General features: G+C 34.8%; 1 protein-coding gene and 1 pseudogene across 1 annotated transcript; one reads left to right on the top strand and one right to left on the bottom strand.

Moving 5' to 3' along the window:
• The first annotated feature begins 2,665 nt into the window (after window positions 1–2,665).
• Window positions 2,666–31,446, top strand: LOC140444449 (putative inorganic phosphate cotransporter). The gene is made up of 9 exons (XM_072536206.1): window positions 2,666–2,865; window positions 10,653–10,792; window positions 12,484–12,796; window positions 13,602–13,822; window positions 19,553–19,699; window positions 19,765–19,897; window positions 23,283–23,527; window positions 27,953–28,073; window positions 31,315–31,446. The coding sequence occupies exons 1-9, from the start codon at window positions 2,745–2,747 to the stop codon at window positions 31,329–31,331; spliced, it is 1,458 nt and encodes a 485-aa protein (XP_072392307.1). The 5' UTR covers window positions 2,666–2,744; the 3' UTR covers window positions 31,332–31,446.
• A 17,514-nt stretch (window positions 31,447–48,960) lies between these two features.
• Window positions 48,961–49,464, bottom strand: LOC140451381 (uncharacterized; annotated as a pseudogene).
• Between the last annotated feature and the right edge of the window lie 22,625 nt (window positions 49,465–72,089).

The following is a 72,089-nucleotide window of genomic DNA, read 5'->3' on the forward strand; positions in this document are numbered from 1 at the left end:
TAAATGAAAGTTCTTGTTGAAGCAAGTTACTCTGAAAAGTTTGTTTAGAATCCAAAAGAGATTGGGAACTTTCATCTGTTAACGTATCAATTATGTTCTTTATTTTAACAAAATGATCTGCATAAAAATTAGCTGCTTCTAACCATGTTCCCCATCGCGTTAAAATAGGTTGTGGTGGAAGAGGAATGTTAGGTAGCATTTCTTTATAAAGTTGAATTCTTATAGGAGATTTAAGAAATACTTTTTTGACACTGGATATCATGGTATTTACAAGAGGAAACTTTTTTCGTATTTCCTCTGCAACTCTGTTTAATCCATGCGCTACACAAGTAACATGTATTAAATCTGGGAAAAATATTTTTAAATTTTGTCCTGCTTTCACCATATAAGGAGCAGCATCCGATAAAATAAGCAGTAATTTATTAGAAGGAATAGTTGTCGGAAGAAAAAAAGTTGCTAATGTTTCTTGTATAAAACGCGAAATTGTAAAAGCATTTGTTTTCTCAAGTTGCTGGCATGAAATAAGATGAGATTTTGATAAGGTATCTTCTTTAAGAACACCAATCAATAAATGAGCAATATACTTTCCTGAGGAATCAGTGGTTTCGTCTACAGATATGTAAAAATAATTATCTGCAATTTCTTCCTTAATATTAATTAACACCGACGAGTATAGCTTGTTCACATTATTTCTTCTTAGAGACCGATCACTTGGAACATTAAGTTTGCAATATTTTTTTAGAAAGGAACTAAAATTTACATTTGCTAATTTTGAAAGCGGTATGTTTGCAGACACTAATGCGCGACACAAGTCTTCATTAAAAGTTTCTTGCTCATCTAATGTTCTTGAAGTAGATTGGAAACATTTAGCCATTGAAGTTTGATGTTTTCCTCCTATTTTTCCTTTTTTTGCAATGTGTGAAGCAGTTCTCACATGTTGGTCTATCTGAAATTTCTTCTCACATGCTATCTATAAATAAAAATAAAAACCTTTATTTTAACCCAACCTTTAAAATATAAAAATATACAAGGTGTTTTTGGTTAATCAAATAACTGGTTTGAAGAAAAAAACACTCGCTAAGTGTTTTAAATGCAGTATTAATCCGCAAATTAGTTTTTGTTACTAACCATTTTACCATGTTACTAACCAAATTTTTCTAAATACACACCATTGTATTGTACCATGGACAATTTTTTCTCACTAAAGGAAGCTATTTTTCATTTAAAAACAACCCACGAGTACTAAATTTCAAGTAAATACGTTTATTGGTTTTAAAGTTATTGTTGTTATTAACTAAAAGAATTTAATTTTTTTTAATTTTAACACCCTGTATCTCGAAAAGTAAATAAGTTTGACCCCTCATTAACTATATCGTTTTGTTCATTTTTTCGAGAAGTATCTACAGTCAAACGTTGTAAGTGTCATTTGGAAACACCTTGTATGTATGAAATATTAGATATTTAATAGAAAATATTAGATACTTACAATTTTGCCACAGACTGAACAGTAGATTTTTCCCATATCCATAGACAGCTCTTTATAAGGTTTAATCCAAGTTGAAGCACTGGTTGTTTTAGGCATTATAAAATCACAATCTTCCTTTTTGTTACGCACAACGAGTGTTTACGCTTTGGATATCAAAACAAAAATGATTTACAAATCTGAGCATCAAATTAGAAATGTTTAGGTACCTAATTCAATAAACTGGGAGATTTTGGAAAATCCCTAAATTAGGAACAAAACTATTAGCCGTTTACCTGCTGTTAAGATACAATAAATTGTAGATAGATTTGGGGATTAGATCTTAAAATGCAAACGAGCGAACCCTTAGCGATTATCCAATAACTGAATGCCTCAGTGACCGAGACTTTCTAAGAATGTTGAGGGCTACTTAAATTGATCTTCTTTGAAATTGTAAATGTTTTGTACCTGTAGAGATTACGTACTTAGATCATTTCTTGATTAAAATGACTACAAAATTTTATACAAGAATTGAAATAAATTGGTATGTTTAAAAATTTTCAAATACAGTATAAAAATCTGAACTTTTATGCACTTTATGCAAACTTTTATACAAATATGCCAAAATATGAAATATTTGCATAAAATATGCAGAATATGCAAAATATGCAATATGCATATTTGCCGAAGTCTAGTTATCACCAAATTTATCAAAAGCCTATGCTAGATATCTGTATCAAAGAGTTTCTTGAAAAATCTTCTTTTTCGCTAATTTCTCTGGTTTGTCATTCTAACAGCAGTATATACCAGTAGTTTATTTGATATTTATGTAAATAAGAGACACTTGCGTATATTTCAGACTGTTCCGTTGAATGCGTAATAATTGTGTGATTTATACAATCATATATGATGTAATCATATTTCGTATATCTTCTGGAAAAAAACTTGTATATTAAAACGTAAAAGTAGATCCTAATTAAATAACATATAAGCATATCACCTTGTCACACAAAGTTCTATTTACTTTATTTTTAAAATAAGTATATCAATTATTCCTTAGTCACGCATTTCCAAAGTTCAGTTTTCACAAAATTATTTTAGATTTAGATTAAGATAGATATATTTGGTTCTTTAATTACTCTAATTAATATTATTCTTTAAAAAACTTTGTCTATTTACATTTGAATTTAGATATGTTTAAGATAGCTACCTAGCACATAAAAGACCATACTGTCTTTGATTAGCAGTTTAGTTCAAAGTTTACAATTAAGTAAACGACACGATGGTTCAAGACAATAAAATAGATAATAATTTGGTGTATCAACTTGTAAATACAGAAGTCAAAGAAGGATATGACGAAAAGGCAAGAATTAAAGAAAAAGAGGATGACGTAATAGATTCTGGTACGTATTTGTTTTTTTTTAAACCTAGGTCGGGTAATGTTCCTATTGTAAACTGCATAAACAATTTTCAAATTTAAACTAGTCATTTCCTTTTCTTATTTCATTTCTTATTATTGTTTTTATACCCACCCTGCTGTATGGGTGTAAAAGTTGAAAAATGATGCAAAAAGGTTTACCAACTAGTTTCTTCTTCTTTTTCTTTTTATATAGACATGACTCTGTCTGTTTTTCAATGTGCCTCCAGTAAGTTGTCGTTCCATCGTTTTCTTGGTCTTCCTACTGATCGTCTTGTTGTTCTTGATGTTCTCCACCTTGCATCTACGTCGTATATTTGTACTTCTAGCTCTGTCCCATAGTGTCTTACCATCAATTTTTCTAAGTGTTTTCATCTCTGCTGTTTCTAACATCCTTTTTGTTCTCTCTGTGTCATGTCTTGTTTCTGCCGCGTATGTCATTATTGGTCTGATGACTGTTTGCGGCTCTGTTTGCTCTATTCACTTGATCTTCCAGTTTACTTTCGAGCTTTCCGTAGCTAGATAATGTGATGCCTAGAAATTTAAACTCCGTGACTTGTTCTATTATCTGACCTTCTAGCTCCAATTTATATCTTAGTAAATTTGTTGTAGTAACCATGCATTTTGTTTTTTTTTGTTGGAAAATTAACATGTTAAATTTTCTGGCGGTTATATTAGATTGGTGCAGCATACGTTGTAAATCATCTTCACTTTGAGAGAGTAGTATTGCGTCGTCTAAATAGCAGATTATTTTAAGTTATTTTTCTCCCATTTCGTATCCTTTTTTAGTTCTTACTTTTTTTATTATTTCATCCATAATCAGGTTGAACAATAGAGGACTTCATGAAACATAGATATGCTGGTTTGTTGCATTCTTATGATTTCCCTTGCACTTGCCTCATTATTAATATAACCTAAAACCTTGTTGTTCTTCTGCTAGTGTTATAATTTTATTCAGTTTATTTATTATCACTTTGGTTGTTAATCCCTATGTAATTTTTCGGGTCCGATTTGTCTCCCTTTTTGAAGAGAGGTACTAGGATCCTTTATCTCCATTCTTGTGGAATTCTGTTTTGTTCTCTTATTTTTTTGGATTAGTCTTAATAGTTGTTTGGTCAGATCTGGTCCTCCGTACTTTAGGAGTTCGTCTGGTATTCTGTCCTCTCATGGTGATTTTCTATTTTTTAATTTCCTTAATGCTTCCTTTACCTCTTCCTTCTCAATATGTATTATTTCGTTTGTCGTCACCTCTGGTGTTGCTGGTTCATTATTGTCACATTTAGCAAATAGAGATCAAAATAGTCTACCCGTGTTTCCTTCTAAATTTTTTTCGTTTTTAATAGTTCCTTCATCTCTTTTCTTTGTCTTCTGATCATTCTCCATATTTCTTTTTGTGTTCCATAGAAGTCGTGTTTCATCTGTTTTGAGAAACTCTGCCAGTGTTCCTTTTTTATTTATCTAACTAAAGTATTCGTTTCATTTTTGATTCGTTTATAGTGGTTTTATGTCGGTTATGTTTGTTGTGTAGTAGCTAAAGCTGTAAAATAAATAGCTTAGGAAAAGAAATAAAAAGCTAGAGATTTGTCGGTAGACTTAAAGACAATACAAAACCTAATAGACCGATAAATAATGATGTAAGATAAAAACTCTAAGATAAGAAGATAAATGAAAATAGGGAACATTTAATCCAATTCTACGAACAGCACTCTCTCAAAATCCTAAACGGATTCTACCATCATAAAAATATACATACGTATATTTTTATATACGTATGTATATAAAATACCATACCACATAAAATACCCAGGTATACATAAGTATACCTGGGTCCAACTAACGAGAAACGCCAAGACAATTATAGATTATGTTATCACAAAACAAAAAAAACACATACAAGTCGAAGACGCAAGAGTGTTAAAAGGACCGTACAGTATCGACCGCAACCGCTACATCAAAATGACAACCAACGAGCACAGTCAAAACTACTGGAAATAAATCCACCCAAATACAATAATAATAATGCACTGCAAAACGACACAACATCATTTTTATATAAGTTACAGCTAAGCCAAAAATTAACAAACCTGATCTACTCTTCAGCGCAGACTATCTACCAACAGATAATAAATAAAGGTAATAAAGCAGCTTTTGAAGCAGTAGGCACGATCCAATGGAACAAAAAGGATACTTCATTGTGGTGGACAAATGACAAACAAGCATATCAGAAGTGGCTTCACATAAATGACACAGATGATAGACGAACATACGCAAGATCAAACAGAGAAGTAAAAAATCTAGGAACAGAAAAAAAGAATGTTTCCTGGTAAAGTAAATACGAAGAGCTCAACAAATATATAGGGACAACAATATCAAGAGAAGCATGGGAAATGGTAAAAAACCTGAGAACAAACAGAAAAGAAGTGAGTAGAATAGATTTAATAGAAGAAAGATCTTGGATCGAATATTACTCACAACTTCTGACTGCAACAAGACCGCAATTCACGAACACCATTACAACAACATATGAAGTGTAATGCGATGAAGACGATGAAATAACAGTACAGGAGGTCGAAGATGCAATACGAAGTATAAAAAATCAAAAAGCATGTATACCACGAGGTATACCGAACGAATTATTACAAGTATTCTGGGAATTAATAGCATATGTCTTATTCTATAAAGGACATGACTTAACACAGGAGTAGACAAAAGCATATATTAACAATATCTATAAAAAATGAGAAAGAAAAAATTTTGTTCAAACTACAGGGGGTTCAGTGTCATAAATTTACTCTCAAGACTCTATGGAAAATAATAAAAAATAAAATTAAACATTAGGTGACATATGTAGAAGAACAAAATGGCTTTTGTGCAGGCAGATCCTGTATACACAGTATATTTAAAGCAGGTTATTGAGAAAAGATTAGCCCATAACCTTTTAACTCATGTATTCTTTATATATCTGCTAAAGATATACGATAGTGTACCCCTTTCAATGCTCCAATGCAAGCTTTACAAAAATATGACGGTAAAAATTAAAACTGGAAACAAATTAACTAGAGAAATTTCTATTAGTAAGGGTCTAAAGCAAGGCTGTTGCATAGCACCTGCACTCTTCAAAATGTATCTGAATGAGGCGCTCTCAGTGTGAAGAAGAAAATGCTGCAATATGGGCATTCTAATCCAAGACGGGAGATTGTACACTTTACTGACGACCAAGCCATTTCAGCTAAAGATGAGAGCAATATAGACTATATGCTTAGAAAACTGGAGGAGGAGTACACCAAGTGGGACTTTACAATTAATATACAAAAAAATAAGTATTTAGTTACAGGAGAAAAATCAAAAAGCCCATAAATTAAAATGGGAAATATAAAATCAACTGAAACCTTCAAATACTTGGGAGTTCAAATAACATAAAAAGCTGAGAATAACGAAGAAATACATTCTAGGATTGGCCAAGCAAGAGCAGTCACTAGATAGCTACAGGGACTATTGTGGAATAATAAAATAATAAAAGAAAATAAAAGAAGAATTCATAAAACAATAATAGAACTTATTGGATTGTACGGCGCGGAACTTTGGGAAATAAATTAAAAAGCAAATCAAAAGTTAAGGCAATGGAAAAAGACTATTGGAGACAATGTTGCCGGCACACTAGACTTAATAAGGCGAGGAACGTACACATTAGGAGCGAAATAGAAATTCACCCAGACATAATAGATACTATCAAAGACTAAACTGTTATGGACACCTACAGAGAATCCTTGAAAACAGGTGGCCAAAAAAGACAGAAAAATTGACTCGAACTGCTTAAACGATGCCTTTACACTTGAAATCGCCATCTGAAAAAGTTGATAAAATTATTAGAACCCAAATTGACTATATTTTAATAAACCACAGATCCCGAAACGCAATACAATCGGTGAAAGCGTACCCCGGTGCAGACGTGATGTCGAACCACAATCCTCTTGTAGTAAAATTCCAATTTCACTTAAAAAAGATACAAAAAAGCTACAAAAGTGATAAGTTAAAAATACAAAAATTAGAACCAAAAGACGTCAAAGAAAAACCGAAACAAGAAATTAATGCAAACCTAGAATCCACACCGGAATCAATTGATGGTGATGTAGAACAACAGTGGCAATTATTTAAAAATGCAATTATTAAACCAAGTCGCAGAGAACTCACAACAACCAGATGCAAGAAAGGAAATTGAATGACAGAAGAAATCTTGGAAATAATGGAGGACAGAAGAAGGCAAAAGAATATCAACATAACTCAGTATCAACAGCTGCATAATCAAATAAGAAGGAAAATAGGAGAACCTAAAGAGACTTATTTCGCTGGAAAATGCCAAGAAATAGAAGACTTACAAAACAAATATGGTATCTGGATCATATGCCTGAATCATGGACATTAAACCGGAATAAAATAAATCGACTTAACGCGTTTGAAATGTGGACATTTAGAAGATCGTTAAGAATTACATGGGTAGATAGAGTGACAAATACAGAAGTGTTAAGGAGAATAGGCAGAGAGAGGGAAATGAAAATGTAATGAGAGGCGAAACATACAACATCTTGAGACTCATAATTCAAGGAAAAGTAGAGGGTAGAAGAAGCGGAGGAAGAAGACGCGTTTCTCGGTTGAAGAACCTGAAAGAGTGGTTTGGTTGTAGCTCAAGGCAATTGTTCAGAGCAGCTGCCTCGAAGATCAGAATAGCCATGATGATTGCCAATTTTCGTCGCGGAGATGGCACTTAAAGATGATCCAAACATAGATCCAAAATAATAATGAAAATGTAAATGAGTAATAAACTTAAAAATTACTAAAATCATTAAACAGAATTTGAAAAGAGAACATAACAATCTTACTTGCTCGACGAAACAACAAATAACTGCTATACTTGCTGATACGTATCAAAGACACTCCAGCAATGACATTATCTCTACAAATTCCATAATACACAAACAAAATTTAGAGAACACTTATATAGATTTAGAAGATCATACTAATTCTCCTCTTAACGACGAACTCTCAATGGACGAGTTACTATATTCATTAAACTGTACAAAAGATACCAGTCCTGGACCTGATAATATTCCAGTTGCCTTTTTAAAATCATTACCCGAAGAAGGTAAACAATACCTTCTAAAAATTTACAATTTTATCTGGACAAAAAATGTGTTTCCTGATAGTTGGCACCAGTCAATTATTATTCCAGTCCTTAAGCAGGGAAGAAGAAAATCAGACCCGGAGTCTTATCGACCGATCTCGCTAACATGTTCGATATGTAAAATTCTGGAAAAAATAGTAAGCAATAGACTACTGTGGTATCTAGAAGACAAACAACTTCTTACCCCTATTCAAAGTGGTTTCAGGAAATCAAGGTCTACTTTAGATAATCTAGTTGATATAGAATCCGAAATTCACGAAGCATTTGGATGCAATCAAGAGTGTTTAGCAGTTTTCTTTGACATAACCCATGCGTATGATACAATTTGGAGAGCCAACATATTACAAAACTTATCCAGATGGTCAATCAAAGGTAACATCCTTAAGTTTATAAAAAATTTTCTAATATTTCGTGAGTTTAAAGTTCGTGTAGATAATGTTTGTTCAGAGCCAACAACACAAATTAATGGTATCCCACAAGGATCTACACTAAGCGTAGTATTGTTCCTTATTGCGATTAATGATATCTCTAAATCCTTTAGTTCATTAGTAAAAGCACGCTTATATGCTGATGATCTCGTCATATTTTCTCGAGGGAAAAATGTTCTAACACTTACCAGATATATACAAGCCGCTATCAATCAACTAGAAAATTGGTCAGAGAGATGTGGTCTACAGATATCTCCAAACAAAACAAAAGCAATTTTCTTTAGCAAGAGCCCAAAAAACATTATACTACCACCTAATCTCACCTTATACTCGTTACCTATTACTTATGTTGAATCAACTACCTTCCTAGGAATGAAACTAGATTAGAGGTTAATCTGGAACGATCATATTTTTCATCTTCGACAAACAACTCAAAATGGTCTAAATTTATTGAAAAGCATATCTCACAGGCAATGGGGAGCTGATTTCCAAACACTCATAACTGTCTACAGAACTCTAATTCGTTCTAAACTAGATTATGGCGCAGTTGCTTATAATTCATCCAAAGCATCAATACTTAAATTACTAGACCCAATACACAACATAGGAATAAGAATAGCACTGGGAGCTCATCATACTAGCCCAATTGAAAGTTTATATTGTGAATCAGGTGAACCTTCCCTTCAACTAAGAAGAAACTACCTCAGCCTTGTGTATGCTGCTAAATTGTCAGCCAATCCACATATACCGACATTTAAAAACACGTTTGCTGACAGATTCACATCGACATTTAACACATCACAAAGATTAAGTCCCCCGTTTTATATTCGGATCCAAAAATTACAAATTAGTTTAAACATACATTTTCCTGAGACATACAATGTAACTAACCTTAATCATCAACCTCCTTGGAGAATACAGCTGCCTATTTGTGATACAAGTCTTGCTATCAATAACAAATATGACACACCACGTAGTATATTTAAAAAGAAAGCAGCAGAGAAATTAAACTGCTCTCATAACTCCCCCATTTTTACAGACGCGTCTAAATCCGACAATGGGGTAGGGGCTTCTTTTATAACTTTACACCAAGACTACTCCTTCTCACTTTCCCTACGATCAACCATATTTTCCGCAGAACTTCTTGCTATTTTGCAAGCAATAACATTTGTAAATAATAAAAAAATACAAAACTCTTTGATAATAACTGACTCTTTAAGTGCTCTCAGCTCTATGAAACAGTTATACACAAATCATCCCATTCTATTGCTTATAAAGTCAGAACTAATGAGATGTCAAGAAAACGACCGATTTGTTAAATTCCTTTGGGTTCCGTCACACTGTGGTGTAACTGGAAACGAAAAAGCTGATCAGTTGGCCAGGGAAGCAGCAGAAAATCCACAATCAACATTAATCACTAAATGCGTTTATAGCGACCTGAAGCAATATTTTAGAAACAAAATAAGCGAGGAATGGCAACTACACTGGAACAATTCTGAGACATCCATGAAAAACATTAAGCAAGAGGTAGCTGTATACAAACTCCCATTCAAGCGACGAGACCAAGTATGCATCTCTAGATTACGTATAGGCCATACGAAGTTAACACACGATTACCTTCTAAGTAAAGAACAAATTCCCATGTGCTACAGTTGTGATTGTGTAACTACAGTGGACCATGTGCTAGTGGACTGCCCTTTGTACACCCTAGAACGACTTCAAGCTGGATTACCCACTTCATCCAAAGAGTGCTTAAACGGCTTCAATAATGACAAAACTATAAACTTTTTACAAAATGCAAGACTAGTTCACAAAATATAGTGTAACATTATGTAATTTATTTATATTATTATGTATAAATTACATAAATATGTGTATTTATGTAATTTATTGTACCATGCTAATAACCCCTAGTGGTTGAAGCAATTTTGTAAATAAGAAAAAAAAAAAAGAATTTGAAAAGAAAAAATTAGTATTTTTAAATTCTAAATAACTTAAATTGGTGGTGTTCTTCTAAAAAATAATAACAATTCACAAAGTATTCACTTCTGTCGTCACTCTTCAAGTGCCACGTCGTTTTTTATTTTTATTTTGATTCAAAATAAATAAATTGAACACCCAACTATTTAATTATTTAAGTTTATTACTATTTTGAATATTTTGTAGGTCCCAAATTTGGAAAGCGCCATGTTCAAGTTATATTTTTATTTGCCCTTTTACTCATAGGATATTGTATAAGAGTTAACTTGTCGCTTACGATTGTGGCTATGACAGATCCGAATGCCAATGAAAACAAAGATATTCCGGTAAGTGCTGTATAAATATTTAATTATTATTAACAGATTCAAAACAAAGAAATGTTTTGCAGTAGGTCTACAGAAATTATTTACTGTCATTAAGAGATTATTTTTACGCTGCCGTTATATTTTGGCGTTGATTTATCTTTTAACAATAGCATGATGATTAAAGACGAGGCTGTTAAAAAAATAAAAGATTCTTTATATTATCATCGTTCAGGCAATTGTGCAATTTTAATCAAATAAAAGGCAGATTTTATTTGATCAAAGTTCATTTATTCGAGCATTCAACCTTATATCAATTGTGCAATTTACTGGACAAACTTAATAATTTATGGAGCTCTATAATAGGCCATGTAGCCTATAGTTAGATTATAAATAAAATGTTTAACAACTCACCTATTATTAAAAGATATTTGCAAACATTAACATTTTTAAAAAGTTCGGAAACTGATTTCTTGTGACATTATAAGTTAAATATTATGTTTATATGGGATTACCCTAATTAAAATTACATTTTATAAAAGAAAACCATTAATACGGCCGTAAAAGCAATAGGTACATACGTAAAATCCATGTAGATTCAGAGATGCATATTACTTTATCATTATAAATAATAAAGTTATAGCAGTTTATAGTTAGCAGCCCTAAACGTTAGCAGTTCGGTTAATGGTAGTTATAGAACAACTTAAAACGAATATTTTAAGCTCTGGTAAATGATTGAGGTGAAAAGTACAAACTTTTAAGAAATATCATGCAGGGCAAAATTAAGGGCAAAAGAAGTGTGGGAAGAAGAAAAATATCATGGCTTCGTAATCTACGTGAATGGTTCGGGTGTAGTTCGATTGAACTTTTTAGGCGCGCTGCTAACAAAGTCGCAGTGGCCATGATGATTTCCAATCTCCGCTAGGAGTGGCACGAGAAGAAGAAGAAATGATTCTATGTAAATTTTTTGCTGGGATATTAGAAATTAATTTACGCGCGCCGGTATTCGCGACCGTGCGCCTCAAAGTGCTTTATTAAAAGTTCCATATCTTGGCCAAAAATTAACATAGAAACATTTGTCAAAGCTTAAAACGTTCGTTATGGGTTCTTGTATAGCTTTGATTAGTCAGTCTTCAAATTTATAGTTTAAATTTGTTTAAATCTCTTATAAACAAAATAATGCGCAACTTTCTAGTTACTTTTTAAATGTTTAATCGTAATAACTTTTTTATTAACCAAGATAAATTAATTTTATAAAGTTTTTTTAAAGATAAAACAATTACCTTTAAAATAAGGTGGTTTTTGCATCTATGAATGCTGAGTTATATTTGGAAAAGCCCTATCAAATGTCTATTTTGCAATTGTTTTTCATTAAAACTCCGGTTATAATAATAGGATCAAAGTTAACCAAACGCCATTTTGTTCGATTTTATAAAAGGAACAATTTTCAGTTTTATAAAATTAAATATCTCTGATAGCTTAGGAGATATAATCATTTAAACAATTAAATTAAAAATAACAAATTATCTGACAGGTTTTCAGCCTGTTATCCTCGAAAATAGAATCTACGCACTAATAACACAGACAACGTCAAGATACCAACGGTACATAAAACTGCACACTCAATCGCCCCCATGGCTCCTAGACTTAATATCCATGTCAGTTTCCTGTACATTTTTAACATTATTATTAATATCTTTGAATATATTTTGCAGACTTTTGACTGGAAAAACAGAAATGTCATCCTTTCAGCGTTCTTCTGGGGGTACATAACTCCACAGATCCTAGCCGGTTGGTTAATGACTCGATACGGTCCGAAATGGTTCCTTGTTGGATGTATGGCTATAGGCGCAGTACTGGGCTACACAATACCTTTCCTGGCTACATATTATGGATCAACAGCCGTTATTATATGCAGAGTTCTCCAAGGAGCTTCGCAAGGGTTTTTTATTCCCGGCATATCTTGCTATACAAGCCGATGGATACCGATTGCAGAAAGGGGAAGAATGGGTACCTTTATGTATGCAGGTAGGAAACACTGAGTTTCGATATTATCTCTTTCTTTAGTGTCCAAATTGTGCAGCCCTATGTCATGATTGGTAGTATACACTGATTGAATGCTTTTTTCTTTAGGTAGATTGGTATTTTCGATTTGAATATGCATTTCTACCAAAAGATGTCCAAGCTAGTTTTATTCTTTTGTTAATTTCTGGAAGTAAGGAGCCAGATTCATGTATTAATTGCCCCAGGTATACATACTCGTCTACTGTCTTAAGTGCAGTGTTGTTTATTATTACATCTTGGACATCCACTAGCTCGTTGTACATGATTTTTGTTTTTGTCAAGTTCATTTTTAGGCCAATTTTATTACTAGCTGCATTTAGGTCGCTTTTAAGCTCTTGTAGTTCTGCAGGATTATTAGCAATCAGAACGATGTCGTCTGCAAATCTTAGATGGCTGAGGTATTCTCTATCAATGGATATTCCTTTATTCTGCCAGTTCATTTTGCTGAATATATTTTGTGATATTGCGTATCCTTGTTGGACCCCTCTGCTAGTGGGAAATTCTGAAGTGTTTTCATAAATTTTTACCTAAGCTTTTGCTTGTCTGTACATATTTGCTGAAGTTTCTATCAAGAGAGTAAAACATATAATTATTTTTAAGATGCTAATGCGAAAGGTATCAAGTTGACTAGATTTCGTAAAAAAAAATATATCAATTAATTGTAAATATAATTTTTCCCTAACTTGGTTTTAAATAATAAAATAATTTTACTATATTGTAATTAACCTATCAATCTCAGTTAAAGATTCTACTGAAATACAATTTTTAGCTAGTCCAATGGGATCTGTAGTCAGTATGATTTTATCAGGAGCAATTTCAGCAAGCCCGTACGGATGGCCTATGGTCTTTCATTTCTTTAGTACACTGGGAATTGTGTGGTGCGTTCTTTACGTTTTCTGCGGCTCTAATTCCCCTTCGGAGAATAAGAGTATTACGGAAGCAGAGAAAAATTACATACTCCGAACTTCTGTTGATGTTAACAAAAAACCGGTAAGTAATTGAACATGTATAGACTTATATATAATACTTTGATTGTGTTGCTCAGGTATATTAAAACATTATCACTCAGTATATTTGCGTTGATGAAACACTTAAATATAAATACTGATCAAAGTCAGAACGAATATCAAACAGCCCAAAGAAACGTACGAGATGCGATAACTAAGAAGAAAAACGAAAGCTGGGAAGGAAACTGCTCCAGAATAAACACTTACTTGGAGGTGGCAGAAGCGCCGAAAGCTGGAAAATACTTCGATCTCTTCGACAAGATAAGACTAAAGACGTCATCAAACCGATCAGTCTAGATAAATGGAACGAATACTTCGCAAATATACTGGCGGAAAAAAGGGCAGCAGAATATTTGCAAACACCTCAAACACAATCAGAGGTGCAAGTACATAGAATAGCTTCCCCAACTAGGATAAAGAATAGAAAATCACGAGGCCCTGGCAATATCCCACCTGAGCTACTCAAGTACGGTACAAGGAAATTATATAAGCAGCTAGCCTTTACCAAAAATGTATTACCGGAGAAAGTATACCGGAGGAGTGGAGGACATCGTTTATCACGACAATACATGAGAAGGGAAGTAAAGATGTATGTGATAATTATCAAGGAATCGCAGTCTTTGATGAGCTCTCGAGAAAACAAATATTAGTATATCCTTAATCAAGGCTGTCCAAGACCTCTACCAGAACAACACAAGCAAAATAAAGAAAAGTCAGGAGGTATCCAAGAGTTTCACTATCAGCAAAGGACTCAAACAAGGAGGTTGCATGTCTCCTACTTTGTTTAAGATCTACTCGGAGCAAGCCATGAAGATGTGGAAAAGAAAATGCAGAAACATGGGAATTCCTGGACGACCAGATAGTGATGGCCCAAGACTATGAAGACCTCGAGTATATGACCCGTAAACTTATCCAAGAATATGAACTATGGGGGCTAGAAGTAACTATCAAGAAAACTGAATACATGTGTATTGGGGGAATTCAACAAAATCTAATTTTAGAAGAAATAAAGCGAGAAAGAAATCACTGTCAAAAATACAAATATTTGGAACGACCGAGATAAATGGAGACCGGAAATCAGAAGACGGCGTAGAACGTTATAAACTGATATAATAATCCCTTCTGTAATATCAACGCTATAACTTTGCTTCGATTTCATTCTCGGTAATACCCTAGTCATCATGCCGAATGACGCGACAAATAGGGTTTAACTTTAAATGATCTTGTTGATGAATTTTGTTACATGTTACATTTGCTGGCAAATAACTGTCCTATGTATGTTACAAAAGAATTTAAAATTAACATTTATTATGAGTATATATACACATTGTAAATAGTACCACCCTCTCTAATTCGCGCGTCTCGGACTGCCTTCTCCTTGACAATATTACCGAGAAGATAAACCAGCGCATCCACTTGAGAGTTTATCCTTTACTCAAAAGGTCTATCATTTTCTATCTGTATCCAAACATTTGCTTTAAAGTTAGACATTCACATTCTTGTTAGTTGGGTAAGTGTTTCTGGTATACCAAACTTACGCATTCATTAATTGATATACTACTGTTCTCTAGACCCTGTCGTACTCGTCTCGAGGATTTATCTTATCAAATGAATCTGGCAAATTGTTGATTTTTCAGGAGTTAATATGGCCTGAAATGTGCCCTGATATGTTAATTCAGTGGGTTCAAAGGATTACCAATGCTGAGGTACTACGACGTCTAAATAAGGAGTTAGAAATTATGAACAGCGCAAAAAGAAGAAAACTAGAGTATTTGGGTCACATAACCAGAGGAGAAAAATATGAGCTGCTGAGAATTATTATGCAAGGAAGGATCCAAGGAAGAAGAAGCATAGGAAAAAGACGCATCTCCTGGCTGAGGAACCTTGGAGAATGGTTTAACTATAGTTCACTACAACTTTTCAGAGCAGCAGCCAACAAAGTGACCATAGCCGTTATGATATCCAACCTCCGATAGGAGATGGAACTTTAAGAAGAAGAAGATATGTTCCCATTATACATACAGTGTAAAATTGTTCTTTATAGAGCTTATTTGCTAATATTTTGTAGCAAGATTATACCTCAGCAGTTGTCACACTAGAGCTGGTAGTGTTACGGGAATATTACACTTTGACACCATTCATTGGTATCATTTCATTTTGTCAGACAAGAAATAAAAGTTATGGAGCATCTGTAGTACGGCGTCGCCACCATTCTTGTAGATTTATGCAAGTTTGATCAGTTCCTTCTTCTACGGCACTACAGCCCAAAATGAGCCTTGGCCTCCTTTATTTTTTGCCTCCACCCTTGTCTGTCTGTGGCTGCTCTTCTCCATACACGGACTCCTAAAAGTGCTTGTGCGTCGCTGCTTACTGTGTCTTCCCAGCGCTTTCTTGGCTTTCCAACTGGTCTCTTTCCCTGCATTCTGGCGTTCAGTGCTCGTTTTGGTAGCCTATCCTCTCCCATTCGTATCACATGTCCGGCCCATTGCAATCTTTGTATTCTAATGAAGTCTGACAGGGGTGTTTCCTTATACAGTTGATAGAGCTCGTTGTTATATCGAATTCTGAAGATTCCGTTTTCCCTCACAGGTCCTAGTATTCTCCTCAGTACTTTTCTTTCGAATGTGTCGAGTTTGTTTTTGGATGTTTCTTTCAGGACCCATGCTTTGCTACCATAACATGCTATTGGCCGAATTAAAGTTTTATAGATTCTCATCTTTGTATTTCGGTGGACACTTTTAGACCGAAATATATGGGAGAGGGCAAAATAAGCTTTGTTTGCCTGCGTTATCCTTTTTCGTATTTCTCCATCCTCTGCTCCATCGGCATATATTTCTACTCCCAGGTATGTAAACTTTCCAACCGTTTCAATGTCATCTTCATGCATAATGTTTTGTGGGATTATATTTCTTCTCGTCTGTACCATTATTTTTGTTTTTTCTGTGTTAATTTCCAGACCTAGCCTTTTCGTTTGTGTTTTTAACTCTGCGTATGCTTCCTGTGCTCCTGTTGATGTTCTACTCATAATATTAATATCATCGGCGTAGGCAGCCAGTTGAACCGTTTTATTGGTCAGTAGGTTTTCTCGTCCAGTTTGCATTTGCCTAACCGCATACTCCAGTGCCAGGTTAAACAATGTTGGTGCCAGCCCATCTCCCTGCTTTAGTCCCTGCGAGATTTTGAAAAAGTCTGTCCGGTTGTTTTGTATTCGTACACATGCCTGAGTTTCATCCATTGTGGCTTTAATGAGTCTAATCAGCTTATGTGGTATTGCTAATTCTGCCAATATATAGTATAGTCTGTCCCTTTTGACTGAATCGTATGCCTGTTTGAAGTCTACAAACACGTTGTGAACATCAATGTCGTGTTCCCACGATTTGCTCAAGACCTGCTTGACTGTAAATATTTGATCCATTGTCGATCTTCCCCGTCTGAAGCCCGTCTGATATTCTCCAATAATATTTTCTGCTAGTGGTTGGAGTCGCTGGTTTATAATATACGTGAGGACTTTATACGCTGTACATAGTAGAGAAATTCCATGGTAGTTTTTGCACTGGAGTTTGTCTCCTTTTTTATAGATTGGGCATACTATACTTTTCTTCCATTCGTCGGGTATTTTCTCTTCTTGCCATATTTCTTTGATAAGCGCGTGGATATGACTTGATAGGTGGTTGCCACCTACCTTATACAGTTCTGCTGGAATCTCGTCAACTCCCGGGGCTTTATTGTTTTTCTGGGCCTTAATAGCTTCGAGAACTTCCTCTATGGTTGGAGCTTCTACTTCAACTTCGTTCTCTTCTACATGGTTCGTACCCATTTCATCTTCCATATCTACTTGTGTTCCAAGTAGGGTCTGAAAATAATGCTTCCAGGTTTCTGTGACTTTCTGTTGGTCACTGATTATTTGCCCACTTTCATCTTTGCATAGGCTTGTTTGAGGTTTATATCCACTTTTTATCTTTTTTAGGTATTCGTAAGCTCCTCTAGTTTCGTTTTTTTAAATTTTGTTCCATTTCTTCTATTTGTCCATTTTCATAAGCTCTCTTTTTGTTTCTGCATATCTTGTCTGCTTTCCGTCTTGCGACTTCAAATGATGTTCGTCTTTCCCGTGTTCTTCTTGTTATGTACATTTTGTGCGCTTCGTTTCTTTCTTCTATCGCTTGCCTGCACTCGTCATCAAACCATGTTCCTCTTCTCTTCTTTTTCTTGTTTCCCACGGTGGACGCTGCTGCTGTCAGCACTGCTGTTTTGATATTATTCCATTTGCTCTCTATTGAGTGCAGTTCTTGTGTCCTTAGCTCATTTGTGACTTCTTGCTCGAACTTCTCTCTACATTCCTGAGTCTTCAGTTTTTCCAGGTCTAGTTTGTTTGTTTTTTGTTGTCTTTCGTTTCTTTCTCTGTTAACTCTGCACCTAAATTTGGTTTGCAGTAAAAGATGGTCTGATCCACAGCATGCTCCTCGTCGTGTTCTCACATCAGAGATACTACTGGCTGCCCTTTTGTCTATCATCACATGGTCAATTTGATTGGTTGTGGTTCCATCTGGTGAGATCCACGTCATTTTGTGTATGTCTTTATGTGGGAAGCATGTGGAGCTTATAACCATGTTTTTACTGGTGGCAAAATTTATCAAAAACTCCCCATTCTCGCTTGTTTCATTTTGCAGTGAGTGTTTTCCTGTTGTGCCATAGAACTGCAGTTCCTTGCCTATTTTGGCATTCATATCACCCATTATAACCTTAATGTCATTTTTTGGCGCGTTGTCATATACTATCTCCAGCTGTTGATATAAGCTTTCCTTTGTATGTTGCTCTTGTTCATCTGTTGGGCAGTAGATGTTTATCATAGTAAGGTTGAAGAAGTGGGTGCGAATTCTTAGTTTGCATATCCTTTCATTCACTGCCTGAAAGTCTATGATTTTTGACTTAAAAACATTATCTACCACAAATGCAACTCCACATTCTTTGATTCCTTGTTCTTTGCCACTATATAGAATTGTGTGCGTTTTGGTGTCCCTGACACCTTTCCCCAGCCATCTTGTCTCCTGAAGAGCAGTGATCATAAGATTATATCTTTTTAGTTCTTGTAGAAGTGCAGTTTGAGCTCCTGGTCTATTTAGCGTCCTCACATTCCAACTTCCAAATGCATAGTCCATGTTTCGTAGCTTTAGTCGTTTCCGAAAGTTCCCCTTGTTCCGAGGCAAATGTTTAGGTTTCATAACAGTGTGTTTTTCCGGGAGTGGGTTGTTAGCCCACTGCCCAACCTTCCTCCTTTACCCGGGCTTAGGACCGGCAATGGTGACTCCTGAGCTACTTAATCCACCCATTAGTCACCACAGGCGGAGTTTGATCAGTTCCTAGTAATTTAATATTTTTATGATTATAAGATTTTTAGTGGCAACATTCTCAGTGGTAAATGATCTTTTTTTTGAGTTGAATAGATTCTAATCATTTCGATATAACGATCTTTGCTGGATCTATAGGACTCTATTGATGTTAGATTTATTATGAATATATGGTAGAAGATTATTAAATAATGGTAAACTCAAAACTCTAATATCATAAAAAACGTAATTATCCATTTTTTAAACAAATTGTCAAACTAAAATAACGACAATAATAAAATAAAAGTAATTAAATGTGTGTTTAACAAATTAACAATTAAAAAACTAATTCTCCCAATCAATTTAATAAGATTTCTTTATTTTTATAGTTACCAACACCTTGGAGACACATATTAACCTCAGTGCATTTTTGGTCATTACTGTACACATACACGTGCAATGTGTTGGGACTTTGGCTTCTTTTAACTCAAATTCCTACTTACATGAGCAAGATCATGAAGTTTGATATAAAATCTGTAAGTTGTGACATAAGTGTACAAGTATATTACTACTTTTACGTAAATATCATTATTTTTTATAGAACGGGACTTTGACAGCCTCAATCTATCTCAGTCAATGGATACTGAGTATAATTTTGGGATCCGTGTCGGATTATGTGATTAACAGAAAAATGCTTAGTGTAACTTTAACGAGAAAATTAGTTTGTGGTGTAGGTACGTATACTATTATTTTCATTTGAACGTTTAAAATAAACCAATAATATAAAGTATAGAAGGACCCAGTGGAGAATTAAGCGCAAACTATATTGTTATTAACAACACTAAAAATCCTAAGATTTCCAACTTAATGTAACTAAATTCAAAAACTTTTACCACTGTGCTTTCTACAACTTGCAAAGCAGACAGATTGATAAATTAGTCGAGAGAATCAATAATTTTCATTCCACATGCTGTTCATCGCGGCAAAAATTATTAGGGAATTTAGTTTCTGGAACTCGAAACCGAGTAAAAACTAAACTAAAACAGAAAAACGGTATTAGATTTAATTTCAATGTAACGCATCCGCCAGCCGCTTATATGTATTTCAACCTCATTAGGTATCATCAGAGCTATATATGCAGTTGCTGCCTAATGAGGTTAAAGTCCCTGCATTGAAATTAAATCTAATACAGTCTTTTTATATTGTTATTGGTACCCAACCAGATCCAGGTACATCAGTATTGGTAGACATTAAGTAGAACTCGAAGATAAATTTATAAATACCTAAGACATAAAACTATTGGCAGGGATAATTAAACCCATCACCTGAAGAGAACAATCGGTCTTAGGTGGGCAGCATATGAAAAACTTTTTTTTGAATGATTTTAAATGTTCGAAATCGAATAGGGAAGGTGTCCCTAGTACTGTTGGATTCAACCTGAAGGCAGGACCACACAAAAACGGCACAGAGTTCAAACGGAATCCGGGACCCTATCGTGCACCCCTGTCAAGTCGCCTACTAACTAAAAACCACCCCCTCTTCGACGCTAAATATCCCCGATTAGAGAACGAAACATGGGGATATTCTGCGCAGTCTTGATGGGTGTTCTTGTAGAAGATTTTGGGGCTTGTCCTATGATGCATACCTAATAACGGCATACATCTAGGGAAGCCTCTGGTTCCTTTTCGAAAGGAAAAGGAGAAAGTGGTTCGGAAGACTGTTGTTATTATAGAATGGACAATAATATAAAGAGAAAGAAAAACAAAGAGAGAAGTTTACTCCTTTAGTGTCTCTGATTGCCTGTCTATATGGAAGCTGGTTCCTACCGGAACAAGGTTAGGACATATTAGTTTTTCGCTGTAGTTTCCGCACGGAAGGAGTTCTTGTCACTGAGTATATATGGACAGCATATGGAAAACTAAAAGTGAGCTGGCCACATGCCTGAGGAGAAAAGTATTGATCAATATTGTTGACATACAGATCAGAAACATTTATTTTGACACAAGCCTCTGTTACCAAACTGAGAGTCACACAGAGAAGATTGGATCGCTCCATGTGAGGAGTAACTTGGCGAGACAAAATAAAAAACGACAGGGTCAGGAGAAGGTCCAAGGTGACTGACGTCATCGAAAGGATAGCCAGACTAAAATGGAAATGGAGACGATAAATAGCTAGAATGACGGATGGGCGATGGACAAAGAGGTTATTGAAATGAAAAACAAGGGAACACAAGAGAAGAGCGTCGGTCCATCATCTACACGATGGACACAAAATGAAAAGTAATAGAGATGTAGGAAGAAAAAAAGTTTCTTGAAATAAAAACTGACTTAGATGTTAAGTGCGGGATGATTATTCTATGTGGCAGAAGATCAAGAAGCCTTCGCAATGCTGACCGCTATTTTCGGATAATTTTGATATGGCACGTGAAGTCGAAGACAACAATTAACAACACATTTGTAGATTAAATTCAATTAGACGTTATTGGAGATATATTTTGCAGATCGTGTATCATTGGAAGCACGAGTTAATACTACTTTGTATATATCACATAAGCTAAATTATATTTTCATAATACTTCGCCAAATAAATGTTGAATAGGATCGTCCTAAAAATGATTAATTTAACATTAAATTTATTAACAAGACTCTGTTGAAATGCATGCACAGAGAAATTACAAATTATAAAAATAAATGTCAAAATTAGTCAACAAGACCCAGATATGTAATTGATAGCAGGAGTTTAAAGATGATATTTAATTTTTCGATATCGCGGATTTTAAAAAATTGTACCAACTTCGTTCCTAATTATCGTAGGACAACTTTTAATTAGTAAAAAAAATTTAGCTTTTGGAATATTAAAAAATAAGTTTTCACCGTGCCATAGCAAAAAAGTAATTTACCTATTTTATTCGCAAAAAATTACACTTTTGGAAATGGTTTTTTCACTTAAAAAAATTTAATGGAATAACTCCCTATTATATTTATGATACAAGTAGAATCATTGTTTCACCAAGTTTTTTTTCTAACTATTGCAAAAACATTGGAATAATAATTAAATTTTTTTTTAATAATAGATGAAACACTACAAGACCCGACTAACAACGCAACATCACAGCGGTTTATTTGGTTTTTGGAGATTCTTTAAAAAAAATAAGTTTAATCCCCCGCTTACCTTTCTACATATGCTATCAAAGTTAAGTTAGAGTTTTACTTCAAGCTTAGACCTTAAATATAATAAATAATAATACTTATAATATTTTGGTACAGACTAAATGAAATTTTAAATGCAAGAGCAATTGAAATGCCACTGAACTACTAACCAGAAACGAATTATTTGGCTTTAAAAACGTACTAGTAATTAAAAAAACATCCGATCATAAGAATAAGAATAAGGAACGTAAAACTAATAATGTACGATTACGAAACCTGAGCCTAAAATTAAAAGTACGCTTAAATGTTATGTTTTCTTAGTCCTTTGGTACATTGTAGAGGCATGGACGCTAAATAAGTAATTTATAAGTAAGCGGAAGGCATTTGAGAGGTGGCTATATCGAAAGATGTTGAAAATCACCTGGAAAGACCAAAAAAACTAACCAAGTAGTAGTGGACAGGATAAACAAACAAAAAAAGGTGGTATTGACTCTTAAAATAAGAAAAATGCGGTGTTAGTTGATAAATATCAACGGTTAAAAGTGATTATGCAGAGAACGATTAAAGGTAAACGTAACATAGAAAGAACAATAATGTCTTGATTGAGAAACCTTAGAGAATGCTTTGCAGCAGCCTTCAGGATCAGAATTTCTATGATGGCAGATGAAAACAAAAAAAGATACCTCCATTAGGTGACTCATGTTCGTTATATTGGTGTAAGATCTTCTTTCCTTTTTTCTTACTTCAATGGGATTTCGTCTGGTATCCCAAATGCAACGTTTGCAGCCACATATCGTGTGACCCTTTGGTTATTACGTGATTACTATAGCTTCCGGATTTTACAAAATTTTCCGTTAATGTTCCTTTCCTTAATCGATATTTTTTAAGTTTCTAACTATGTTTTAAATCTACGTTTTTGAAGTTATAGTTAATTTTTTTTTCAATAACATCTCGAAATATCTTGTTTTAGGTACCTTCGGACCAGCGATTTCTCTTGTATTTCTAGCTCAATGTACAGAAGAAAATACTATTAAGGGTGTGATACTGCTATTTCTAGCAGTCGGTACAGGAGGAGCCCAAATTTGCAGCGTTCTAATCAACAGCGTAGATCTTTCACCTAACCATGCAGGAGTTCTTCAAGGAATTGTTAATGCATTTTCTCACATCTTTGCTATATTCGCACCACTGATAGTACAGTTCTTGGTTTCTGATGAAGTAAGTAATAATTAATGATATTCACATTTAACGACGTAATGTTTTCAACACTTACTATAACTAATATTTACATATACTGATACTGATATTGGTTTCAACATTATCGAGTACAATAAGCCCAAGGAGCCACTGATTATATTTGTTTGACAGTTATCTATTATTAAGCATTTTTAACTTTAAGTGGGCAACAAAGTAGAAATAAAATTTTTAGGTACAAAATTTGTAACATTATAAAAAATATTGATTATATTGAATTTTATTACCATTTATTAATCAGATGATATTTGTTTCTCTACGCTATGCACAAGTATAAAACACATATAAAATAATATATTGCAACTAAAGAGCATTATAACAGTGTTTCTATTCACAGTTAAATAATTTCAAACAACTGATAAAATATAAAATAAAAATTAGAAAATTTACATTTTATAAACTTGCGAAACCGATCGCGATGAGCCTATTAGATCAATAAATATAATAATTGCATAGAAACAAAAAATATCACAGTTTTCCTCACCATGTCAATCGTCATTTACTTGATACAACTGCTAACGAATTTTGTTTATTGCATTTATGGCTAATTAGAAAGAGTCATGTAATCAGACATTCAGATTTTTAGCTACTCAATGTGGTAGATGAATAAAGCAATTAATTGCAGACAATCCGGTTAGATTTTATTTCGAATGACTTATAAAACCGCGGTAATGTCCTAATATGATATTATGTTTGATAAAGTGTCTAATGTAAGAGATATCTTATCTAAGTAATATGATATTATGTCTTTTTCAGTTAGTCTTTCAAAACAATATTATTGATTCGCCTTTTGTATCTGTTGGAAAAATCCTCACAAAAAAAAGTTTTTCTTTATTTTTCTGTCCATAACACAACGAATTTATGCCAATAAGAGTGCTTCATTGCCAGCTAACATTGACTCGACCAATTCAATTGAAAAATATATAATTTTCAGATAAGTTTACAAGAAATCCTTAACACCATGGTTTATTTCATCAATACGTCTATAACATGTGTTATTGCTCAAAGGAAATATAAGTAAATGTAAATTGCGGGCTGCTGTTGAACAGTTTTTAACACCTCTTTAACAGCAGTCAACTTCAGTTGTTTTTCGATATTATGAACTTTTCCTGATTTTTATTTGAGCAGTAAAATGTTAAAAATGTTATAAGATGACAGAAAACTATCATTGTATCTCTGTTAAATAGAAGCAAACATCTATACTTAAATACAATTTATCAGGGTAGCACCTTTTTAGACGATCCTCTTGCTCAGATGTATTTAGAGTATCATTACTTAAGATTTTGTTGCACAAAAGCCTTATAAGAAGAGTTTGATTCGACGTGAATAGAATACAGCCGTTTCAAATAATCAACGCTATACTATCTACTTGTTTTTTTTTGCTCGTACATGTTGAGTTTTGTGTTAGGGGATATATATATATATATATATATATTATATATATATATATATATATATATATATATATATATATATATATATATATATATATATATATATATATATATATATATATATATATATATATGAGGAGTCAGGGGAAAAACAATATTGAGTCCACAAAAACAGTTTTCATGGAAATCGAAATTTAATGTTTCAAATTAAAACAAAATATTTTAACTTAACCGTATAAATCGGTAAATTTTTTTATTGGTATGTTGACATGTTTACAGAGGAAAAATCTAAAGAAGACAAAAAAATATTTTATTTACGAAACATCATACAAAAAATAAAGTGTGCCGGCATGGACCATAAACTTTCTTCCAAAGTACCTTCAAGATTCTGTGCCACAAAATGTTTCTTCCTCCAAACTTCCCTCCTGTTCAGTACTGAGTTTTCCTTAAATTTCTTTTCGGGCTTCGTTTAACTTTGCAGTCAAACAGCGAGCTTGCAAATAACCCAGAATAGGTATTCTTGTGAAAGATAAATTAAGGGCAATTTGTCCTGATTTCAAACTCAAATAAGTCTCGTAGGTATTGGGCATTTCTTGGGACATTTGTTGGAGAAATGCTTAGTCCAATTTAGAAATTTGAACTCTTTCCCACAGTTCATCACTTAGAACGGTTTCGTTTTTACTCCGTTATCGCGGATGACTTCTCGTCAATTAACTCATGTCCCTGTCGCACTCTAGATAGGAATGTCCTATGATGGGAAAAATTACTTTCACAAACTCAAACTGTCCTTCTGTCTGAACAAGATAATGAAGGAACCGAAAAACTGTGTAATTTTTATTGTGGCCTCCACAAGAGTCGCAAATTATTATCAAATTTTGAACCTAGATGAGAGTACTTTATACACAAAGTGATAAATCGTCGAACACACATCTTCGGCCCCTTTTTTTGGTACCGATTCATCATAAGTATAGAAAACAGAGGTAGAATCGGCCAATACATGTACATTAAAGCTTACAAAATTAAGTTGCCGTTTATAGTAGACACCGTTTGAGGTCACATTAGGGCTTACTAAATTTTTTTGAAGGTCTATGTTTATGGCTTAGGTATCGACATAAGTCGGTAAGTACATACTATGTAACTTAGTTATGTTGAGTTCTTTAGGGAGACAAGTTTTCTTACCTTTTTTCCGGGAGTAATACGTTTGTCTTCCTTTCAAGGAACGAATAAATTCTGCCACTTTGACAATAGTATCTTCATAAATTTTGTGGGGTCTATTTCCGTGTTTTTCTCTAGCGTCTAATGGTATAGTGCCAGTTGAGGCCAGTTATTCTCGAATTGTTTGCACTCGGAAAGCAGAAATTCCATGAATGGATAGGAATGACGACAGGAGAACGAAAAAATGGAGAGAAAGCCGTCTCCAAAATGTATTATATAAATGAAACTATTCAAATATAATAAGGTAGAATAATTGATTCCTGCCTATAATATAAAGTCTGCCTAGGTATATAAACAAGGCTCTTCGCAAGCAGAGATATTACAAAAATAGTGTCTAAAATTTTGTATTTACTTTTCTTTTCCTATTAGATCCTAATATAAGACGATACTGATGATTATTTTGATAACGAAATTTTAAACAAATCTTATTTATCTAAAATTTTAAATAAAATGTTGGCATCTAACATTTTTATTTATACTTAATGCAATAGATAAGTCTATGCAAGCTTTCACTGGCTAATTGGCTTAGTTCTTCTTCAGTGCCTTATCCGGTCCGGATGTTGGCGATCATCAAGGCTATCATGGTTTTGTTGACTGCTCTGCGAAACAGCTCCGCTGAGGTCATCCCAAACCATTGTCGGAAGGTTTTTCAACCACGAGATACGACGGCGTCCCGGTCCTCTTCTGACAAATAGTTTATCCTGCATAACGAGTTGAAGAATTCGATATTTTTTTTCGTTCCGCATCACGTGGCCGAGGTACTCAAGCTTACGTTGTTTAATTAAATTAAGCACTTCTTTTTCTTTTGTCATGCGCTGTAGGACCTAAACGTTGGTGACATGGTCCACATAAGATATTTTTAGTATCCTTCTGTATATCCACATCTCGAAGGCTTCGATCCGTTTTTCAGTGGTTTGCGTCAGTGTCCAGGCTTCAACTCCATATATAGTAACACTGGAAGAACGTAGCACCTCACTATCCGCATCTTGGTTCCCAAACTGAGACCACTGCAGCACAGCAAGGATCTCAACTTAATAAATGTAGACCGCGCCATTTCAATTCTGGATCTAATCTCTTGAGCGTAGCCCCATTGTACGTTGAGGGTAGTTCCGAGGTAAGTGAATCTGTTGACTCTCTGGATCTCTTCGCTACCTGCCATTAGTGCCCCGGGATCTAAATTTGTACGGCTGACAACCATGAATTTAGTTTTCTTAATATTAAGGTTCAGTCCGTATGTTACGCTCGCAGTTCGCACTCGGTCTAGTAAGGCCTGCAGATCGTTTAGGCTGGTTGCTAGTAACACAGTGTCATCGGCGTAGCGGATATTATTGATGTATTCACCGTTCACTCGGATTCCCATGTCTAGGTTTGTGAGGGCTTCATTAAAAATCTCCTCAGAGTATATATTGAAAAGAGTCGGCGATAGCACACATCCTTGCCTTACTCCTCGCATGATCTTCACTTGGTCGGTCAGCTGGTCTTCGACCTTGACTTGAGCACGCTGGTTCCAGTATAAATTCATGATGATCCGAATGTCCTTCTCATCCAATCCTACTCTTTGTAGTGCGGTGACCATTAGTTCTAGTGCCATAAAACAAAACACACACACACACACGCCCACACATACATGCACACAACAAGCTTTCCATTTTTTATGCAAGCATATACATGCTTTACTGTTACTGTGCTCAAACGTAGAATACGGAAATTTTTTATGTAGTTTCTTTAATATAAACATCATAATAATATGTTATTACAATTTACAATTTTTTTCTTTCAGTATAGTGCAGCTCAATGGAAAATCGTATTTTACTTTGGTAGCTGCGTTTATCTAACCGGTGGACTTATTTTCTCTGCCTTTGGTTCTGGACAAGTTCAACCATGGAATGATCTCAGTAAAAGTAGGAGTAAACTTTTTGGTATTTAATACTAACCTATTTTTGTAAAATCACCCATTCCGTTATATAAACTACTAATATTAAACTTATAATCTAAGATAACACAAGATTCAAAAAATGTTCCTGCTCTAATACGATACTAAATATAAAATGTTTGTAATGAAATATCTTCTCTTAAATAAGTGATGAATTCGACCGTTACTTGATGGAAATTTATTTTATATTACAATAAAACACTCAAAACTTTGTTTCCCAACTTCCACAAAATTTATTATAACATCTTATCACTACAGCTTTTTACACAGACTACCTTTCTCAGGTGATCTATTTTTGGTATGTGTTTCCACTTTATAATCTTTAACTGGAATAGTTTGAGGAGAGGAGAACTCTTTGTCTTAAGTTGGTCATTCAGAATTATGTCTTTTATGTATTTTTTAATTTGCTAATTTTCATAGATTCTAATAAAGACAGCTTAAGGTTTTTTTTGGATGTGAAGAATATGAAATTTGTCTTGAAAATAATGATTATGATCTAAAAGATGAAGTGCGTATGTACAATCTGTTTTTCTATTACTAAATCCCTTTTATGTTCTACTATACGTTTGTTAAAAGTTCTACCAGTTTGACCGATGTAAGTTTTTGACATTCCCCATATTTAATTTTGTATACACCACTGTGTGAAGATTGCTGGGAATGGAATATTAGACAACGATAACATTGAGGAAAACTGGAAAAAACTCAAAAATAACATAATTAATGCAGCAACAGAATCACTTGGAGAGAGGAAAGTAACAAACACTAACAATCAAAAAGAAAACACCATGGTTTAGAGAGGAAGTGAAGACAAAATGTGAAGAAAAGAAGAAAGCCTTTTTACAATACAGAACACAACAAACATAACAGGCATACAACCACTAAAAACGAATCAGAAATGAAACGAATACTTCAGTTAGACGAATAAAAAGGGAACACTGGCAACGCTTCTCAAAACAGATGGAACACGACTTCTACGGAACACAAAAAAAAATATGGAGAATGATCAGAGGACAAAGAACAGAGATGAACAAACTAATAAAAATGAAAACATTCAGAAGAAACATATGTAGACTACTTTTGATTCATATTTGCTAAAGTTCATTATTTTCACAATGAACCACAAACACCAGAGGTGACGACAAACGAAAAAATAAATATTGAGGAGGAAGATGTAAAGGAAGCATTAAGGAAATTAAAAAATAAAAAATTACCAGGAAAGGACAAAATACCGAACGAACTCCTAAAGTTTGGAGGACCAGATCTGGCCAAACAACTATTAAAACTAATCCAAAAAATAATAGACCAAAACAGAATTCCCCAAGAATGGAGATTAAGCATCCTAATACCTCTCTTTATCCTAATAGCCGACAATATCCAAGAACTCAATAATGATATGTTACAACAATTAAATGCAGTTTCAGGAGCGGTAGGCTTAAAAATGAACTACAGCAAAACAAAAATACTGAGCCGAGACCAGACAAATATAACAATACAAAATCATACAATAGAAAATGTTGAACATTATGTATATCTAGGTCATGTTATCAAACTAGGAAAACCAAATCAGGATGCTGAAATTAAAATAACTGGCATGGGGCGCTTTCGGCAAATTAGCATATATCTTGAAAAACACCTCCATTCCTGTAAACTTAACGAAAAAGGTGTATAACACATGCATACTACCAGTTTGTACTTACGACTTGGAGACAGTAGCCCTTATCAAAAAATCTGCTAAAAAATCAGAAACAACAAAGAGCAATGGAACGAATCATGCTTGGAATATCACTAAGAGACAAGATTACAGAGACAACAGGTGAACATGGAGAATTCTAGAATGAAGACCAAGGACGACAACAAGAAGCATGAGAAGACCTCAAAAAAGAATGGTGGATGACATAAAAACAGTGGCAGGCAAACAGTGGATTAGATTGGCGCAAGATAGAGAAAGATTGAAGCAATTGGGAGAGACCTACATTCAGGAGTGGATGGAAAATGATTGACAAAGAAGAGAAGAAGAAGAATACCTCTCTTTAAAAAGGGAGTAAAATCGGACTCGAAAAATTACAGCGGAATTAATTTATTAAACACAATACTAAAATTAACAACCAAAGTGATAACAAATAAACTGAATGAAATTATTACACTGGCAGAAGAACAACAAGGTTTTTGGTTTGTTTTTGAGGACGTTGAGTTCGGTAAACAATACTTCCGTGCTGGTTTTCTCGCGCCCAATACCTCGTTATGGAAAGAGTGTGTCTTCTTATTAACGAAACAGAAGATTCATCAGTAAATAAGATGTTTTTACTAAAATTGGGTTCATAATTAGCCTTCGTTATAAGAGTTTCATAAAACTTCACTCTTCGAAAGTAATAGTCTGGATAAAGCTTCTGCGTTTTCAAATATTTAAAATTCTTGTTACCGTGCTTTTTCTATAGTTTCATTACAGTAACATTGCTAACATCCAACTCTCTAGCAACGCTTCTACTTGAACGTGTTGAATCTTAATTGTTGCATAAATTTGTGTATCCTGGTATTCTCTTTCCTCAACTTTTTCTGGTGACACTTCTTGAGCGTGACAATTTTTGAAGCAATAACAACTCTCACAATTTTTAACGATATTATGAACTGACTGTACGCAAGGAATTGGTCTTCTCTTAAAAAACACAGAAAATAAGTCTAAATACTGGGGGGTTTGGTTGGTCACCGAAATTTTTTTTATGATGTTACCTCCATTTTGAGTCCATAAAATAGTGTCGGAATAGGGTCCTGGGGGGGGGGAGATTTTAACCCCCAAACCTTCCCTAGGTGCGCCACTGTTCTGAGGGCGTATAAACAGACATGTTTACAAAAATAAATTAACAATCTACTCTGTTATTGCTTTAAACAACCACTGTATAATGACAAATTATTGGCGACGGGGCAACGGAGGTTCGTGGAAAGTCGACGGCGCGCAGTGTTGCCATTTATAGTGTGTATATCTAATTAAAAACTTAATGTACGGTAGACTAAACTTGAAGAAACTTATTCATTTCTTGTAGTTCAACCCTATACGTATGTTTGATTTTAAGATAACATTAATTATTTGACCAGAGATCTTGACATATAAACTACTTTATCAAACGTACGAATATTTGAAAATGTATAATTAAGTTTAATAATAATTAAATTAAATATAAATTTTCTGTATTCTAAAATCTGTAATCTTTCAGGAAATGTTGCAGCGTGAGGCTTTAGCGGAACTATTATACTTGTGAATATAATATATAATGTAATTGATATTCAATTCTCTACATATAGTAATTATTTGTGTGCTTATTACATTAATAAATTATTATATGCAACTTTTTTTTATTTAAAAATTACAGAATATAAGTATACATAAAACCATTTGAATCAAAATTGTATATATCCTCAAAAACAAAATACTCCAAATGAACTAAATCAACCTAAAATCCTTAAATGGGAGTGCCTTAATGGTTATAAATAACTATGATAATTTCAGGCAAACATTGAAAAACAGAGAGATAGAAGCTGCATCGAGCGTTGCAAAGTCGGTATTGCAAAACGCTTTTCAAACCATAATCTTGTGAGATGTATATTTAACATAAAAGCCTGTCTTGTGATTGGTTCCTGATTATTTCTTGATAAATTATGATTATATATAATCCAAGAGTTTATATACACTATTTTGATCATACCACAGAATATACAAAGCGGCCATCTTCGAGTTTTTCGGGAACAACTTCGGTAGCCACACCAGAAAAAATATTTTTGTGCAATATTATTTCTGGTTTCCGATTTCTCGGTTTTTAAGAATAATCATTCCGATTTCTCTGTTTTTAGGATTAATCAAAAGTAAAATTGCAAGGAAGCTTTAAAAGACTATCCACAAGGTTCACTGAAGTGAACCAATTGTCCATTGTGATGTTTCGTTAACTTCCATAAATAGTTTCAGTCAACTTTTTAATATGGTATTCTTCTAAAGATTCTAGATGTATGTGCGTATGTTTGCCGAGTTTGCGTTTAAAAGGCGCATCCACATTATGCCATACCTTGCCGATCGGTATTGCCGATCGGCAAAACCGATTGGTGTCGCTGGTGTCCACACAATATTTGTAGTGTGTACGTAGCAGTTGTACAGTGTTGCGTGTCAATAATGAGTTCAGAAGAGGATGATATGATTCTTGCGGCTGCAGCTGTTGTAATAATTGCCTCTACTTCATATAAACGTCCCAAGAGGTTTTGGGTTCGCCCAAGCCTCAGAAGTCGTAATAGGTACAGTGCCACGGATCTTATGAAAGATTTGATTTCTGACGACGCAGATGAATTAAATTTGGAATATAGATGTGATGCAGGATTCAGAAATTTTTTTCGAATGACCAAAACAGATTACCAAACATTGTTAGATTTGATTGGACCTGTTATTTCAAAAAAAGATACGTCATTTAGAGCAGCAATCCCTGCCTCTGAACGACTTGCAGTTACGCTACGTTTTTTTGCCAGTGGAGATTCCTACCATTCTCTCATGTATACCTTCAAAATATCTAAGCAAACTATTTCAAAATGTGTTGCAGAGGTATGCAAAGCGCTCATAGATGCTCTTCAAGATTACGTAAAGGTAAGAAAAAATAACTATTCATCGTAGTTTGTTATATATTTAAAAATATAAGAAATTACAACTGCAATAAGAGAGTGTGAATGTCCTCATCTTGATTAATAGTAGAAGTTGATGTCGAACTCCGACCACTTAATGTATTGGGTAATGTCCTGGAGATGGTATTGAATTATGGGCAACATTGAATGATTGCAGTGGATATGCTTGTGGAGTAGATGAATGAGAATGATTTATGAAATGAGGATTATCGTATTTGCCCATTTCTGCTTCAAATAGAACAGTATTAATTATATTCTGAACGGAAAATCTAGCAAATGGCGACACAATTTTTCGAAGCTTCATTGCAACTTGTTCACCAAACAATGTAAATTCATCCTTTTCAGCCCTTTTAGTAGTAATAGATCGCATAAGATTCACTGCCTCGTTTACAATTGGTAAATTAGTAGCCATACTTTTTCGACCACTGGACTTCACAATGTTAATTGAGTTTGATTTAGATTGAGATTGAGCTGTTGTTCCAACATCATTTTCGGAACCATCAATGCTCTGTTCCAATACTTGTAGCGACTCTTCTCCATCGTCTGTTTCTACTTCTTGTAAATCTTCTTCCTTTCGTTTTCGTTTACCCTAAAACAAACTATTAATTTCTAAATTAATCCACTTTTTTGCTTTGCAATTTATAGTTCGTTCGTCTGTTTATGGTATCTAACTTTTATTTTCAGATGACTAAAACTAACGAAAGTTGGTACTTTATAGCCAAGCAGTTCAACGACAAATGGAATTTTCCAAATTGTGTCGGAGCTATGGACGGCAAACATATATCAATACAAGCTCCTATAAATTCAGGAACCGATTTTTTCAACTACAAGAGCTTCTTTAGCATTGTCTTGTTCGCTGTTGTAGACGCAAATTATAATTTTATATATGCAAACGTGGGATGTCAGGGACGAATATTGGACGGGGGCGTATTCAACGATTCATATTTCAAAGAGTGCCTTAAAGAAAATACCCTAAACCTTCCAACTGCTTGTTCATTACTAGGACGAAGCACTGATGTTCCATTTGTTTTTGTGGCGGATGACGCATCCCACTATCAACAAACATAATGAAGCCATTCGCAGGACATCAGGAAAAAGGTTCAAAAAATAGAATATTCAACTATCGATTGAGCCGCGCAAGAAGAGTGTCAGAAAATGCTTTTGGCATTTTAAGTGCTGTTTTCCGAGTGCTTCGTAGGCCCATGTTGTTGGAACCAGAAACTGCAACGAACGTAGTTTTGGCCTTAATTCACCTACACAATTTCTTGCGAAAAAACACTTCAAGAAATCTTTACACTCCACCTGGAATGATTGATGTAGAATGTTCGGATACTGGAGCAATTAATCCTGGGCTTTGGAAACGAAATGCTTCCTCTAATGAATTGCTCAGTTTTGGCAGAAGGGCAAGAAGGAGTGGAGCTGCGGCACAAAATGTGAGAAACGAATTGGCCGAATTCTTCATTTCTCAAGAAGGAGCATTGCCTTTTCAATATGATAAATGAAATACGATATACCAATATGATTATATCAATATTTTCAAATTTATGTATAAATATGAACTCAATTATTAAGAATGAATAAAGTATCTACTACAGTGTAAATATGATATACATACCTCTGAATCTTGCGTTACAATAGGTTTATTCTTATCCTTCAGAAATTCCATTAACTTATACGCAAACCATTTACTTTTGTAAGTTTCTTCGGTTCCATTACCACTTTTTTCTGAATCTTTCTCTTTTTTTACTTCCCGTGCAAAGTGACTTAAGAGATATCTAATCTTTTTTTCGATTTCGTCTTTCTCCACTCCAAAAGATACGCTTATTTCCAACAATGCATCGCGACGTTTATTCCGGTCTTTATAATCTGCCAATCGGCTGTTCCACAGAACGGGGCGCTCATGATACATTTCAAGTAGGTTTTGTGTATTTTCTTCATTCCACTCCATTTCCCGAATAACAATAAAGCACGCAATTATTGTGAATCGACAGGCCACGAGATGTCTTCGTGATCAATTGCACTGATCCCTCACTGAATGCCGACGAGGATTGCCTACATACAAACGTACACACTACACTGATCGGTACGGTTCTCTTTCATCGAGACCGCCATCAATCGGGTTTGGAATCGGTTTGGCTTGCGGCCCCGAACCCAAGCCGCAATTGCGTCCGTACTACATGCGGCTTTGCCGATCGGCAATACCGATCGGCAAGGCATTGCCGATCGGCAAGGCATGGCATAATGTGGATGCGCCTTAACATGTACTTAGTACACACGTCGCAGGTCATCATAATTTTAATTCCGTACTTGGACGGCTTATTCGAGATATACATCCTAAAAGGGCAACGGTTTCTAAAAGTTGCTTTACAAACGAAGCCAAACATTTTGGAATCAAACATCTCTCTACTATGAAGATGGTTATCTTTTTGTGCTCCAGAAAATATAAGTAGTCCAACGAAAGCATTTAACTCATTCCTTGTTACGAGAGAATTAGTATGTTTAAAAACTTTAAAATTTTTAGATTTTAGACTGATTTGAGTATTTTTTGAGAATTTTTTCGAACATAAAATCGTTTATTAAACACTGAAATACATCTAATGGTGCATTAGCATCTTTTGCCTGCCCAGATGGTCCTTGAAAATATGCAAAATATTTCTTTTTGTATGCACACACTCACTGAGATAAATGGATGTCATGCCTAGGTGACTGTTTAAAATAATGTTTAGTTAAGTAATTAAAATAAACATAAATAACATAGCCGAACAGCATACGCATTATACTCAACATTGCCTGTGACCATAAGGTGCAAGATAAGGGGACTGCAATGGTGGGGGAATGCAGACGTCAAAGAGGTAACAGATGGAAACCGAGCGAAACATTTAAAATACAAGTCCTATGTTGCGTAAACTTTTAGAGTTACTCAAAACCATATTGCGGGTCTGATTGAATAGGTCAAAGGACCGCACTTGGCCCGCGAGCCGTACTTTACTCATATCTGTTCTAAGACAATCTTCTTTATGTGCCGTTTTCTACCGAAGTTTGGCGACCATCAAACGATAGGTTTCTCTGTTTTGAGCCGCGTGTATTATGTTCGCAGCTTCTGGTATTTGAAACCATTCTCTCAAGTTTCTCAGCCAAGATTTCTTCTTTCTTCCCAAATCTCTTCTACCTTTAATCTTGCCTTCCACGATAAGCTGTAGCAGACTGTACTTATCATTACGGAACACATGGCCTAGGTATGACGCTTTCCTCCTTAACAGTTGTTAACAATTCCATCTCTTTATCACATACAGCCACATTTATAGAGCCGCTAACTTCTTTATACTTGCTGCTGATGCCACCCATCAACTCCGTAAAGTAGCGTAGAGAGTACGTAGCATTTCGTGGCGGACCATCGGAGGTTAACGCTAAGACAATATTCAAGTTTTTAGTTAGGTAGGTATTTTTGAAATACAATTTGTATTTCTTATTGAAAAATTAAATTTTTCTACCTACGGTGCTATTTACAGTAAAAACTGTTCAATTTTTAAACTATACTGTTTAAATTCTCGAGTCATTTTTAAACGTTGTTTACCAAGTTTTAAAGAAGAAGAAGAAAGAACTTTTGAATCTTTATTTGTATAACTTCTTATTTTTTATAAATATTTATTTTTGTAACTACTGTCCCCTTTTCATCTACAAAATTGTTGAAATGTTCGTGTACTCCAGTTCAAGTCTAACTTTTCAAGCTTTAAAATACAAAACACGATAAAAAACTACACGAATTAGATTACAATCTTTATTAACTAGTCTATTTTAGACAAACTTCTTATTGCATCTGTACATTTGCAAATACAGGAAGTTTGACAAATTTATACAGTCTAATTCAAACTTTATTTACTCATAAGATCAAATCCGCGTAAACTCTTTATCTCTGAGTTCGTAAGTTGAGAGATGTGTCGGATATATTCAAAGTTTACCAACTTCTGTACATATAGCGAATTATACGATGCATGCGATTAAATATTAGCCGTATAGCTGCTTCAAGTTTAGAAATGAGCGTAGACACGAAACGGTGATAAGGAATAAGAACTAAACAAATGGCATAAACACCAGTAATTTTGTCAACTTTAAGTTATAACAAGTCTGAGTGCCAAACGAAACGAATGAAAGAACAAAAATTTAACAAGGATAACATCTGATCCTATCAGTTAAAAAGAAAAATAAGAGCCAAAAGAATCGTAATATTTAAAAAAATGTAAGAAAATAGACGATTTCAATATGCACAAAAAAATTAAAGATTACCAGAAAACAACGCAATACAGGCACAGTTGTAGACATTGAAGGCCAGATTTAAACTACCATTGAAGATAAATTACGAAGACGGAAAGAATATATGTAAGGATTATTCGAAAATGCAGCACGAAGTGTGACTGAAATAAACAATCTCTACGGCCCATAAATAACAAACGAAGAAGTAACTATGGCCATTAACCGGATTACAGATATGAAATCACCAGGACCTGATGAGGTGCATGGTGAACAGGTTACTTTCCAAAAGACTGGCTACTATCAATATTCATTTCACTTCCTAAAAAAGCCAACGCTAGAAAACCTGAAGAACATAGATTAATTATTTTGATAAGCCAAACACTTAAAGTACTCCTTATTATTATTCACTCGCGCAGAATACACCAAATTAAAAGATACTTTTGAGTATTTAAGATACTTTTGAGTATCTAAGATACTTTTAAGTATCTAAGATACTTTTAAGTATGTAAGATACTTTTATGTATCAAAGATACTTAGATGCTTTTCTAGTATCTAAGATACTTAGATACTTTTGTAGTAACTAAGATAATTTTAGGGTATAATATAAAGGTACTCGGTACTCTACTACTCTATAGTAGATTGTCGATACTTTTATTTTAACAACATCATTTTAACCCTTTAAATTATCATACAATTTTAGTTTAAGCCAGCAGGTACTTTGGAATGGTATACTTTGGGCTTTGGGGTAGATAAGAAATAAAAGACGTTAAGTTATTACAAACTAATAGCTATGTATTGAAAACAAAAATCCAACATTAAATTTTCAAAACAATATAAAATAAATATAAATTCGTGTGTTAAAAACAGCATAAGATACATTATGCATTAAAAACAGAACATTCAACATAATTAAATGTTTAATCACAATAGGATACGATATAAAAAAATAGTAACATTTTGGTAGCTAATAACTAGTTAGTATAACCACTAGCTTTTAGTAAAACTAAATTTTCAAAAGTATGATCAGACAAAGCATGACGTCGGGTGCAAAAGAAAACAATTAATAAAAGTTGCAAAAGAAAACATTCTTTCAACAGCTGCAGAAGAAGGTAATGGTGTATTGAACTTTTTAAATATTTGTTCTATAATATTATATTTTTTTAACATTTGTATGTTGGTTTCAGAATCGGCCACATATTGTAATAGTTGCAGCTCAGCTTGTCGTTTTTAATCTAAATCAGTATAGCCAGTGTTTTCGTTTTGCGTTTGAAGATCGGAGTATTCTGAGTTAATATCAAATTCAAAGAAGTCGTTTTGCCTTTTTTTTTTATTTTTCATTACAGTAGTAATGTTATTTGTACTTAAATCAAATTGTTTTAATTGTTCCTCATTTTCCTTCATAATTTTTATAGCTTCTGTAATTACCAAATCCTTAATTTCACTAAGGTCATTTTCGATATTCCTGATTCCTGGAAATGCAGTAAGCCAACGTATTTTAAATAAAGAATTAGTAACTGCAGCAATTATTGCAGATTGGTTAGTCAACTTAAGAAGTTTTTCAAATCTGGAGTTTAAAGATACCGTCAGAGCGTTCAAAATAGGTTCCACATATTTAAACTTATTGGTCTTAAGCTTTTCAATTTTAACAAACAAGCTTACGATTGATGGTAGAACAAAACCGTAGTACATATTTTGTTCGCCTTGAAGAATGTTAAGTGCCAAAGCAAACGGTTTTAGTATTTGTCATAATACGGCTAAATAATTTAGATCAGTATCTCTGAGCCGATCTTGTTTTGCAAAATTTAATTTTTCGTATAGAGATTCCAGTTTTTCTTTAGACTTAAGGATCTGGTTTAGAGCATCGAACATGGAATTCCAACGAGTCACACCCAACGAGATAAACTGATAATGCTGCGGGCCGGCGGGCGGGATGCAAAGACAATACATATCGTCTCTCCCGCTACGGCCGGCGCGACAGGTCGAAGCTTGTCGGATCATGAAAAGTATCTATTTCTCAGGTCCTGAGTAAGTATCTAAGATACTTTTTTGTATCTAAGATACTTTATCTTTAGTATCTAAAGATACTTTTAAAGATAAAAGATACTAGATACTTTTAAGAAGTATCTAAAGTAAAAGTAACTTTTAAATGAACCAAAAATTATGTTAAATAAAAGTATCTAAGATACTTTTAATATCTTAGATACTTTTTTTATCTTTTTACTAAAGATACTTTCAGCTCTGCTGGCTGGCTAATCTTAGGAAGTGGACTGGTTTAACTTCAGCTGATTTATTTCGAGCTGCTATGAATAGAATAAGATAGGTCAATATGGTCACCAACATCTCTAAAAGATAGGCACATTTAGAACAAGAAGAAAATAGACGACTTGCATAATAAATATGATAACTTTAGATTGCATATAAAAGTCAAAGAACTAGCTGGAGTAACAAGACAATAAAGTTTAAATATGCTGCTAGGCTGGGAGAAAAAATCATTATGAAAACAAAACAAAAATTACGCAGATGAAAGAAATACATAAAGAAATTATTTGAAGACCCAAGGCAAGAAAATCCCTATATGAATATTGAAATCGGTGACGTAGAAACCGAGACTACTAAAGAGCAGGTTATTTGTGCAACAATATCGATGAAAACTACTAAACCTCTCGGTCCAGACCAAATATAAAGCGAGTTATGAAAGTTAATCAATTTAATAGAAATTTTCAGTAATACACATTTAATAAAACAAAAATTTATTAATAGCTGAAAAAAATTTATTAACAAATAAAATCAACTTACTGTTGAGGACTTTTATACTTTAGTAGATAATAAGCCACTTAAGCGCTCTTTGACCTTTAACCATCGCGGCTTGAACCGTACGTGCATCCGCTTCGTTCTTATAATACTTTTATCTTGGTATATAATTATTTTGTTATCTTTTAAGCTATATAATACAGATCATTCGTTTAACTGGAATTGTTCTAAGCAAATTGCAATTATTTAACCTAAACTTTGTAGGAAGAAATGTTGATTACTATTCTAATGGGAATAATCTACAATTGAAGGTTAAAGTAAGTTTATTGACGTTTCAATTTCCACTTCGGAAATCGTTATCAAAATACAAATATTAATAAATTAAACAAATTTTGTTTTTTGTTACTTGGTGAAAACATTCTTCTAATAATTTAATTTTATTTGACTCATTTATATTGACAATTCAGACATACATTATACACTTTAAAGTAGCCGATTTTAAAATTTAATGATATTGCCAGTATTGCTGAGTTGCGTTCCAGGGACGAATTTATTGTAAGGTTACATGAAATCAACTTTAACTTGAGAATATCCGTCAGAAAAAAATCCGTCATAGCATGTAATTCGTCTTTAACCCTCCGGTGGTCGCACAAAAACAATTCCATAGTAAGTCGCGTGGCGGCTTTTACACCGCATTAGATAGTTTCGATTTTTAGATCTTTAAATAAGACATTTTATTGTTTTCTTCAGTATTTACAAAAAAAAAAGTTTTTATTTCTAAATTTAATTTATTACCATTAGAAACAAGTTACCTATAATTGCAAATAAAACATACTCATCTCTATTTTTCCATTTATTCATTATTATCACAATGGGTACATTTAACAGAGATGTGGCTACGTTTCTTACATACGTTATTTTTACACTGCTGACAAATTGCTTTCGTGCGATTATTTTTGTGTTTACCGCAAATGTAACAAATTCCAGGTTATATCTCTATATTTTTCCAAATAAACATAAATTTCTTTAGGAAGATTTTTTAGTGTTGCTCTCAATTTTAAGTGGTCATTTATAAGTTCCAATGCCAGATCTTAAAAAAATACTCTTAGTCGTTTGTTAATGTCAAGGTTATTAAATTTAAAAATGACATAGGCATTTATTGCTGCTATATCTAGATGTCTATAAAATAATGAAAGAGGCCATCTCCGAGTAATTCTGGAGCTACTATAGGATGAACACATCTGGTCGACGGTATCTACCCCTCCTTTTGTAGCATTATAATCCAAATTTACAGCGGATTTTTTGGTTTCTTCGTCCTCATGATTGTCATCATGCGTCGTGGAAAGAAATAGTACAACCTTATTTTTTTTTGAACCGTTGAAACTAGACGTTTGTCATATTGGAAACCAAATAGGCTTGATTGATCTGTGGATTTAGTTTCTAAATGTGAGCCCTTTTTCTAAAAAACATTCCGCTAACGGGAAGCTACTATAATAATTGTCAGTTGTCACATTCCTATTAGATTTTTAAATTGGTATAACCAATCTTTTTACAACATCAATGGCTTTATTTGATTGTAAATATGGCTAAGGAACTTATTTTCCGCAATATATTTCAAAGTTGTAAGTATAAAAAGTTTTTGCATCGCACAGGGCGTAAATTTTAATTCCATACCGAGCTGGCTTGTTCGGAATATACTGAATGAATCCGCATCTTCCCCTAAAGGCGTGTAGCATTTTATCAATTGTAACAAATTCGCTTAAGTTAAAATGAGAGTTACAATTCGTGACAAATTGTCCATGAAATTCTCCTATGGGTGCCAGTTTATCAGTTTTTTTTCGCTCGTCTCTGGTACGTAAATCATCAAATCCTATTACTCGAAGTAAAAATAAAAATCGGTTGTAGCTAAAAAGTGCTCGAAATAGATTTATTCCCGTTCCATCTGTGTACCAGGGCTCGGCACAGTTTGTGTGTGCTCCTTTTTTAACACCAATAAAAAGTAAAGCTGCAAAGAGAGCCTTTATTTCAGATTTTGATACTTCTCTACAATTCCTGTCTCTTGAATATTTGTACATTTTTAATTTAATACATTCGTTTGTATTAGATACAATGTTTTCCATCATTTTATCAGTGATGAATAAGCTAAATGCTTCCACACCGTTTGAAGCGTTTCTAGCCAACAATTTTGGTCTGGGAAATATTTTAACAATATTTTTTGACTTTATCTTACCTGAAGTAAGAGGTTTGCTTATAAAAACATTTTCATCATCTCGTCCAATAAAAAAATCTGCAATCTCCAGGAAGGTAGGCATTCTTTATGATCATCTTCATTAGCAAATTGCTCGGACTCAGTATCATGATCTTCTTTCACTATATATTCGACTTCTCTCGCTATACACTCATCATCGTCAGTGTCTATTTCACTTTCACCGTGCTTTTCTTGTTAGTTCAGCCTTTCTTCTTGTAATTCTCGTGAAATTCTTTCTGCTTTCCTTTTCAACTCGTTAGGTTTTAGACTCCTTCGTTTCCTAGAACAAAAAATCGTTTAGAATATCTTAAAAATTGTAAAAAAATAAAACACTTACATTATCGGTCGCTTAGCGACAACTGCACCACAAACGTAACACACCCACAAAAAACGTAATATCAACGGACTTGATGCGATTTAAAATCTGACTGCACTTGACTAGCTGCTCGTGCACATTGAAAGAAAGGAATACCTTGTGTTATACAGTTTGAAACAAATTGTGCGGTGTGTTTGCCGCCGGCGCGACCGCCGAAGGGTTAATAAAACAAGCACATGCCATGATGACAGTAAAATTCTCCTGTTAGTGATTCCATAGTAAATCATGTGGAAAAAACCAGGAAAAAAACCTCATATTACTATCCCGACATGGTAAGTATTTGGTCTTACATTTAGTTTACTCTTAATAAACACAAAATTCTGTTTGTATTTTTCTTCTATTAACTTCCTCTTTTAATATGGGCAACCAGATTATAATGCATTCTGCCGAGGAATTTGCGACACACTTGGTCTCATTTAGCATAATTAGAGCCGCTTCTTTGGTTTTTCTCTTTTTACTATCCGTTTCTTTTAGGACTATACTTGAATCATTCCATTGAACCCTATGTTCATTATTCCATGCGTGTTTACATATCTGAGATCTATCAATATTTTGTTTATCAGCAAACAGTAATTATATTTAGATAAACAAGGTCTTGTTTTTATTGTATCGAAATAGACTTTTTCTTTGTCTAGGCACTTGTTGTACTGAATGTTGATCTAGGAATTTAGAAATAAATATATTTATCGGTGAGGAGAAGCAAACCTTTTTGCATCTTTTTCGGGGTCCCAAAATTAACATTTTCAGCTAAATTTTGCTTGTTCGTAAGATTTTTAGAGGTCAAATCTTTGATGAGTGGACTATTAACTAGTTTGTACATTAGGCTTGTAGCCACTGCTTAATATGGATAAAAAGAATGCCGTTATATACCTTAAAATCTTCAAAAAAGTACATATAGAAGAAATAATATTTTATCTGATCCAGTTACCTCGTTTTTCTGAAGTAATCTCTAAGCTTCTGCCCCCAATACATTATTTATTGCTGCAAGAACTTTAATTAGCCTAGTTTTTAAACAAATATACAAATTAGTCATAATGTTTTTGTTGTTTACCCACCACAACGATACCTTTTTAACAAAATCAATTGTATACACCCTTGCTTTGAATACGAGACAGAGAAAACTTCGCCAGGGCGAGATTGTATAATACTTAATGAACCATCAAAACTTGTTTTAGTGTTTCAGACTCTGTTCTGCGCCTCAGGATTTTATTTCTCTACAAATTAAGGGAATGGCGGCAAGTTGAACAAATTGTTAAATTTGCATATCAGAGTTTCAGACATGGAGATTCCTTTTAGCGTAAAAGGTTTTAAATACAGAGTATATAGAAGAGCGAGGGAGTTGTGAAAGTGTCAAAAGTACGAACATCGGAAAATTATAATATTGGTTATAAAGCGGCTCTATTTAAGTAGACGAGCACAAGAAACTAGAGCAGTAGAAGTGAAGCATATTTATTAGTTTTATACAGATTAGGAATGGAAATATTGCAATGAAATAATATGGCTTCAATTATTTAAATTTGGTTTTTGTCTCGTGAAATAAATAGGCAATAATGTTTATATTGCAATGTAAAGTAGATATCACTCTTACTTACCTACTATTATTGTTAAAGGTACTAAAATAATCAAAAATAAATCTGTAACCTGCCATCAAGATATCTATAAACTTGGAAATTTCCATCAAACCTAAAGGGAAATATTATCCTAAATCAGAAAGATTTTATATCAATAGGTTGACATCATTATTTTATGTTATCAGGTTAACATAATTTCCTAATATACAGGGTGTCCTGGAAAATAGTGCGTTCCTTAACGATATGTGCAGATTGCAGCATTTAAAACAAAAAAGTCTTATAACATTTTTTTATGAAGTTAACCGTTTTCAAAAAAAAATTATTTATTTTAATCCATTTGATTATTGTTTGCAGAAAAGGAAATACAGCCGGCAACGTTGCGTTCCTTATTATTCTTCGTTAATTACTGTAAATCAGCTATCATGAATCATCGATCGTTAGGCATAATATGTATTGATACTGAATACAGTGATAGAGAAAAAGCATGTATTTGTTTTTATTAAATATTTAATAATTAAAGTTTGAATACTGTTTTTACTTACATGGAAAATTATTATTACAATAAATGTTCGAAATGGCCACTATTTGCACAGATACACGCGTTTATTCGACGAATCCAATTATTCTCAATATTATAAATATGTAAATTATGTCTGATTATTTCAGCAGCATCAAAAATTCGTTGCCGCAATTGAGCTTCTGTTTTAATTTCATCCTGGTTGTCGTATACTAATGATTTTAGATGTCCCCTAAAATAAAAGTCCATAACATTGCATTCTGGTGTTCTGGGTGGCCACAAAACGTGTCCATTTCTACCGATCCAACGACGAGGAAAAGTGATGCCGAGGAAATCTTTAATATGTCTCGTAAAATGTGCTGGAGCCCCGTCATGAAAAAAACCACTTTTCAGAGCGTATTTGTAACGGAACGGAGCGTATCGGTAGAACATGCTGCAAAAAATTTAAATAGGATTCTCCATTCAATCTTCTGGGAAGTTCGTACGGTCCAATCAGACGATTACCAATAATCCCAGCCCATAAATTTATACTAAATTGTTTTTGAAAATTTGTCCTACGTATAGCATACGGGTTTTTATCACTCCTCACGTGACAATTGTGAAAATTAAACACACCATTTCTCGTAAAACAAGCTTTATCTGCACACAACACTTTGCACGGAAATTCGGGTTCTCTGGCGATTTTGTTTTGAAACCATCTACAAAATCTTAATCTGCGAGGTAAATCGCCTTGGTGTAAATCTTGCACTCGTTGGTAATGGTAAGGATGTAACAGTTGTTCCGTAAATGTCTTGTGAACAATGTTTTTTGAAATGCCAACCATTGCAGCCACAGATCGAATACTTACTCTTGGATTATTACTGACTATATCCAAAATCACATCTTCTGCATTTAGTCTACGGTTACTTCGTGTTCTACCGCTAGTTTTTTTAGGTATCACACAACCCGTCTCTAATAACCTTTGGGACACGTTCACAAAACTTCGGGCATTAGGATTTCGTCGTTCGGGATAGCGTTCAACATAAAGTCTAACAGCCCTATTACTGTCACAGTGGGCTTCACCGTACGTAATTAACCCTTTTCGGGCAAGTGGTTCCACAGCGGAACCACAAATTCATAAATTTCTAAAACCTTTCCTAGTAAACGCTTGCCGGAACCACGTTCAGACCGGTGTCCCCTACCATTTTGTGTTTTAGATCGCTAATGCGGCGACTTTCTCGGTGGCTTCAGTTTGTTTCAAGGAGCGGTAGATGTATGTTACCTTTTTACTTTTTGTCACGCATAACGAATTTTTTTATTTCAACTACGCAAATAAAAGATATGTCAGGTAAGTGGATCATAAATATATACATATTGATGTTATTTTAGAGTTGTTACAAAAAAGTTCTTATATTTTTTCATAAATATGTTGTTTTTTGCTTTCAAAATATGTGGTTTCATGTGGACCCACAAAGCCTATTATTAGCATAATATAAATATTTGTTTTTATTGTTTCAGGAAATCGTTTCTTTAGAGAGCTTGAAGCTCTCGAAGCTGATGAGGTATTTCAACTTATTGAAGAGATACCATCCGGAGAAGAATCAGAAGCTTCCGAAATAGAGTCAGATGATGATGGACGAGAGGATGAACCTCCCGATGATACCAATGATGAATCATTTGTTATTGAAGATGATCTTCAAGAAATACAAAATACTGCGGAAAATGAAGACATTGGTACGGACATTGAAATAGAATCAAGTAATCAAGAATCAAGTGAAGACGAAACTGGAGTCAATAGGAAAAGAATACTAACAAAAAAAATACAAGACACAAATACACAAAACAAAGGTAAAAAGAAACCTAAGAATGAAGAAAAGGTAGTTGTTTGGTCCGATGATTCAAAAAAATTTGGTAAGAGTCCTTCAGTTTTTGTAAGTGATGTAGGTCCTAATGTGCCCGAAGAGATAGAAGAACCGCTGGATATATTTATGCTTCTTTTTTCAGAGGAGCTTTTGGATACATTAGTATTTCAGACCAACTTGTATGCAACCCAAAAAAATAAACAATATATTCCAACAACAAAAGAAGAAATGAAATGTTTCTTAGGAATCAATATTCTTATGGGTATAAAAAAAGATCCAAGCTACAGAGATTATTGGTCTGCAAGAACTGATTTACGGGACACCTATATATCATCTGCTATGTCTCGAAATCGGTTTGATTGGTTTTTGGGTAACATGCACCTAAATGACAACTTTATTGCTCCTAAAAAAGGTTCTAATGATTATGACAAATTGTATAAAATAAGACCAATGATAGATAGATTGACGGAAACATTTGATAAGTATTATAATCCCAGTAAATGCCAGTCAGTTGACGAAGGAATGATTAAGTTCAAGGGGCGAAGCTCACTACGACAATACATGCCGAAAAAACCGACAAAAAGGGGTTATAAAATATGGGTGCAAGCAAATGAATCTGGTTTTGTTTCGCTATTCCAGATTTATACAGGTAAAACAGGTGATCTTGCAGAAAAAGGTTAGGGGCTAGAGTGGTCAAAGATTTAACAAGTAGTCTTGCTGGTAAGTGTCATGAAGTGTATATGGACAATTTTCTTACTTCTTATCTACTCTTAGAAGAACTACGGGCCCAATATATATATATGCTTGTGGAACAGCAAAGCTGAATACTAAATTTTTTCCCAAAGATTTCTCTAATGATAAATCAATGAAACGTGGTGACACATGTTGGAAAATTAGTAATGGGGGCATATTGGCAACAAAATGGATGGATAACAAATCTGTTCATTTCTTGAGCAATTTTCATAACCCTGAAGATATGCAGGAAATCTCAAGAAAGCAAAAAGATGTCTCCAAAAAAACTTTCACTGGTCTTACAGTAGTGACAGATTATAATAAACATATGGGTTACGTAGACAAATCAGATATGTACAAGGCTTGCTATGCAATAGATCGTAAATCTAAAAAATGGTGGCATCGAATTTTCTGGCATTTTATTGATCTAACAATTGTAAACGCATATATCATATTCAAAGAAAGATCTCAAACACCATCAGTTACTCTCAAAGTTTTTCGTTTAGCAGTATCTGCAGGTTTGATAGGTGCTGATCCTTCCACTCCCCAAAGAGGAGGACCAAGTTCAACAGCAGAAGTGCCGAATAAATTTAAAATTCAGGTTCCCATTGAAATACGCACCGACAAAGCTGCTCATATGCCCATTCATGGCAATAAAGTTCGATGTGCTCACTGTAGCACTAGAAACCAACCTCATAGAACTAGATGGCACTGTTCCTCATGTAAAGTTGGGCTTTGTCTCACGGATAAATCTAATTGCTTTTCAAGTTTTCATAAAAAATAAAAATAACTTTTTTGAATTCATACTTATTTTCCTGTGGTTGTAATTGTTTTTGTAGTTTTCATGCGAAATAAATAACTTTTTTTAATTCATACTTATTTCCCTGTGGTTCCACCATGGAACCACCTCGAAACTCCAAAAAGTTGTCATAAAAAAATATTATTTCCAATTTTTGGTGTTAAATTTTACGATAAATAACACAATTTTTGTTGAGAAATACATTTTAATGCAAATAGCATAATTCGGGCTGCAAAGGGTTAACATATCGTGATACTCGCGAATCGAAAACATTACAAATAATGTACCTTTTCTGTATCAAAATAAATTAAACTATCGCATACCTTTTGGAGCGCAACGTTGCCGGATGTATTTGCTTTTCTGTGGACACTAATCAAATGGATTAAATTTAATATATATATTTTTTTGAAAACGGTTGGCTTTATAAAAAAATGTTATAATACTTTTTTGTTTTAAATGCTACACTCTTACTTACGCCCTTACCTTTAAGGATCGCACTATTTTCCGGGACATCCTGTATATACTTTTAAAAACGATTTTTCTGTTCGAAATTAAAATTGGGATTGGTTTTTATTTATGAGAACTTCAAGAAACGATAGGAACGAATTAGTTTCCACCTTCATTGTGAACTGAATACTATGTGAATAGTGCTTGAATCTTGAAATTTTTCATAAGGATATTAGCAATTACTGGAGATAATGGGGAACCCATCGAGGCACCATACAATGGACATACAATATATAACGAGATATAAATAGTCTTGTTGAATAAAGTATGTCGTTTTTAGAATGTTTAGAGTTTCGTCTATACGAATCTTTGTGAAAAGTGAAACGATATCGAAACTTACTGCAATGTCTGACGTTGAAATATGGTATTGTTTAAGAAGTTCGATGAAATGAACAGAATTTTTGATGAAAAATGAAGCATTTTTGGAAAGATATTGTAAAGTTTTGGCTTGGCAAATAGTTGTATAGGGCAGTTGTATGCACTGACAATGTGACGCAAAAAAATATCGGGTTTGTGAACTTTGGATAGGCTCTTTTGAGCTATTTTTAAATAGCGTAGAAATTAAAAGGGCTGAATTTGCTAAAACTTTCAACGTGTTAAGTACACACTTTAATAAACTAGTTTTTTCATTATAGTGAGAAACTCCTCTTGATTTATTTCACCACCTCCATCTCTATTTGCTTCATCTATTATTTCTTGCAGCTCCTCGTCTGTTAAATTTTCGCCAAGTTCCTTTGCTACACGTTTTAGATTTTTAAAACTTATTTTTCCTGTTTCATCATCATCAAATAACCTAAATGCTTTCATAATTTCCTCTTTGAATTTTCTGCCATTTTGATAGACATTAACTGCAAGAAATCATTAAAAGATATTTCCCCAGTACCATCTTTATCTATATCAGCAATCATTTTTTTGATTTCTTCTTTCTTTGGTTTAAATCCTAATGCTCTTATAGCTACTTTTAGATCTTTGGCATCTATTTTACCAGTAGATTCATTGTCAAATAGATCAAAAGCTTCTTTGATATCATTTTTTTGTTCATCACTTACTTCAAACTTGGGACCAGACTTCTTTCTGACTGTTGTCGCTGGATTCTTATAGGAGGCAGACATATCTATTCGAGGTATTCTAAAAGAATTTTTACGAGGAATTAGAAAATGTTATATCTTAACAGGAGGAGTGGTTTTGTTGATGATGGCTGTTGTTGTTTTCTCTAGATAGGTTATTGGATTATTAGGAATTGGTCTGTAGTCTGAAGTAGTAACGAGATTTGAGAGTTTATTAATGTAAAAAAAAGTGTTTAGGATGACTATAGTGGGTTTTAAAGTTGTATTCTCATTAAAAACTGTATGTCCAATATTTTTTTATCTTCTAAAATTAATTCTACAGACAAATAAATGGTGCCTCAATCGGCTTTCCACTATCTCCAGAAATTGCCAATATTTTTATGAAATACTTTAAAATCGGAGTACTATCCACATCACTGCTCAAACCCATATGTTGGCTACGATATGTTGGCGATATATTCGTCATTTGGCCCCACGGCAGGAATGCTTTAGTATCTTTTTAAACCCACCTGAGTGGTTTATATCTTAGTATCCAGTTCACAATCGAGGAGAAAAGAAAAACCAATCCCAAGGTTTTTATTACACTGTTTATCGAAAAGCCACCCATTCCAAGCATTACTTGCATGCCAACTCTCATCATATACCTACACAAATTAATCTTAGAACATTAACCTTATTTTTATCTTTATTTACACTAATCATTATAAAATTTACTACGCTGAGAAAAAAGAAATGTGGTCACTGAAAAAGTATTTTATTTATCTTAATTTTACAAATTAGTTTGAATAAAGAGATGTTTCTAAAACCTAAAAATTACAAAAGAATTAGAAATTCTATATTTTAGAACTACACTGCTGACAACAAAGGGCGCGATGTTCACCATAAAATGGACGTCGGCAGTGCTCGCAATGATGGGTTGTCATTCGACGTTTTTTAGACGGACAAAATTGACACATGGCACGTTTTGACACAATAGGGCATATTCGTTCTTGCTGCTGCTCCAGATTTAAAATATTTTCAATAAGCAACTTCAACGAGCGGTTTAAATTTGGCCAATTTATTCGATGCCAAGTTTTCGACACTTGTTCAGACAAAATGACCATAATTTTTTTTCTGGTGATGGTTTTTTTCTGTTGTCGTTGTTAAATATTAAGACTTATCCAAGACTTTATCCAAGCTATGTTTATTATGTCATAGAACAGGCAAAGAGGCCATTTTCTTGTTTTTCTGGAGATGTTCATGTTTCCGCACATTTGTTCAAATGTGTCTACTCCGTACTTTTTTGCATTATAAAATTTAATGATATCTGGCTTTCCAGTTAAATCACATTCTACTGGACCATTGTAGATTGTCAACAGAAGAAGCACATACTTATTTACTTTTGTCTTATAGAATACCATTGTTTTTTCACCATCGAAGCAAAATAAGGAATGACCAATTTCACGATTTTTAGGACTTATTATCTCAGCAGGTATTTCTCTTTTATTTTGCCGTAGAGTACCAACTATAGTTAAATTCTAAGAAGGTTTTAAGATCTCTAATGCTAGCTGTAATGACGTAAACCGATTATCCATGATTATTTTACGGTTATTTCGGTACACACCCTAAGTAAATGGTTCTACATAATATTCTCCTAGAGGGAGTCCATTATTTTTGGTTCCCTTTTCTAAATACAATTCTGCATTGAACATATATTTGGTACCTACGTCACACAGCATTACTATTTTCAGTTCATATTTGGCTGGCTTGTCTGCGATATATATCCGGAAAGGACATCTTCCCCTAAAAGCCGGTAGCTGCTCATCGATTGATAGGTATAATAAGGGCTTATATGACGTTTTGAAGTTCTGTATAAGATCATACCATATTTCACGAATGCCTGCTAATAAGTTTGTTTATTTTCTGTCTGGTCTAGATATTTCATAATCAAAACGTAAACATTGTAAATATAAGAAATTCAAATCTTTCCCGGTCCATAGTTGATTTATATATCGCACCAGAGATTTTGTCATTAAACATTTGTCTTGTCGCTAAATAATTGTCTTTTTGGGCAACAGCAAAAAAAGTAGTCCTAGGAATGCATGCAATTCGTCAATATACACTGTAAGTTTTTCGACTTTATATTGTTGTGCCCTAACAGAAACTTCAGGATTTGTATATCCTACAATTTTTACCAGAAATTATATACTCATAAACAATGAAAATCTAAGAGAGTTAGTGCTTTCTTGGTTTTATCAGAGGGGCCTTAAACAAAGTGTACGATTTGAGTTTTAGTAGCGGCCTTAGGTTGAGGAGACCACCTGTGGCAATTTTCACCTTCTAGACTCGACGACAACCGAGTTTGCTTCTTTTTAGCTGCAATTTCTGGAGATTTTTCTTCGTTTGATGGAGTTTGCTGAGCAAGGCATTTCTTTTGCTTGTATTGATTGATATAGTATTGATAAGCAAATGATTCCCTTACCGGCCGTTGTCATTTACGTCAATATGTAAAGGGAAAACCAAGGCCCACAGGCTTAAAAAATTTCGTTGTTGCTTCATCCACTGGAATAGTCTTAGATTTTGAAATATATCAAGGACGATTGACTCCTCTGCCAGATATAAAGTATGGACTTTGACCAGCAGTTGTTTTAAGACTGTGTTCATCTTTGCCTCAGGTAAGTTTTTTATATTTTGATAGATATTTTACAACTCTTAATCTAATTTCTCGTTTAAATGAATTAAAGTTTTATGGAACTGGTACTGTCATAAACAACCGAATTTCCAAATTAAATTTCTCACCAGATAAGAAATTTGGAAGAGGAGACAGTGAACAGTTTTATTGCAGTGAACAAAACATGGTTGCTGTTAAATGGCGGGATACCAAATCCGTTACTATGTTGTCAAATGTGTCAGGGATTGAACCAGAACAAAGTGTCAGAAGGTGGTGTAAGACAGAAAAACGATACGTAGACGTCAAATGCACTGAAATAGTAAGAACTTACAATATTAATATAGGTGGAGTAGATATCTGCGACCAGCAACTTGAATATTATAGAACCTGGATAAAAACCAGAAAGTGGACATTAAAAGTCGTACTTCATTTTTTAGATTTAGCCGTAGTAAATGCTTGGATGGAATACCGCGAAGATTGCCGGTCAAATAATATTCCAAAATCTAAAATACGAGATCTTCTTACATTTAGAATGGAAGTCGGTGAAAGTTTGTTACCGTCACCTAAAAGAAAAAGATCAAATGAAGAAGTGGAAGAACAGGTTGAGGAAGAAGAAACACAAGACGAAACACAAATCAGGCCACAAAATTATCGAGCTCCACAACCAGCTGAAGATAAAAGGTTAGATGGTTACGAACATTGGCCAAATATTGACCACTTAACTACAGCAAGATTTTGCAGAAGGTCGGGTTGTAAAAGCAGAATCAATGTTAGATGTCTTAAATGTGATGTTTACCTATGTCTCACCAAAGACCAAAACTGTTTTAGGAAATTTCACACCAAATAATATGTGTTCTAATGTATTAATATTTTATAGAGTTTTAGTAAAATAAAGCCCAACCTACACAATTGTGTGGGTATCTTATTTTTTAAACACCCTGTATATACGGTGCGCCGTGGATAAACCATATTAAAATTACACACTACCCAAGAGAATATATCCAGTGAACCGAATTATTGAGCATGGGGATGTGCATACGATAGCCAAAGAGTATGATTGCCTGTAAATCCTTGTAAAGAGACATTACCACTAAAATATCTGTCGTGATTGTATTTATTAGCTTTGCAACGTAAATTAAAAATAATTAATTTAATAATGGTTTATCGACCAACTTATTTTAAACCAAGTTTTAAGGTCAAACATGCTTGCATTTCCTCTATATACGGAAATAACCTCCCGGAGAAATAGCTGCTTTGCACTTAAATACAATAGTAGACATAATTGAAAATGTAGTTTAGAGCAAACTTTGTGGAAAATTCTTAATTAACACACTTTATGAACGATCAAATTACTCAAGCCGTTACAAAGGCGCGATAAAGCCGGGGATTGCGTTCTAATCACCCTTTACGATCACGCCACCATAACAAAAACATTATTTAAAATTTAAGAAGCGCGAATAATTGCCGTATGCGATCCGTCACTGCTAACATAGCAGAAAAGCTGTAAACATGCTGCCCTACATTCACTCTTCGCGCATTTTCCGGAATAATATTTTGAGTACACGCAGAGTTTTTTATTAAATGGATTTACACTTTTGTTTTGCTTTGATTAAGCTTCAAAAGAGGTTAGTGTAGTGTAGCAAAGGGTTCTCTGTTAATAGCGGTTGTGTTGAAACAAGATTTGTGATACATATGCAAAGAAAAGTTGGTTACAGTTTGAATGAAATGCCGTTATTTGTCTCCAGTATTGAAATAAATAGCAATAAACTTAAATTAAAATGGAGATCCACCAGTTCTTGTCTTTTATTTAAATGTTTTCCAATATTTCACCTGATTATCGCTTAACCGACCCTTTTATTCAGATATTAACTCTGCTGCACTCTTTTCTATTTTGCGCTTTCTCTAAAATTTTTCATTTCTAATTCTAACTTTAACTTTCTTTCTTTTCAAAATACTCTTGATACTCTCTTGACGTTATAGCAAAGGAAACTCTTCCGTATTACGTGTATTCTATTTTGTTGATTTTTCTGGAACTATTAAGTAATCACCTATACTTTTACTAGTAGATGGCAAACTACAGATAATATAGGTCTTTACCAGGTTGTATGACAATATTTTGTTTTATAGTAATTTTTTGGTCTTTTAAAAATTGATCCTCAACTGGATTTAATTTAGCATCCAATTTATTTTAATTTCTGGTGTACCTGAAGGTTGCTTTTTAGATGGATTTAATCCAGGTTAAGTCTCAGTCGAGTTTAATACCTGATTATCGAAGCATGGCAAGTCTCTCATGTCCAAGTCAACTTTTTTATTATCTGACCACTAATCTGGTTTTTCAAAATAATTCCATATTTTGTATAAAGTCGAAAATTCTTCGGTAATGCCTTCCTTAACCAAAAAATCATCGAAAGATTGAAATCTTTTGATTAGCTCTCTTATCTAAAAATATTATAAGATGATAGGCAAATAAAAAAGTTTTTATAATATTACTTAAGGACGCTTATTGTTGTTTCCCAAACACTTGGTGTAATCAACTGCATCTGGGTTGAAAAGAAATAAACAACATGCACGAAATCCAATAACTTAAGTTTCCCTTAATATTATTCGCCACTACTTTTTCCAATAATAGAGCAAATGTCATTTTATTAACAACTTCTTCAGAATTTTGCTCGTAAAATTACCTGATGGACTTTTTCCATCCCATCTTTACAGGCCTGAATACTGCAACATCACAAGGTTGAAGAATTAGGGTTGTATTCGGATATAAGGCTATAACTTCAATGTTTAATTCATTGCAAAGTCTACTTAACTCAAAGTTAAATAAGACTTATAACCATCTAAAATAATAACATAGGGAACTGTATATTATTTTTTAGCAAGAATGGATGAAATACATTTTTTAAATAAGCATAGAACGTCTCTGCCGTCATCCACCCATTATCGGATCTTCCAATGCCCCAATCAGGATCTTTGATGGCCTGGCTTATTTTTTCTGGAATTCTTTGTAAGGATAAACGATCACAGGTTTACAAATTATTCCGGAAGCAGAAAACGAAAACATGACAGTGATGCTTTCCTTAGATGATCCCTTTTCCACGGAATAAACATTTTTCGCGCATTTTCTAGCAAAAACTTTGCCAGTTTCTGGGCAAATTTGAAAACCGGATTTGTCGCCATTGCAATTCTTAAAGGGTTAATAGTAATTAAATTTTTGGAAACAAGATAACTATTTATATCTTTTCGAATGTCTGCTTCCGAAACACAAGCGCTCGCACTACTTACTGCTTCACTTGTTCGCTGCATAGTTGTTGCATGTCTTTTAGGAAAGCCTAAAATATAAAATGCTACTTTAGTCGTCCCTATTTCACGAAATATCCTATATTACCTGATTACCTTAAACCAACTATCATCAGGTCTGATGTTTTTAAAGGGAATAGGCCGTGGATTTTTATCTAAAATCTTTTAACTTAAATATTTGTTCTGTAAAAAAATGTGTAAAAATATTGATTCCAATACATGTTAGCTATTATTTTTAGGTCACTTCCATCAATCCCTGCCCACTTCAGCACTTTCATCATTTGTTCATGTCTGACTCTATCAAAAGCCTTCTTATAGTCAATCAGGCATGCAAAATCATCACAGCTGATATTTCTACATTTCTGAAACTATACCCGCATGCTAAATAAAGCTTTCCTCGTACCAACGGCGTTCACAAATCCAAAATGATTATGCGCAATTTGTTTCTCGCATTTCTGGTAAATTCTTTTAAAATGACTTTTAAAAACAGCTTCAGCAGATGGTTCATTAGGCTTATGGTCCTATAGTCTTCTCAAACTTTTGCTCCTTGTTTTTGGGCAATGGTACGAACTTCGATTTGAGCCACTCTACTGGTATTTTTCTTGCCTTGTATATTTCATTAAATATTTCAGTTGCCTATCATCTGTCCCAGTGCCTTGCCATCCTTCATCTGTCTGACGGCTACCGTTATTTCTTCTGGTAGGATTTCAGGACCTGAAGTTTCTTCAAAGGTGGGTTCCTGTATTGTTCTAATGTCAAAAAATTCCATGGAAAGTATTCTTCCCATACTTTCTATTTATCTTTTTGGTTATGGCAAGGTTGCCTGCATCATGTGTTATTTTTCCTCTGTTGTGTTTTCGGAACTCTCCAGTTATTTCCTCTCCTCTCGATGGACATTTACGTTATCATATCGACTCTGATACTCCTCTATTTCTTGACATTGTTCTGTTTTTTGTCTCTCTTTGGCTTCTCTTATATTTTTTCTGACGATGGTATTCTCTTACATTGTCTTATATACTTGGAGATTTTCTTTGTTTTATTTTTCTCTGATCCATTAGTTCAAGTATTTCATCGGTCATCCACGACTTCCGTTTTTCTGTATCTTTCTTCAGGTCTTGTTCTTTTATTTCTCCACTGTTTCTTCTATGTTGGTCAGGCTTTCCTCTATAGAAGCTGCATTTCTGCATTTTAGCACCTTTGTATTGAGGTTTTCACTCACTTTAGTCGGGATTGGATTGGGAACATTGGTAACTCACACTTGGTCACGTTTTAAAATATGAACACCGCAACGTGTTTACGCAAATATAAAGAAAACATGAGCAATTTTTATAGATTTCATCGGACTGTTTCAAACACTTGAAGGTAAAATAAATTACTACTTTCAATTAAAAAATGTTTTCTGGCTTGTTCAGTTCATCAAGTAAAATATCAGTATTGAAAATATTAGAAACTGTTCAAAACACAGCTCTACGAGTAGCTACAGGTGCGTTTCGAACGACACCAGTTGAAAGTTTACAATGCTTAACAGGAGAACCACCACTAAGTTTACGATGCAAATACCTACCTTTCTCTCTCATCTTCTTCTTCATGTGCCTTGTCCGTTCCGAACGTTGGCAATCAACATGGCTATTCTGACTTTGTTTGCGGCAGATCTGAATAGTTCAGCAGATGACAATCCGAACCATTGCCGCAAGTTTTGGAGCCACGAGTGTCTTCTCCTCCCTGGACCCCTTCTGCTGTCTCTCTCTCATATGCTTGTAAAATAGCTAGTAATAAAGAACACCCTACTAATACCAATACGTTCACAGATCGATTTCAAGACACTTTCTCTACAACAAGACTAGATCCACCATTTTACGAAAGAGTTAGAAGAAACCTTCATGACCTACATCTTAAATTTCCTGAAATTCTCCCAACAAATTTCCTAACTTCTCCACCTTGGTTAATACCAATTCCCAAGAGTAATACTAACCTAAGTATATATAAAAAACGTGAGACTATAGCAGACCTGATCAAACAATCATTCTTAATAGAAATGGAAACTTATAAAAATCACTATAAGATATACACTGACGCATCCAAATCTTCAGACGGTGTTGGTGCAGCAATCCTTACACCCAATACATCCTTAAAATTTAAATTCAAGCCCATTACTTCGTCATATACTGCGGAGTTGTTTGCAATATTACAAGCACTTACCCACATAAAAGAGTCGAAACAGTCCCCGTCTCTCATAATAACCGATTCACTAAGCTCACTTCACACTATCAAACGTTTGTATACCAATAATCCAATTGCCTCACATTTCAAATCAGAAATAGAGATTCTAAATAATAATAAGATTACTGTTGACTTCATGTTTGTTCCATCATATTCAGGTATACAAGGAAATGAAGAAGCAGATGAACTAGCACGCTTAGCATCCTTCAGCCAGGACTCCATTCTTATTAATGAGGTTTCTTCAGATGACTTTAAGTCAGAAATAAAACATAAAGTGTTAAGTGCGTGGCAAAATAAGTGGAGTGCATCACAAAATAAACTCAAGGAAATGAAACAATTAGTGAAACCGTGGCTCCAACCAACAGCGAATAGACAGGACCAAGTGAGAATAACACGTTTGCGACTAGGACACAGTAACTTTACACATAAACACCTCTTTACGCGAACTGTGCCGCCAATGTGTGAAAATTGTCAAGTAACACTCTCCGTGAAGCCATATACTAACTCAGTGCAAAACATATGAAGCAGCAAGAAAGAAGCACACTATACCAAATAATATAAAGGAAGCCCTAGGAAAAAACATGAACATTCAAAACACAATAAGTTATCTTAAAGACTCAGAACTGTATCAATTATTGTAATTTTTTCTAACTTTACCTGTATTATATATTTAGGTCGCTGATAACCCTGGTGGTTACAGCGTAAATAAATAAAAAACAAATACTAAGCAGTTGTTATTAAATATTCAAAAAATTAATATTCTTCTACAGATACGTTTTCATTGCATTGCCTAAATGAATATTTTCTTTGCAGTTTAGTTATTATTTTAACTTATTGTATATTTCATGAAACCCTCTTTTCTCTTCAAAATCCATCAACTTTGTTTTTTTACAGAAATTATAAATGTATTATTGAAGTAAATTGTACAATTATTGTTGTAATATCTTCCTCTTCGGAGTTTTTGCTAATTCGATTAGAAATTTGACAACCATAATTATATACAATTAAAAAATATAAAAGAAACACGCATAACCGAGTAAACCAAACAACAGACAACAGTCAATACCTCTTGTTGCGCAGAATAAAGCATCAAATTTATCACGTTTTGACCAACGCTAACGCTAGTACCAAATGAGGCGTAAACAAACTATGGTATGAGCATTGTCGTAGGATAGGGAGCTAAGTGAATACTTATAATTCTTGTATATTATTTTAAATAAAAATTGATTGCAATGTCAAATTTTCCGTAGATCTTTGCATCTCAGCTAAGGTAAGTAGATTTTTTTTGTTCATTTTGTCTGATTATAATCGATGTGTTTTCACCTATGCTTGTCATTTTCATCGCTCTATGTTTTATTTTTCTGTCGGTTTTTTAAAATTATTTACCAAATTTTAAATCATTGTTTTTAAATATAGTTTCTTTTACATAATTCATAAAATATTCAGAGAGAACGTAGATATCAAATCAAACGAAAAAACCAAAACACAAAAAAGTGGGCTTTAAACCAGAAAGAATGACTTGATTAATATAATTCTTATTAGAATGCTCTAAAGCCTCTGTTACAAAATAGGTATTATTTATTTCAGTAAAATCACAAAGGTCAAGTAAACTTTCATATAGCTTGAGCTGAAGTTTCGGGAATGGAAATATCATCACATGCACAGCTATTTTACTATGACTGAATTAAAAGTTAGTACACAAGCAAACAAAAACAGCTCCAGGGCTACACGATGTTCAATTTATCATGTTAAGTAAATTGAGAGAAGACGCAATGAATTCATATATAGACTTCACATTCCATGTACCTATCTGCAGTTCGTTTATATTTTTGTGCCTGACGCGAGGTTTTCGCATGTTGGCCACCTGGGAGGCCCCGCGGTCTAACTGAGAATTGCCTCCCCTGTCGGATCTTGGTATCCGATGTCCATGGTCAGTCCATGTCCATTCAGATCTGCCGTAAACAAAGTCAGAATAGCCATGTTGATTGCCAACGTTTGGAACGGACAAGGCACATGAAGAAGAAGAAGATGGTCAGTAGTTGTGAAATTGTCATTTACAATAGCCATGGTAATTGACAAGAGATATCTATTTAAAGATCTTTAATGTAGTGGTTTCTCGTTGCCTTTTATATTCTTCTGCCGTTGATCACTTCTTTGGACTTCAGGACAAAAGAGTGCCCTATCACTTACCAACTCATCCGCCCGTAGCCGTTGGTCAGTAAGTGAGAGATTGCTTATACCGGCAATCACTCGGTCCCCATCTGCATTGGCCATCTATAGGTAGACGTTGCCCATTTTCTACCACGTGGAGGTTGCAGATTTGGATTTTTATTTCATTGGGATTAAGACCTTTCGGCATTTCCTAATCCCTTAAGAGCTTTAGAAGATGTTTGAAGATGAGGTGCCTTAAAATGCAGCGTGGGAACAGTCTGGGCAGTATATGATCCACAAGTTAATTATCAAAAAATGGTAAAACTGAATACAAACACAAGCATATTATATTCGGAAAAGTTGATAGGTATATCAGAAAGCTTAAATTAGTGTCCGTTAATATTATCAATAATTATCTATGACCAATTCCATATATTTTTATCAACAGTTCCCGCACTGCAATACTCTCCGCTTTCACTGCTCGGAGCTTGTAATGCTAATAAACTTATAAAAACTGAACTTGTTTGTAAATTGTTTATTAGGGACTAATTTTAAGTTTTTAATATTTTGTTTTTCGCACAACTTTTAAGCATCTTTGTGTTAGACATTACCCAAATTTTCTAGCTAAATATCAGAGCCGATTTAGATACGTCTACCTCGTTTGCAGGTTAATAACGAAGTCCCCCTTCCATGTTTTATAACTTAAAAACTTAACTCATGTTTTTATTCAATTCTTGTCCGCATTCCTGATCAAACCATTTATTTTTATTCTAATTTTTTTTTTCACAAACATCCGGAATGCTTGTTATTTATATTTAAATATAGAAATTTCTTCTTCTCAACATATAAACTTCAAAATTCCAGTATATTTGAATTTTTAATCCCACTACATAATGTAACAGAACAAGTAACTAACTTAACGCTAGTTTCTGAATAAATTCTCGCTTAATACGTAGATAATCATATGTCAAAAACAAGCGTTACGCCATTGGCAACGAGTTTGTTAAAGTATACAAAAATAAACTCTCTCTCCTGCTGTCATTATCAGAGCAAGTCTAATCAAACTGTACGATGGTTTCGTTGATGAACACACCATCGACGTGGCGTCCTTTGTAAGTCCCGAAACGTTTCAAATGTCGCTATGTACGGATATTAAATTTCACAATGTCCTCACTGCTGCTGCGAAATCGTTCGATTTCCCGATTGTATGTTATATTTGCCAAATGTACAGAGTGTATCATCTATGGGATTTCAAAATAACCAAGTTATCGAAAAAATTAACTGAACGATAAAGATAACTCAGGAATGAAAATAATGTTGGCAGTTTACATATAAAATACTAAAAGATATTACAAAAAAAAAATAAGAAAATACCTAAGCAAATATAAATCAGGGCCAAGAGAACCAGAGGTCAACGAAATCCCGCCAATTTTAAGACGAAAATTGAGACATATAGCAGTTATAGTAGGAGAGCTACTGAACCCTCCGAGTAACGTTGTGTCTTTAAGGCTAGAAATTCTTATACTGATAAGTCATATCATGCTATGTACGGTAACCATCACCTGGCATGCATCAGTCCTGTATCTCATCATCAATCCTTATATTTTAGATATAGAGATTGATTTTAGATACACATTTAGATACCTGGCTTGTCTACAAACATTGTGCTCTAAACAATACAATAGAGCCTAAACAGAAAGGATGCGCTAAGGGCCCATGGGTTGCAAAGAACAACTTATTATCGACTAAGTCATTTCTTACCAGGCATACACAAAAAAAGAAACCTTTTTACTGCCTTCATTGACTACAAGAGAGCCTTTGATGTAGTGCCGCATGAATGGCTTATAGATATATTGAAAATATATAAAGTCACGAAAATATATAAGAAAGCAAGAATGGATGACAGATAAAATATTGCAAATGATGGAAGAGCAAAGAAAATTAAACGATAGAAATGACAACGGATACAAAAAGTTGCATAAGACTATACTAAAGGAGATAAAAAGAGGAAAAGAAGCTTGTCTGACGGAGGAATGTATGGAAATTGAAACACTACAACGTAAACATGATGATTTCTATATGTACAAAAAATTAAAGAGGTACATAACACCAGAAAACAACGCAATACAGACGTAGTTGTAGACATTGATGCCCAGATTTTGACTACCATTGAAGATAAATTAGGAAGATGGAAAGAATATATGCAACAGTTATTCGAAGATGCAGCACGAAGTCCGACTAAAATAAATAATCCCTACGGCCCAGAAATAACAAACGAAGAAGTAACTAAGACCATCAAGCGGATTAAAGATGGGAAATCACCAGGATCTGATGAGGTGCATGGTGACTTTTAAAGCTATTAGAGGCACAGCAGATCACAGCCCTTACAAAACTATTCAACATCTACGAGACTGGTTACTTACCAAAAGACTAGCTACTCTCATTATTCATTTCACTTTCTAAAAAACCAACGCTATAAAATGTGAAGAACATAGATTAATTAGTTTAATGATCCATGTACTTAAAGAATTTCTCACTACCATGCACTCGCGCATATACACCAAATTAGAAGAACAACTGAGTGAAGTTCAATTTCGATTCAGAGCAGGACTCGGAACGATGAAAGCACGTTTAGTTTGCCAGTTCTAATACAGAGAGCCAGGGAAGTCAACTGCAATGTGTATGCATGTTTCGTTGATTTCGAGGAGGCATTTGATAAAGTCTGACATGGAAAACTAATCGATATCCTAAAAAATCTGGACTCAGGACAGGTAAGGATAAAATACTGATGTTAAACTTATATCTCCAACAAACAGCAACAGTGCGATTAGAAAATGAGATCCGAGATCTTTACAGTCGAAAAAGGAAATAGACAGGGTTGCATATTGTTACTGGTATTATTTAACGTATACTCTGAAAACATCTTTAGAGAGGCCTTGGACGATTCGTAAGCTAAATTGGCTGTAAATGACCAACTTATAAACAATACTAGATATGCAGACGATACAATGTTGCTGGCAGTTAGTGCGCAGGGGTTCTAAAGGATGATGGATAACGTTGTAAAAACATGTAATAAATACGGCCTAAAACTAAATTGCAAGAAGACAAAAATAATGATCATTAGTAAGAACACCAACATTCTTTCTTCTTGTGGTGCCTATCTGTTACGTACAGATAGGCGCCACAGAGGATGTAGACTACTAGCATGGCAATTCTAACTTTATTGACCGCAGCTCGAAATAGTCCGGAAGTGGTCAAGGAAAACCTTTTTCGTAAGTTCTGGAGCCAAGATATTCTTCTTCTTCCTGGTATATAAGTTTCTTTCCCTGTAATATAAGTTGCAGCAGGTTATATCTATGATCGTTTCGCATTATATGTCCAAGATATTTTAGCTTGCGCTGTTTCACTGTGGATATAATTTCACATGTTTTATCCATCCGAGGTAGAACCTCAATGTTTGTTATTCGGTCCATTCAGGAGATCCTCAGTATCCGTCTATAACACCACATCTCAAATGCCTCGAGTTTTTCCATGGATGTCTCGGTTAGTCTCTATGATTCAACTCCATAGATCAGCACTGTAAACACCTAGCATCTCAATAGACGGATTTTTGTTTTTAAGGGTAGGTCGAGGCTCTTAAATATCTTGCTCATTCTGACAAATGCTGACCTGGCTTTTTCAATTCTTTGTTTTATCTCAACTGAGTGGTCCAATTGGTCGTTTATGGTGGTTCCTAAATAGTAGTAACGGGGCACTTGGAGTATTTGTTGCTGATCTACCAGTAATTGACTAGGTGGAATATGCTTCTTATTGATGACCATGTACTTTGTTTTCTTGATGTTAAAATCAAGCCCGTATTCTTGACTGATTCACCACAATTATGTTACTAGTGTCTGTAAACCTTCTAAACTGTCTGCAAAGAGGATGGTGTCGTCTGCATATATCAACTTATCTTTATGCCCTCTTCTATGTCCTCTTCTATGGAGTAGAAAGCTGAAACCTCAGAGAAAATGCCATAAAACGATTAGAGGCATTTGAAATATGGTGCTACCGACGTATGTTGAGGATCTCATATATATACCGCACAACTAACATAACTATTCTCCAGAGGCTAAGAAAAGACAAAGAAATTATTAACACCGTAAAAAACATAAAATTGGCTTACTTCGGCCACGTCATGCGTAATAATAAATACCGACTTTTACAGTTGATTCTACAAGGCAAGATTAATGGTAAGAGAGGCCCTGGACGTAGACGTATCTCCTGGCTGGCCAATCTTAGCAAGTGGACTGATCTAACGTCAACTGGTCTATTTTGAGCTGCTGTAAATAGAATAAGATAGTTCAATGTAGGAGCCAACAACTTGAAAAGTTATTCACATTTAAAGGAAGATATAAAATCGGTCATCATCTAGTTACCTTTTTGAAGCATATAACAGCAAAGTGGAAGACTAAACTTCAAATATCTGGTGAAACCAATATCGAAATCCCAATTACTGGTGCATTTTCCAGCGGGACTAGGTAAGTCGACTTTGATTCTGTCTAGCTGTTAACCTATTGTCTCAGCTACTGACTTTCACTGACGGGATTTAACATCAAAAATAACAATACTGTTGTGGAGCAGCTTAATCATCTTTTGTATATGGACGATTTGAAATTAATAGATTCCACTCTAAACCACCTAGATCATATGCTAAAAACTGTAAAAACTTTTTCAAGTGATATCAGTATAAAATACCTAAAAAGAAAATCTAAATTAACACTGTACAAGTCGATTATTCGCCCAAATATTACATATGGCAGTAAAACATGGACTCTCAACCAGCGGGTAATCAATAAGCTTCTAGTATTTGAAAGAAAGGTTATCAGAATAATATTTGGCCCTCAAAGAGATGAATTCACACGGGATTGGAGAAGACGACGCAATGCTGAATTGGTGACTCAATTGCTGTATGGAAGTGGAAACATAGTTAGACATATCAAGGCAAACCGAATAAGATGGGCAGGTCACGTGCTACGATCAGAGGATGATAGAACGTTAAAGACAGTGTTTTTTAAAAGACCAGATGGTAGAAGATCAGTAGGCCGACCGAGAAAAAGATGGAAGGATGATCTTAAACTCGATTTATCTAGAATTGGGCTACAACAATAGGAAATAGAAGAAGAAAAAGATATCAGTATGCATTTTGGACTAGATCAGTGCCGTATTTTCAATATAGTCAAAGGAGAGATTCGATCCGTAGGTTTTGATATGCAAGATGGAAAAAAAAATGAGGCAATGGGTGAAAATGATATGTACTAATATCTTGGAGTAAAAAAAATTTACCATAAATAAGTAAAAACCGAACTTACTTCCTCATCGTTTTAAATTGGTCATATCTTAATAGTAAAAATTTGTTTAAGGCAATACGTACGCCTGTTCCCCGCTAAGCTAATTATTTGGTATTATAAAGTTGTCAAATACGGATATAGAGTACACTATTCTATCCACTATTTATAAAGTAAAAACACTCTTCAAAAACGCGCAAAAACACTATCGCAATACACATAATGCAGTAGAGAGAACAACATTACTGCGATATCAAGATGGAAGATAATTTATGGACATACATGAGCAACTAGATGAACATGCTGCTAATTTAAGAACTTATTTTTATATACAGACTGAGACATTTACTTCACAATGAGCAATTTGCGTAGTAGATGATACAACGCTGCTTAAACTGAGGAACAAGAAATGCGCATAAACCACCTGACTCAGCAAGAAAAAATGTGCACCTGAAAGATTAAACATCTGAATGGGCGATATCTTAGTAAGATCAGTCAGGAATATGTCGATAATACAGCGTCGAACTATTGGTTGACATCAGGAAAGATGTTTCCCGAGACTAAGGGTTTTATACTTGCCATTCAGGATCAGGTTATTCCAACTAAAAATTACCTGAAATATATTGAAATCGTAGGCTTCCACGGCCAGAGTCAGAATTATAGTTTATTCGTCTTCCGGGTTTGGACCGTGTCATTTGTGAGTGACCCAAAAGTGGGTTCATCTCGACGTTTCGCTACAATTGTATGTAGCTTCTTCAGGAGAACAAAAAAGAAAAAGAAACAAAAGAAAGGAAGATGGGTAGTTAGCAACGGTAACTCAGTTACTCAACGCAACCAGAGGCGAATACTAACTACCAAGATGGGCATTTGGTCACAGTAACTCAACTACTCAACGCAGCCAGAGGTGAAAACCAAATGCCAGGACAGGGATTCACGTCCAACAGCTCAGAACACTAACGCGTCGAGAGGCAGGGAGTGAATCCGACGATTACTCCGCTACCGCTCTATTTATAGTCGCGGTGACCTGTCGTGTCGGGACGTATCGGCACACTCCGTGGCGCGAACGTCAAGAAGCGCGCGCTGGCCAATCATGTGGCTGCATCGTGGTAGCGGGACCGGACGGCGGCTCTAGACTGGGATTCCAGATGGGAGACAAGTAGTATCCTTCCTCTCGATTGATATTATGTGGATTTTTTCGGATCTCTAGAGATTCGCGGATTTTCCTGGAATAAAAGAAGGGGCTCTTAGAAATAATATGGGTTTTTTCGAACAATATGGAATGACCGGTTTCTTGGCAGTGTTCTGCAACTGCAGAATGGGAGAAAAGACCTGATCGAATGCATCTTTGATGCTCTTGAATCCGAGTTTTGACGGAGCGACCAGTTTCGCCAATATACACTTGTCCACATGAACAAGGAATAGAATAGACACCACAGGAAGATAGGGGCGGTAATGGGTCCTTAGGAGAGGGTAGATATTGTGAGATTTTCTTGGGTGGTCGAAAAGTAGTCCTGATACCTTCTTTGCGAAGAATTTTGCCAATCCTATCAGTGACACTTCGAATATACGGAAGAAAAGCCACAGGAGTATTACCCGAAGATTCTGAATTTGTCGTCCTAGGGTGTAAAGGGGGATGTAGATGTCGGTGTGTAATATTTTGAATTGTGGACTTGGAGTAACCGTTGGCGACAAGGGTTTTTTGCAGATGGCCAAGTTCTTCTCTAAGGTTGTCAGGTTCAGAAATCGAAATGGCCCGATGGATGAGAGAGTTGATCACAGAATTCTTTTGGGCAGGATGGTGGTGTGATGAAGCATGTAGGTAACGATTCGTGTGCGTCTTTTTTCTATAAACAGAGTGACCCAATCGGCCATTGGGCTTGGAGGTGACTAACACATCGAGAAAGGGAAGGGACCGATTATTTTCTACTTCCATTGTGAATTTTATACTCGGATGTTGTGAGTTAAGATGATCTAGGAAGGGAGAAAGGGTATGTTGACCATGGGGCCAGATGATAAATGTATCATCAACGTAGCGGAACCAGACTTTAGGTTTTAAGGGGTAAGATTCTAGGGCTAAAGACTCAAAGGCTTCCATGAAAATGTCAGCAATGACAGGGGAAAGGGGAGAACCCATTGGTGTTCCAGATATTTGTTTGTAGAAATTGCCTCTAAAAGAAAAATATGTTGAAAGGAGGCATTTTTCCGCAAGATCTGCCAAAACCAAAGACTTGTTATCATTGGTCAAGTGATCTCGCAGAACAACTAGAGAGTCATGTATGGGAATATTGGTAAATAGGGATGATACATCGAAACTGACGAGAATGTCTTGGGGATCGACCGTGAGGGAGGAGATTAAGGTGATGAAATGTGTGGAATTTCGGACATAAGAAGAGGTACGACCAGTATAGGTCTTAAACTGATTCGACAAGTACTTTGCGAGTTTGTAGGTAGGAGAGTTAATCGTAGTCACAATGGGACGAAGAGGTACGTTGTCTTTATGGATTTTGGGAAGACCGTAAATTCTGGGGCAGATGGAGTTTTTCGGAACTATGGACTTCTTAACATCATCGGAAAGATCGGATTGTTTGATGGCATGGGAAATTTCGCGTTCGACTCTAGGAGTGGGGTCTCGAGAAATTGTATTATAACAGGATGTATCCCTAAGTAAGTCGTTTACTTTCTCTATGTAGGAAGGAGTATCCAGGATGACTGTGGCATTACCTTTGTCTGCAGGAAGGATTATTATCTCAGAAAGAGAACGGAGATTTTTGAGAGCTACGAATTCCTCACGAGATATATTGGAAGTAGGGATTTTGGCTGTATCAAGACATTTAGCGACGTCAAAGCGGATACGGTCGGCTGGAATTTTGGGAATTGTGCGGAGTGCCGCTTCCACATTTGAAACTATTTCTTCGGTAGGAATTCTGGAAGGAGTGATAGCAAAATTAAGACCTTTAGATAGAAGACTGCTTTCTGCACTTGTTAATTGGTGAGAAGAAAGATTAACGACGGTGTTAGTAAGAGGTGAATGAGAAGTAGAAGTGGTGGAATGTGATTTTTTCTTAGACACAAGGGATTGGAATTTCTTTTTGTGAGTTTCGTTGCTTAGAAGAAGGATTTTATCGGCTTGATGATAGGAAATGCGGTCTAAAAGTGACCAATCATCGACACTAAGAATACTGGAGAGTTCAAGATGCAGCTTAAAAAGTTTTTGTGATTGAAAATTAAGGGTTTTCCGAATATGTTGAATCCGTTCACGAAGTAGAGATAGGCTGGCTCGATGTAGAATTCGGGAAGAAGATGAAGAGGAAATGTGATGTTTTAGAACAAGAAAATTGGGAACCAAGTTATTATCACGACATCTAGAGAGGAAGGTGAGCGAAGAAAGTAGAGATGAAACTTTAGAGCGAAGATTGGAGAACTCTGAGGTTTTGCGGAATATAACCTCCCCGTAGAGGTTGGTCAAATGAAATCGTAGGCTTCCACGGCCAGAGTCAGAATTATAGTTTATTCGTCTTCCGGGTTTGGACCGTGTCATTTGTGAGTGACCCAAAAGTGGGTTCATCTCGACGTTTCGCTACAATTGTATGTAGCTTCTTCAGGAGAACAAAAAAGAAAAAGAAACAAAAGAAAGGAAGATGGGTAGTTAGCAACGGTAACTCAGTTACTCAACGCAACCAGAGGCGAATACTAACTACCAAGATGGGCATTTGGTCACAGTAACTCAACTACTCAACGCAGCCAGAGGTGAAAACCAAATGCCAGGACAGGGATTCACGTCCAACAGCTCAGAACACTAACGCGTCGAGAGGCAGGGAGTGAATCCGACGATTACTCCGCTACCGCTCTATTTATAGTCGCGGTGACCTGTCGTGTCGGGACGTATCGGCACACTCCGTGGCGCGAACGTCAAGAAGCGCGCGCTGGCCAATCATGTGGCTGCATCGTGGCAGCGGGACCGGACGGCGGCTCTAGACTGGGATTCCAGATGGGAGACAAGTAGTATCCTTCCTCTCGATTGATATTATGTGGATTTTTTCGGATCTCTAGAGATTCGCGGATTTTCCTGGAATAAAAGAAGGGGCTCTTAGAAATAATATGGGTTTTTTCGAACAATATGGAATGACCGGTTTCTTGGCAGTGTTCTGCAACTGCAGAATGGGAGAAAAGACCTGATCGAATGCACAATGGAAGTAGAAAATAATCGGTCCCTTCCCTTTCTCGATGTGTTAGTCACCTCCAAGCCCAATGGCCGATTGGGTCACTCTGTTTATAGAAAAAAGACGCACACGAATCGTTACCTACATGCTTCATCACACCACCATCCTGCCCAAAAGAATTCTGTGATCAACTCTCTCATCCATCGGGCCATTTCGATTTCTGAACCTGACAACCTTAGAGAAGAACTTGGCCATCTGCAAAAAACCCTTGTCGCCAACGGTTACTCCAAGTCCACAATTCAAAATATTACACACCGACATCTACATCCCCCTTTACACCCTAGGACGACAAATTCAGAATCTTCGGGTAATACTCCTGTGGCTTTTCTTCCGTATATTCGAAGTGTCACTGATAGGATTGGCAAAATTCTTCGCAAAGAAGGTATCAGGACTACTTTTCGACCACCCAAGAAAATCTCACAATATCTACCCTCTCCTAAGGACCCATTACCGCCCCTATCTTCCTGTGGTGTCTATTCTATTCCTTGTTCATGTGGACAAGTGTATATTGGCGAAACTGGTCGCTCCGTCAAAACTCGGATTCAAGAGCATCAAAGATGCATTCGATCAGGTCTTTTCTCCCATTCTGCAGTTGCAGAACACTGCCAAGAAACCGGTCATTCCATATTGTTCGAAAAAACCCATATTATTTCTAAGAGCCCCTTCTTTTATTCCAGGAAAATCCGCGAATCTCTAGAGATCCGAAAAAATCCACATAATATCAATCGAGAGGAAGGATACTACTTGTCTCCCATCTGGAATCCCAGTCTAGAGCCGCCGTCCGGTCCCGCTACCACGATGCAGCCACATGATTGGCCAGCGCGCGCTTCTTGACGTTCGCGCCACGGAGTGTGCCGATACGTCCCGACACGACAGGTCACCGCGACTATAAATAGAGCGGTAGCGGAGTAATCGTCGGATTCACTCCCTGCCTCTCGACGCGTTAGTGTTCTGAGCTGTTGGACGTGAATCCCTGTCCTGGCATTTGGTTTTCACCTCTGGCTGCGTTGAGTAGTTGAGTTACTGTGACCAAATGCCCATCTTGGTAGTTAGTATTCGCCTCTGGTTGCGTTGAGTAACTGAGTTACCGTTGCTAACTACCCATCTTCCTTTCTTTTGTTTCTTTTTCTTTTTTGTTCTCCTGAAGAAGCTACATACAATTGTAGCGAAACGTCGAGATGAACCCACTTTTGGGTCACTCACAAATGACACGGTCCAAACCCGGAAGACGAATAAACTATAATTCTGAAATATATTGTTAAAGATCCTCGAGTCAAAAATTACAAATGCCGATATGGATGCCAATCCCCAAGAAACCATCCAACATCTTACCGGCGGCTGCCAGGCGTTTGTGGGTACTAATTATAAAGAACGTCATGATTTAGTATGAAAGATTATCCACCACTAACTAGCTGGGACTTCTCCAAACCGACCATCTTCCTTATTATTAGTACGTGTTTGAGAGAATGCTTTAAAATGACAACTACAAGCTACAATGGGACCGTACTGTGCTCAATGACCAACAAGTGGCATATAAAAGACCGTATCTCATACTACTGAATAAACTTACTAGTCAAACAACACTTATTGATGTGGCGATACCTAACACCAATAATTTGCGTGTTAAATACAACGAAAAGATCGCCAAATATAGAGATCTAGAAATACAAATCAGGAGACTATGAAGAATGGAAGGTACCCAGACAGTACCTCTTATTCTATCTACTACTGGTGTTATTCCCAAAAACCTCCTCAAAAACATAAAACAGCTGGGTCTAAATTCTGCCACTGTTTTCTTATAGAATGTTCAAGATAAAATAATTATGTTTATACGGGATTAAGCCACAATTGATTGTATGTACATATTTTTAAGTATTTAACAATTTAAAATAACAATACTAATATATCAATTATTAAATAATTGTTGGTATTAGAAAACTTAACTGTCAGTCCCTGTCGCCCTAATTATACCTCTTTCACCCTATTATTATATACGAAGTCAATTTAACGTCGAGCAAGAAAAATTTGCACGAGGGTTTCATGCTGCCCGCGGGAGAGTATTTGACCACCGTTGTACTACGCAAAACTTCTTTTATTTACTATTTAAGTTCTATTAGTATGTAACATAAAGTCCACCTTGTACGCTGTTTGTGTGTAAATGGGTGATGAGGACGTCATCGACTGTCGGCGATCCAAAATTTCATTTTGCGGTCAATAATGTGTCAGCGTGGCTATTTTCATTTCCAGCTCTATTTGTTCCATTTCGGGTTTTCTCTTTGTAACGATGTACAGTCCAAGAATATCCAATCATCGACAACCACATTTCAGAGTTATTAACAGTACATCTAGTAATAAGTGAGGTTATACATACATACACAAATAAATATAAACAAACAAATATATAAAAGTGATGGATTCGGCCGTTACTTAATGGAAATTCATTTTGTATAACAATAAACCGAACTAAATTTCGAACTAAACAATAAACCGAACTAAACTAAACAATAAACCGAACTAAAACTAAATTTCGAACTCTGGTTATACCGCAAAGTATTAAAAATATCATGGACTGATAGAATTACAAATAAAGAAGTACTGCAGAGGGTTGGTAAAGAAACAGAAGTAAACACCACTATACAAACCAGAAAACTGGAATACCTAGGCCACGTGATAAGGGGACCAAAATATGAAATTTTGAGACTCATCATACAGGGAAGGATTCAAGGAAGAAGATCTGTTGGCCAAAGGCAGAACTTATGGTTGAAGAACCTACGTGATTGGTATCAATGCAGATCGATTGATTTGT

Source organism: Diabrotica undecimpunctata, chromosome 1 (genome assembly GCF_040954645.1).
Source record: "Diabrotica undecimpunctata isolate CICGRU chromosome 1, icDiaUnde3, whole genome shotgun sequence".
Classification (NCBI taxonomy): domain Eukaryota; kingdom Metazoa; phylum Arthropoda; class Insecta; order Coleoptera; family Chrysomelidae; genus Diabrotica; species Diabrotica undecimpunctata.

Coding starts and splice junctions, on each gene's coding strand:
- LOC140444449 (XM_072536206.1), top strand. CDS start 2,745: ATGGTTCAAGACAATAAAATAGATAATAATTTGGTGTATCAACTTGTA. Junction 12,797..13,601: donor GGGTACCTTTATGTATGCAG/GTAGGAAACACT, acceptor TACAATTTTTAG/CTAGTCCAATGGGATCTGTA. Junction 19,898..23,282: donor AAAATTAGTTTGTGGTGTAG/GTACGTATACTA, acceptor ATCTTGTTTTAG/GTACCTTCGGACCAGCGATT.